The sequence below is a fragment of the Apteryx rowi genome, unplaced genomic scaffold, assembly GCF_003343035.1.
Source record: "Apteryx rowi isolate R43461 unplaced genomic scaffold, aptRow1 scaffold_3, whole genome shotgun sequence".
NCBI classification, from domain to species: Eukaryota; Metazoa; Chordata; class Aves; order Apterygiformes; family Apterygidae; genus Apteryx; species Apteryx rowi.
In genome coordinates this window covers 9,406,267-9,478,355 of record NW_020449418.1, presented here as the reverse complement: position 1 = coordinate 9,478,355, position 72,089 = coordinate 9,406,267, and the positions used below count along the sequence as shown (strand labels likewise).

Sequence of the window (72,089 nt, the reverse complement as noted above, 5' to 3'; positions counted from 1 at the left end):
AGATGCCCCTGGGGCAATGGGAGCGTGGTGGAAGCAACTGCTGCTGTTGCCCTGATTATCGCTGCCTCTCTGAGTACATCCATCCCTTTATCGGTAGCCAGCCTGGCTTTCCAGGGCTTTAACAAACAAAAAATGTGGCCCTTTGGATATCCTTGCTATGTCTTCTGGTCCTTATGCATGCCTCCTTCTCCTTTAATATTCAGAAATTGAGTGAAGCTGTACAGTTCTCATTTTGCCCTTTTATATAATGTAAGGATGCTCTAGGGGRCCAGCACGGACCCCAAAATGGGACTATGTCAGCTCCTCTAATGGACTGCCAATTGACCAGAGATGTACTGTGATTTCATGGTTAATTTTTAAGAAGATAACAAAAGCCATGATTTTACCTGAGAAATATGAACCACTGCATTACACTGTATGCACCAAATTTACCTTCTTGTCCTCCTATTATTTTAGAGGAGTTTTGCAGGAATAAGAAGGTATTTCCTGGTAAAGGAACATGTGTAAAGTTTATTGATGAGTGTAAAGTTTAGCCTTCTTGAAATGTAACCGGCTCTAGTTTAGAATGGCAGTGTTCTGAGAAGAGAGGGGAAAAACTGAAAATCTTGCCTATTAGGAAGCTAATTTGTAGGCTGGAGGAGTTCTAGAAGTGTGCAGTGAGATAAAGCATGGGATGAACCTTAAAATAAAATTCCCATAATTTATACTTATACAAAATTAAAAATTTTGTAATAAAAACCCCACCATATACAATTTTTAGGGGCCAGCCTATCTTTTTGCCACTTTGCTAACTTTTAAAAATTAAACTAATATGATTTCCTCTCTTCTCAATCTTTCTTCAGTTACTTGTGACTGAAGACTAACAGTCTACTTGTGACTGTTACTGGAACAAAGTCGGATAGGGATATTTTGCATGAAGTTATAAAGCATTGCTGATACTTTACAATTTATGCAAGTTGAACTTCTGCCAATCACTTCTGTGCTCACCATAAAAAATTGAGTCTTGGCCTCAAAGATGCATCAAAAATTGAATAATGGGTATACTGATGAGCTGCTCTTTGGGTGATTTTTTTATGTACATGCACCGTGCTAGGAAATCTTTTTGCTGAACTTTATGTAATTGTAAAACTCCATTCAACATAATGTCAAGGGTCTGATTCATGGCCCTTACTCCGGTCCCTTCTGGAAAGTTGCTGTAACAGAGAAGCTAGGGATTTCCCCATTAAGGGAAGTCCCCACTTGATGGTGAACCAAATCTATACTCTTGAAAACACCCTTTGTTTAGAAGCATCAGAAGAACTTGCCACTCTGGCATATTAACTCCATGAAAATCATTACATGCTGTCATATCTCTTCCATCCCTCCCTGTAATTAGGATACTGGGAATGTTATAGAAGCCCCCTTTGCTCGCCTTCTTGCTTCAGTGGTGTCCCAAACATAGCTTTAAAAGATCCAAGGCTCCAATGAGCTAATATGTAAGAATAAAACCATTACATTTCCAGACATATGAATTTGCCTTCACTTCCTGTGATGTTCTTTTTGCTTTTTTCCCTTTAATCACACTGTATATGTGTGTATGTATATATATACACACACACATATAAAATAAGCATGCATTCACATAAGTAATAAAAGTAATGGACAGAATATAAGGCCTGTGCTAAAGCAAAGATTCCTTATTTTTTCCAGAATAGCATTTGTTGTTAAATATTTATACATAACTAATTCAGCAAAGATGAAGTACCCATTTTCCCCTAAAGTTATATAATAAATATTTTCTCTAGGAGAGAAAAGTTAAACAACAATAATCTGTTCACTGCTTTAAAAGATGAGGTCCAAAAAATACATACATGGATATGAAACATAAAAAACTAAACTGAAACCAATGCATCTTTTCTGTTTCTGTGATCTTGGATCTTCACTGACTGCTTAGAAGAATCCCAAATGGTTTATATAGAGAAGGTGTCCCCCCTGAACTTCAGTTTTTATTTGTAGGGTACCCTTTCTACACAATTCCCTTCTTTCCCATTATTAGAAAAGTTAACTGCATGGAAACTACTTGGGAGACTGAATAACCCAATTTCCACTAGTTCTCAAAATATTGCAAATATGCAGGAAGTTCACTTAGCTGGGTAAATTTAGGAGATACCTGGCAAGTTTGAGAGTAATTGTCTCACATTTATGTGGTTCCATTCATTAGCAGGATTCAAAAGGTTTGCCAAATATATGAAAGGATGACTAACTATACTTACAGTGCTCAACAGTAGTATCCAGCCAGCTAGAGAAGGAAGTTATGATTGAAATTGCATGGAGTTTATTTTAATTAGAAGTTGATCCAATTAGAATTTGTACTACTGGGATTCCATACCTGAAGATTTGAATTTGACCAAGGCATAGGGCCTGCAATTATCAAAACTGACAGAAGATCCGTGATATGTTTTCTCTTCTTCACAGGGCAGTAGCAGTGTTTTCAGCTCATTGTGCCTGAAGGAAGGCTGACTCAGAGAGGAGTGCTCCTGTCCAGGCCCCAAAGTTGTTCTTGCATTTTGGCTTGCCTGATATCGACCATCCAGAGACTGATTAGGTCCAGGACTATGGTGTGGAATTACTAGTAAACAGTTTTACTCAAATGTACTCTCAAGCAAGAGGAACATTTTCAGCCAACGTTTTCTGGTAGCCCACATCACCCACATCCTCTGCAAGTGAGAGGCAATAAGTAAGATGATGATAAAGGGGCCACGTGTGTTCTCTGCATCTCACAGGTCAAGATGAGGTTATTGATTACAGAAACATTCTAAACGTTACCCCTTGGTCTCCAACTTAAGGGAATTCCCCTGCCCCCCACCCCAACCCCTTTTATTGAAGAGCATGTAAAAGGTTGTGAACAAAATTTTATGCCTGTTGTATGGCATCTGAATGACTCCGCTAACATAGCACTTTCCAGTGTTTGATACGATTATTGTTACTGTACCCTTGTAAGAAAGGAATTGTGCTTACATTCAAGACTGAGCACAGAGAGAGATGAGGCAACTTGTCCAGCACTGATCAGAGGGAGTCTATGGCAGAAGAGAAACTGAATTGCCTTGGGTATTGTTTAAGTACCACAAATTTGAGATCATCTTTTACCATTCTGTGCTTTTCTTCCAGGTTTCTGGAGGAAGGTAATGGGAAAGTAGCAAAATGCTGTTGCAGGTTCAGATTTTTCAGGGCTCATTCAAAAGTCAAGTATGATATTGACTTGGCAGCAAAGAAATAGAAATGGACCTGCTRTGGAAGGTTTACTTTGCCTCTCTACGTTATGAGGAATTTCCTCATACTGGTTAGTGTGTAGGAACTGTGTAGTATTCCTTTAAACAGTTGCTGTTTGTCTAGTGTGCTTTCCTGTCTGGAATGATTTGAAAATCACTGTACCCCTGCTACAAGTGTCCATATGTAGATAGACTGGTGTACATTGATAGTAAATGAGTTGTTTGGACCCTACAGTGCTAATGGGGTTCCTTTAGCATATATTTGCTTTGTGCAGAACAAAAGACACACTGTACAGGTTTTGGAAGATGGTAAGCTGCTAGGTTACTTGGGTGTGTTTCCAAAGTTTTGCTTTGAAAAGAATGTGACTTGTCTTCTCCACAGACTTTTGTCACGCTGGTAGTTTCTGGGACTTTCCCTTCCTGGAAAGTTGTTCTCTGTGGTTTGCAGCTTAGGGCAGTCCTTCTCTCTGATTCCCATCTGACACTTTCAGGAGCTAAGCCAGCTTTCTGGTTTCTCTCAGTCTTCCCACTCTGAAGAGTTTTCAGAGCAGAGAGGAGTTGCAGGTGTAATTGCAAGAGGTCTCTTTTCTTAAACCAGCATGGAACTGCAGAGATTTTCCATGCTTTGGAAATGGATAGAAAAGCTTTGCACAATCCATTTGACAGGCCCAGTGTGGTCAGTTAGGGAAGTTCAAGAGATGGCTCTTTCCTCTACTGATTACATTTGTGAGATGTCAGCTTTTTTCCACTTCATGGAGGTGCTTGGATCTAYGATTTTAAATAAACTTGTCCCTATTTTTGCACTTTTGCTCAAGTGGCAAAAATATTGGGTGACTCTTTCCAACCACCACAGTTATTTGTTTCCCAGAGTAAGTAACACAGCTAGTCAAAGAATGATTCACCTGTCTAAAGTCTAAAAATAAATCTCTGTCTGTTCCTGACAATTGGCAGATACCTCCCGGAGAAAATCATGAACAATGGAATTGAGGTCTCTGGAAATCTGTCCTTAGAACAGGAACAAATGACCTGCAGCATGAAGAGGGGGAAGCAAAGGGGGAAAAGGTAGAGGGGAAAAGTCAAATCTGTCAAGGCTTGCTGCTGTAGTGGTTTTAGACATGAAGCAGCTGCTGGTTTCACCTGAAACTATGCCAGGCTGAGCAGAAGTTATTTGAAGTCATGGTGTAACCATAAGCAGCTCTTTGATTAAAATTGTAGGCTCCAACTGAGAATTATCTTCAGGGTTTATTCTTGCTACTGTCTTCAGTAACTGGACTAACTGGCCAGCAGTTTGTAATAACTTATGTACTAAAGACCAGTGTGATGACAATAGCCTCAAACTGTGTGTCAGGCTAATGAAAAGGGGCATTCTGATGGCTGACTCCTGAAGAGTCTGGCCAGGGTTATTTACTGAGGTAAAACAAAGTATGACCATTTGGCATAATTTTAACCTGGATCCGGGCTATTTTCCTTTGAGATTTTGGATGCATTCAAATCCACAATAGAACAAGACTCTAGGAGAGAGAGCGCACAGAGATTGCAGCTGAAAAGGCTTGGCATGAATACCTGTGTGCTGAACTTGAAAAGTGATGTACTATCTAGTATGAATGATAAGGGTCTTGTCGCCTTGCCATGGAGTACTTACTCCTTTGATCTGGGTATTTCATTGTATTGTTTGTTCACTGCTTATTTTTTCAAACAGAAGAGAGAGAGAGAGMGAGCATAATATTCTGGGAAAGTTTAAATCTGGATCCAAGTTTTTCCAGGCAACACCAGTGTAAACTCAAGTCTATTCTCTATTGAAATTCACTTTCTGCTTTATTGTCTTTTTTTTTTTTGAAATGCTGCTTACTGCAATGTAGCAAAATAAAACTAACTCTGAGCAGCATTTTTTGCTTCTATGATTTTTGGTTACATGATTGATTAAAGTTGACCTTTCTCTTTGGTAATGAAACTGCTATTAAAATGTCTGCACATGCAAGAAAGAATCTTATTCATTTTTAATTTCCTTCATTTTCATAATCTTCACATAAAAATGGGCTTTTGATTTAGACTATGACAAAATGCATTGACAGACACCCACAGGAAACTATTAATATAGATTTTTTCCCTATGGCTCTTTCTCATTCATTCCTTCCTAAAATAGGAGTAGAAGGTAGTAACTTACCATGAACTAGTATGTGTGGCCATCAGGATATAGTAGAAAATTTTTATCTCAAGATGCAGCATTGAGATAAGGAAGGAAGTGGGATGTCAAGTGAGAAACTTCAGGATTTGATACAAGTCCAGATATGAATTTCAGTGTTTGTCTGACACTTCATTTCATGTCTAATACAAAACAAAAGACAAAACTGGAATTGTGGATGAAAGATTTCATACTACGCAAAATGTGTCCACTGAACTGCAACTGCAAAATTTCCCCTTAAAAGCAATGATACAAAGAAAAGAATATTAGTTGCACTACTTCAGTGTAAACAAAAGATGTCACTATCAGACACAAAAAGAGTTGAGCTTATTAAAGATTTTTCTGAAGCTATTCAGATCATACCATTATGATACAATGATTATTTTTAGTTTCCTTCTTTATATGAAGGGAAACCACTGAAGGCACTCTGTGAAACTACTTTATCTGAAAAAAACCCAAATTCTGATTTATGAAGCCCCTTTGTTGATAGGAATGTTTACAGAAATGCTTCCAAGTTCCTGTAAATGCCCCCACATTTCACATTCATCATATCATGTGAGGCTGTTCTTAACCCTAAAGATGTGGTGTGAATCATTATATTGAAATGAAAGAAGAAGAATATGGAGAATAGAAAGTTTGTGAATTGTGAAGACAGAACATAGTATAGGCTAGAACAAAAGGGGAAGTTTGCAACCAGTAGATACTGACAGAAAAATAACACCTAAGGAAGAGATTATCTCTCCACTGCCACCCGTATTTCAGTGGGGTTAAACTAAATGGAATACAATAATGAACAGTAGAGTATGGGTCTCAATTTTCATGATCCCATGATCTCATTGAAGTAAAACACCTATTACCTCTTCTGGAAATAGGATTGGATCCTTTCTTTATAATCAGACTAAACAATAGGATAGTGTTTTCAGAAAAGGAGCATCATTAACAAGAAAGCTGTATCTGCAGACACAGCCAAACTGCTTCCAAGGTCACTGGGACTGGCCTATCTTTCCCTTCTGTTCTGAACCACCTCCTCCAGAGCCATTCTCGGCTGGATCTGAAAATCGTTATCTCGGACAACTTTTGTTCTTCCAGCTTTCTCAGAGTTTTAGCTATTTTCTCCGTTTCTTAAGTGTGATAGAACAGAATGTGGTCCTCAGATCCTCCTCACGCTTTATTGAGCTCAAGCTCCCAGAGGCCCAGACTGTTTGCCCCAAACCAGTATTTTGAAGAAATCTCCTTTCAGCATGCACAGTAACTCTTTTTCCCTGCTTCCACTTCTGCCTAGGTATCCTCTGATAGAATATCATGATTCTTGTACATAGTTTCCAATGGTTTGCCTGCTTTTTTTTTTTTTTTTTTTTTAGTGTAGGCACAAGGTTCAGAGATTAAGTAGTTCCAGGGAAAAAGTTCTTTGTCCCTCCGTTAGTCCCTTGGGGAATTTGTTCAAAGCTCAGTGTAACTGGAGGCTTGCATTCATTTCTCTGTGAGTCCTGTCTGCTCTGGGGAACTTCCCCTTTTGGGGGAAATCCAGGTTCAGCCGCAGTTGGGGGAGTCCCAGACAGCTGGACAAAAGGAGAGAGGACTGTGAAGGGCCTAGAAATTGCTTGATAGAAACTAAAGCATATGTGTAGACAACCTCCATGCCAGTAGACATATATAGATCTTGGAAGACGTGTAGTCTTGAGAGCTAAGCCTAGTAGTTGTTTCATGATAAAACAACCTGGCCACCTTGATTCCTCTCCCTGGAAAAAGCGAGTTTGGAAAGCTATGGAAAGCAAGTTGCAGAAAGTGATGGGACTTTTTCCTGATAGAGTACTAGGGGAAAGCTGAGTAAATATGTCAGGATTTAGCCATAAGGAAAAAAGAATAGAGGAGGTCTCTGATGATTGCATAATTAAAAGAAAAAAACCCTGCACAGTTAACTCAGGTTCACCAGCTGGGATATAGAGGTTTTATCAACCACATTTTGTCATGGGATGGTAGCGGGGTGTGTAGGGAATATATCCACATGTATGTGCATACATGGGCAGGGACGTTTCAGTAGGAAGCAGGTTGTATAGCTCAGCTGCTTACATATATATGTTTAGAAATTCAACTCATTCTTTCAGTATTTATTTTCAGATCCAGTTTTGGTTATTGGCATTATGCCATTGATCATATCACCAGGTCAGGTTAACTGTGGACATCATCCTACACTGTGTTTAGAATGATAATTTATTTGCATCAATTTAGGTAGTTTGTTGTGTAGGAACAACTCAGGAAAAGGAATAACTCCTTTTGAACCTCTGTTTTGAATCTATCTAAACCAATGGAAGGTTTTTTATTTCTTTCAGAGGGTCTCTAGACCAGATTCTCATTTTCTAGTTGAATGATGTGTAACACAGTGTTAGTTGTTTGATCTTACTATGGATGAAGAGCTAGAAAGAGTACAGTGCTGTTTTTATCCCATCTTATGACAACTGTAAGACATATAACAATAGAAAATGTATTAAGAGATATTTCAAATCTCATCAAAAAAGTGGATCAATTTTGGGTCTCATAACAACTTCCTTGAAAGGTGAAAATCACAGGTTTCTGTTATTTTACTTATCTTGGCATCTGCTTAAATAAATCAGCTATGTCACTCAGCAGAGTATAGTGTTACATTAAGCCACATAACATGTAATGAGAGTTAACTCATTCATTTAAATTCAGAAAAAAAATTAAAAGTCAAATTACTTTTTCTTCTTAAGAAGTCTATATAATATGTAGAATTTGTATTTCTTAAGCTATTTCTATCATTGCAACCTTTTCCTGAAGTTTTTAAATGTCTTTGTATAGTAAGTGATTACATGATATATTTATAGATGTTCTTTGGTTGCCAATTCACATTTTTATTTTCTAACAATTTTAGGATGTTCCTCTGTAGCTGTTCATTCCCTTGAATCTGTTATAAAATGTTATCTATAGCCCAAGAATCTGCACTGGTTAAATAAATCTCTATATGTAGAAAGAGTGTTTTTTTCAGTCATGCAACAGCATAATCACCTCACCTGGCACTGATACCTATTCCAGTAGTGGCGCATGCAGACGTATCTCTAACTGCATGACTTGCAAYGCACTGGCTGTTGAATTATAAAAAAAGTCTTCTTATAAAATCTGCTCAGATAGAAATGAAATGTTAAGGAGCTCAGCAGAGTTCTGTATTTGTACTGTATTTGTTTATTTATTGCTCATTGGTTTCCCAGGGTGTCCAGACTGAAAATCTATGTTCTGTGGTATGTGCCTAGAAATTAGAATGAAACTGATCCTTGTTCGTACTAGATTTTGTACAACATTTTGCCATTGTACTGGATTCTTTACAGTATACTTATTTTACATGGCTGTGGTGGCTCTCTTAGAGCCCTTGATAGATCTAATCTGCTAAATGAAAATGATCGTAGTAAATGTGAATGATCAAAGTATATAACTTGGCACACAATCATTTGAATTATGTAAGGTTTACAAACCTCAGCCAGAATATTTCAGAAGAAAATCTTATTTGGAAAATGTTTAATCTACCTAAGTATCATAGTGTTTAGGAGCACTGAAGAGTGCCATAGTATTAATACAAGGATAACATAGCTATTATGTATTCATTTGTTTATTCGTTTGGATGTATTTGTATACAACTTAGAATTTTTACTCAGGTACTGCAAACCCATTGCTGCTAAGGTGGTACTCTCCTCTTAGAGTTTATAATAAGTAAGTCAAAAATCAAAAAAATTACAGAGGAACACAGTCTGGTGATGAAGAGAGTACTTGAAGTGATCTCACTATAGCATAATTTTTTGTAGGACTCACAACAAAGGAGCTTTCAAGGGGACATGTGAAGGAACACAACAAACTGGTGTTTGTGCTATTTGCCAGGCACTCTTCCTAAGCGTGAAAAGTAGCATAGAAGAAAATACAAAGGTGTATTTCTCAAAATGTAACAAGTGGCTGTATCACAGGTTATTTGGAGAGTCCCTCTAATATTCAACATTTCAATAACAAACGAGACTAGGGCTAGACTGTGACAGTCCTACAGGAGACGACTAGTAGGTTTATGTTTGGTATGATAGAAAAGCAAGAATAAGAGGAGACATGCCTTAAGAAAGGAGATTAAATCAAAATATCAAGGTTGACAGGTCATCTTTGCTGAAACATCTGCATGTAACTCGACTGCGTTGCCAAAGCCAGAAGAAGAAGATTCTTGCAGGTGTTGAGATGATAAATGATGAGAAACAAATCAAAATGGTAGCTGGATGAACTGAGAATTGTTATGTTTAAGGATGCTATTCAGAAAGTATTTGCACGATCTAGTTTTAGCSTACCATGAGGATCAAGACAGAAATCCAAATTGAACATGATGCTGTGTTTCATGGACCTAAATGATTGGCAGGATGGTGATGTTTCCATTGTAACAGAAAAAAGGGGTAGGTGGGGAATTACTGGGGGAGAATGATTAACTGTATTAAGCTTACACTGATGATTGCACATCTACAGTGAGTTGTCAGAAAGACAGGCTGAGTTGTTAGCGTAGCCAAAGTGATTCATGCCTAGAGTGGAAACGTGAATTTGTAAGCTATGAGAATGAAGTTTGTAAGTGAACTGGGGAAGTGATTATTTAGAGAAAAGGGACAGAAGAAGGGATGGGAACCAAAAACAGGGTTTGGTTTGAAGCATCTCCTCTCCTGCCCAGAGTGCTGGAGTGGAATGAAGATGACCTCCACATTCTCTTAAATGAACTGTTAGAGAGGATGGAGGAGAATTAGGAGAGAATAGAGACCCTGAAGGCAAAGGAGGTCACATTTTCAGGAATGCATAGTAGCTGTGTGAAGAACAACTGGCAGACCAAAAGTGGGAAGACTGCAGTGCTAGAATTCTAAGTGTGGGTTAAGCAGAGGTCTTGAGAGATGGTGATGAAAAATAGTTTAGTTGAATTCAATTGCCAGGAACTGGACTGGAGGAGGCCTAAGATATAATAAAAAAGCAAACAGACCTCAAGATAGTGCTTACAGGTTCAACAAACTTAGAGTGTCTGAAATCATGAGTTAAGTCTATTTGCCAAGCAGATCACATTTCTAGATATTTCTAAAAGAAAAGGAACTCTTCCGTGTACCAGGTATCACAGCTGCAGAAAACAGCTGTAGCTAGCTAAGGGAGAGGACTGGTGGAAAAGAATTAGTCAAAAGAAGTGAGAATACATGGAAGATAAAAAATGGAGTAGCTGGTTTGATAAAAAACAAAACAAAACAAATCAGAAAACCCACCCGTGCAATGCAAACTAGCTGATACGAACCCAAACTAATAAAGATATATAGTGAAAAAGGAAGAAAGTTAACATAAGACATTGGAAAATAACAACTAGAAATAATTGACAGAATTCAGGAAAATACATTTTAATATGAAAATGAAGAACTATGTCAACAGTGTACTGATTTTAAAGAGACAAATTTGCTTCTAATGTTTGTATCAACTTCTTGTGTGTAAGTATTGGCAATAATTTTAGGCCTTTTGCCTTATTAATAAAAATTATCTTTACCGGCTTCCTAATGAATCTTATTCCAACAAAGATGAGAGGTAGAAAAGCTGTAGAAATAGTAGACTTTCTTAAAGATGGAAGATAATCAAAACTAATTTGTGCTGGGAGGAGAAACAGCCAGAGGAAAGAAAGCTTAAGAAAAAGAGATAGGGAGTGATGCAAGGAGGTACAAAATAGACCAGGAGACAGAACAGGGAAGTATCATGGAAGCAAGAGGAGATGTTAAAGGAGGAGAGCAGATAAACATCTACTTGTGAAGTGAAAAAGGTAAGAAAGCTTAAGGGATGAGCAACTGAAAGCAAACTAAAGTGAGGAAGAAAATCACAGCATATTTAGCTATTTCAAGCTATAAATTGAAAGAAATTGATGGCTTCTGGTATGATTTAACACATATTCTGAAACATCCTTACAGTTCTCAACCAGACAGAAGACCTATTCTGTTAGACACTAGACAGCTGTAAAGACGCATCTTAACACTTTTTGCCTGCTGGGCTTTTTCCAGTGAAATCAACCTCTTTCAACAAATATCTTCTTTCTCACTTGTTGAGAATGAAATGTAGCTCTAAAGTTTAAATTTTCCTTTTCTTATTGTGAAGATTAATGTTTTCATCTGAGAAAGACTGTTAAAAGAGTTTACTTTATTCGGCATTTTTTCACTCTCGAGCTCTCATTTTATGAACCTACCCTCTTACATTAGAAAGTTCTTCTGTTGACTATTACTGGAATGAGTTATCTTTCTACACAGAAACATAGTGAAGCTATCATTCATCTTATCTTTCTAAAATGGTATCAAGAAGCTGCTCCAGTCTGGGTTAGTATGGGTGAGTATGGGTTCCCTCTGCTTCAGTCCGGTAAATTTCATCTCCATCACTCATGGTAGAAGATCTATTTTTTTATTCCTTATTCAGATTAAAGTGCTTTGGAAATCACCAGAAGATTTGTTTGAGTATGGTTTGTATTCTCAGATATAGAGGTATCATTTTGGAGCCAACTTCAGGACTGAGGAGTATATGGATAGATCTGAATGATGAAATGAAACTTGGAAGTACTTGGAACATTGCAAATCAACAACCAAAACCAAATGTTTTAAGTTCTAACTGGAATGCACCCAAAACTATCAAAATATTTCAGTCTGGAGCAAAGGGTGAGAAAGGCTTTGGGAAGTTCCAGCAAAAGCTGAGATTTGGTTAAGGCCACTCTTGAATTTCCCCCACCCACATATGTCACCTGATATTCAAGAATATTCACAGAAAACAGAAACTATATGGAAGATTTTAGTTTCAGCTGCATTTCCTAGCCTTACTTACAGGACCAAGAGTATATGACAAAAGTTAAGCTCATTGGTTTTATTAGAAACTAGGAATCTCTTCTGAAAGGCTGCAGCATAACAAAAGATGCAATTTTTAAAAGGCTGCACTTTTAAAAGATCAGTCAGTAAAACCTGTTGGTATATTTCTTAGTTTTTGCTTTAGAAACTACACTCGTTCAGAAGACTGGATGCTTTACAAATATATAATAAAATATACTCTTGTCTACAAAGATTTTAAGATCAGTATAAGCATAAGAAGAAGGGTAAGAGTGAGGAAATAGTGTTATGCCAATTTTCCTGAGGTACAATTTTTAGCATAGCCTTTGGATATGTTTACCCTTTAGACAGCAATATGGTAAATAGATACCTAAGATAGTTTTAAATAAAGAATCCTGCTTTCACAATGTAAATTACACTTTTTAAAGTCTTCACCTGCCCCAGCTTCCATATTGTTATCTCCTGACAAATTCATATGAAGCTCTGCAGTGTAGACCTACCCAAATCCAGGAAATAATCCTAGGTTTTCTGAATCTCAGATCTAGTATCTTTGCTACCACTCTTCTTTTCTTCCATTAAAAAAGATAGGATATGAGAAGTAGAAAGAGAGCTAAGATCATGGAATTAATCTTCATTTTTAGCTTAAAGAATTTTTTTTTAATTAGCTGAGGTGATCTACTCTTCTAGCAAAAGGAAAAATAGTGGAAAGCAAAAATCTGCAATACCCTAGCATATCTTAAATGAATCATCAAAGACTGCAGGAAAAATCACAGAAATTGAGATATAGAAGTAGAGGTAATACCACATTTAAAACTCAGATCTCTGGATCTCTAACTTGGATCTCTGATGTTTGAAAGGAAAGGATGAGTCTTAGAGATCTGATGTAGAAAGAAATTGCAAGGTTTAGGTACAGTTTAAATATGTAGGTTTACAGAGCTGGGTAAGTAAAAGATGGCACATACTGGTGAGACTCAGCTGAAGATGTTTGTGCTGTTTTGATAACTGTGATTGTGAAGAAGATTTTAGGGAGAAAGGCTTAAASTTCTGTCTGTGTTGTCTTTAAAGCTGATGCTTAGACACCATGAGGAAATACAGAAAAAGGATATTCATTAGGATGGCAGAGGAAAGGTCCAGGGAAGAAATAGGCTTGTGAGAGGCTGAGGCTAACAGGGCTGAGCTACTATAGCTGTGTTTTTCTACAAGATCCCTCAAGCAGTAAGTGATATAAAGCATAAAGAAGTAGAATCGTAGAATCAGAGAATAATTTAGGTTGAGAGGGGCCTCTCGACATTTATACCAGCTCCTGCTCCAACCATGGCCAAAGTCAAAGTTAGATCAGGTTGCTCAGGGCCATGGCCCATTGGTTTTGGTTACCCAAGGATGGAGATTCAACAATCTTTCTGGGTGCCTGTTCCAGTGCTTAACCATTTCCCTTGTGACCTGGCATGAAACTCTATAGGACTTCGTTGGATRTTGGAGAATGGTGCAATCATTTAATTTTAAAAGGATCATTGTAGCATTAGGATTAAGTGCCAGAAGTTTACACTGAATTAGGTTTCAAGAGTGGCAGGTTAAAAGCAGTTTTGTATAACCATTTGAAGTATGGTACAGAAAGAGACGAGACTTGGCTAAGAAGCGCCTGTGACCTCTAGGGATAAGAGAATTTAGGTATTAATTACATTGTTTAGACAGACAGTTAATTCTTACATGATTCTGCAAATGTTATTTCTTTCAATGGCTAACCTACCCGTATTTCAAACCCAGCTTTCTGTCCTCATCTGTGTGAAATGTTCATGGTCAGACACCTCTCCTGATGTCTAAGACATCCTGAGGAACTACAGCCAAAATTCAAAGCATGGATTTAATTTAGCCTGAATGCCTTAAACAGAGTGTCTTCTGTTTGGAGGATGTTTTTGGCTTTCAAAATACAAAATGAAATTTGTCATAGTGCACAACTATCACCCAAAACCAAAGTAAATAACAATGCTGCTGATTTTGGTGGAAGCAGAGTTAGGCTGACACTTTGAGGTTTTGAAAATTCTAGCCCTAGATGACAATTGAAACTATTCAGAATATAGACTGTGATGGAAAAAATGAATAAGAAATAATATTTGAGATTGGGGGTTACATCTTACAATCTAGTAATGCCGTGTACTTAAGTAAGTGCCAGACCAGTTCAGTTTTCTCACATCTATGCCACACACAGAAGAGTAACACCCTGCCTGGGGCAAGGCAGAACTACCTTATTATCAAAGGATGTCTCAGGGGGCCACAAAATAATGAAACAATAACCTGAATGTCACAAGCACACAACAAGCACGCAAAGCATGTAGCAGGTTTCCAGCTAAGCAGCAAACAGGACATTTATTCAGCTGTTAAATAAAATTTATAATCAAAGCAGTACATTTCAGGTCTTGGGCAGTCACTTGCACTTTATGCAGCTTCTAAATTATCTACTGGCGTGTGGTGTGACTCCTCTCAGGTCTGTGCATCTAGGTTTCCCTTCTGTGGTGTGAATGGCATAGAAATAGGCATGTTTTGAGGTCAAACTCTAGCCAAACTGGTGTTGGGATGCAGCTAAGGTGTGCACCTGGTCTCAGGAACTGGCCAGTTTTCCTCTTTCTAAATCTAGAGGTAACTTCAAGACTTGTCTTCATTTTCCAGAAGCATAGTTCTTTTGACTTTGCTGCTGTCCACATAATTGCCACCATTTCTTCTTTTGCATTTTTGTTGAGACAGCAATCTTCTCTTTGGTCAATCACCAAACTAACATCTTGATAGGGTCAGTGAAACTTCACTGCACCCTAAGAAAAGATCTGTGTCTAAAGCCAAGAAGAGCCAAATGCCAGTTTAAATGTGGTTCTATTCTGAAAAGTCACCATGGAAGAATGCCATCTTCTGAGAAGCAGTCTGTAGGGACAGCTAAGATTATCACTTGAATTGGTGACCAGAGATGGTTTTTTTCCTGATTTTATCTCTGCTCATCCTATAGTCATGACTGACTAAAAGGGACAGTACTTGATTCAATTCTATCTTGTGGCGTTATATTCCAGCCACCCTGGAAGCGGTGAGTCTGCATAAAAAATATCCATCCTCATAGGCAAGCTCAGGAAGTGCAGGCTAGATGAGTAAACAGTGAGGTGGATTGAAAGCTGGATGAATGGCAAAACTCAGAGGGTTGTGATCAGTGGCGCAAAGTCTAGTTGGAGGCCTGTAGATAGCAGTGACCCTCAGGGGTCAATAGTGGGTCCAATATTGTTCAACTTCTCCATCAGTGGCCTGGATGAAGGGACAGAGTGCACCCTCATCAAGTTTGCTGACGATACCAAACTGGGAGGAGTGGCCGATACACCAGAGGGCTGTGCTGCCTTTCAGAGGGACCTCAACAGGCTGGAGAGCTGGGCAGAGAGGAACCTCATGAAGTTCAATAAAGCAAAGCGCAGAGTCCTGCACCCAGGGAGTAATAAACCCAGGTACGACTACAGGTTGGGGGCTGATTGCTGGAAAGCAGATCTGCAGAGAAGGACCTAGGAGTCCTGGTGGACAACAAGCAGACCATGAGCCAGCAATGTGCCCTTGTGGCCAAGAAGGCCAATGGTATCCTGGGSTGCATYAGGAAGAGTGTTGCCAGCAGGTCAAGGGAGGTGGTCCTCCCCCTCTGTTCAGCCCTGGTGAGGCCACATCTGGAGTACTGTGTCCAGCTCTGGGCTCCCCAATACAAGAGAGATATGGAGCTACTGGAGTGAGTCCAGCAAAGGGCTACTCAGATGATGAAGGGATTAGAGCCTCTCTCATATGAGGAAAGGCTGAGAGAGCTAGGGCTGTTCCGCCTGGGGAAGAGAAGACTGAGAGGGGATCTTATCAATGGGTATAAATATCTGAAGGGAGGGTGTCGAGAGGATGGAGCCAGACTCTTTTCAGTGGTGCCCAGCAAAAGGGGCAAAAGGCAGCGGGCACAAAGTGAAACACAGCAAGTTCCATCTGAACATGAGGAAAAGCTTCTTTACCGTGAGGGTGACAGAGCACTGGCACAGGTTGCCCAGAGGGGTTGTGGAGTCTCTGTCCTTGGAGATATTTAAAAGGCAGCTGGACAGGGTCCTGGGCAACATGCTTTAGGTGACCCTGTTTGAGCAGGGGGGTTGGACTAGATGATCTCTAGAGGTCCCTTCCAACCTCAACCATTCTGTGATTCTGTGATTCTGTGATTAAGGGACATAATATGATTTGCTGCAGAAAAACTTCAAGAGGGGAGGAAGCAGTCTTGAGCTCTAGAGATCAGACTGGATTGAAACTCTCAGACATTCTATGTGAAAATGGGCACATTTAAGTTGGGAAATACTGAAGTTGAAAAATGTGAAGCCTCAGTACTTTACAGAATAGAACTGCCCTTGAAATGTTAAGTCTGCCCGAATTCATAAAGCTGAACAGGACCTTTGGTAAGCTCAATGAGCAGTAGATACTACTGTATATAAAAGATCCTTATTTTGAGTCAAAATTGAAGAACATGAGAACAGTTGTGCCAAGTCAGACTAAAGGTCTTTTCAGCCCTTCTGCAATGGCAGCAAACAGCAGATGCCTAGGAGGGAATATAAAGGTAAGGTAAGCATACAGTGAAACTTTTCCAGAATAATCTCCTGGCCTTCAGCAGTTCATAGCTCAGAGACTTCCAGTGCCAAAGGCTTTTCTATTCAGTAAGCCTTTGTGAATTTTTCATTCACAGATTTTTCCAGTTGTTTTCTGAGCCCATACAGAACATTAGTACACACAGCCTTTTGCAGCAAGGAGTTCCGCTCAGTTCAATGTATAAAGGATCGCTTCTTTTTGTCTGAACCTGCTGTCTAGTAGTTTTATTTGATGCCCCTTAATCCTTGAATTGAAAGAGACAAGGAACAGCCATTATCTGTTCATTTTCCCTATGGGACATAATTTAATAGATCTCTAAATGCTTTCTTCTTCAGCCATCTCTTTTCCAATCTGAAGATTGCTACAGCAGCTTGTTCCACACTCATGTTGGGGGAGACATATCTGGAAATCATTCTCAAGCTTTAAAGCTTCCAGAAAAACAGGTAGTTTGGAAAGAACTTTCTTACTCACTTGAGATACGCTTTCCGCATAGAAAATTTAGATGAATTTTAAATAATATATTTTCATGGAAAATGGTGAATTTTGTGGTAAAAGCATTAAAGATTTAACAATCTCTGTTCTTATCTCTCTTCATGCTGCTCCTTCCCATAACTTGGTTTGGAAAGCAGGTACTTTGGTTTACTTTGGTTTACTTAAAGGCCAAATTACTTTTATACTGGAAACCAGTTTAGCTAGAAAAATGTCAGCCATTCCCTCAACGAAGGTCCAAAATGAAGCTTCTCTGTATGACTGCTTCCATTCTCAGTGTTGAACAGTGGCTGCAACCCAGATTCTTGGAAAGGAGAAATTAAGGTAAAAGTCAGACTTGCATATAAAGGGAAACAGAGCATTCAGTTGTGATTAGTGTTTATCCCACCTGCCATTTACCCACTGGCATTTGTTCTGTTCTTCTGCAATTTGGTCTCTAGAGAATGAAAGATAGTAAGGCTTGGAGCTGTGAATGGGAAGCAAAAAGGGGATTGGGAGACTGGGAAGAATAGTGAGATGAGTGAAGAACAAAGATTAAAGGGAAGGATAAATGGGGAGTTGTATAAATATGTACTGGAGAAACAGGGTAATCCTGCTTCCACATATGCAGAAAACCTGCGCTTTGACTGCTGGATTGAGTAATGATTCATTATTGCAACAGAATAAAGAACAGATATCTGTATTTCCTTCCTCATTCTGGCTTTGCCACACCAGTAGAGGAAACCAACTTCTTGGTTTTAAGGTTTAGTATAAAAATTTTCAGTAGAGAATCAAGTATGTGTTGAAAGTGCCAGACTTCAGAGGGGTGACACTAGCTGACTAGCCGAGGGACAGAAATCCTCTATGTAACCCCAGAGTAGCTCATAGCAGCAGCAGCAATGTAGACATCCCAAACATCAATATACAGCAGACTTAATCTGGGGGATTCACTTCTTCCTTCCTTCCTTTTGCAATACCAGAATGATTTGGGTGACTTCTGTGACAGAAACTTGTTGGGAAACTTTCAGACTTAGGGGCAAAGGATATGGCTCTATTAATTTCAGTGGTGTGCACTTGATGCACCAGAGCTGACTGTCACCCTTTGGTTTCTAATAGAACATGAAGTATGTTTATTTGGGAGTTTCTGAAGGCAGATATACAGATGTTTGATTTGACTCAGGAAATGCAAGCCCTTTTACCAAAGGTCTGTTTCAAAGTTCTTTTAAAGGCAGAGATGCACTGAATTTGCAGCATGAACAGAATGTTATAGTTCATATTCCTTGAGAGTCAATGCTTTGTTTTGTTTTGTTTCCTGCAGAACTTCAGAATATATTATTTCCTGTTGTTCGTGTTCTAAAATAATCCCTACTGTCAGAATGAATAAACCAAAAGAGACCTGCATGTTTCAGAGAGCATCGTTTACTACATAGATTGTCCACCAAAACATCAAATGGAAATTCTTCTCTTCTGTATGATCACTCCTATGGGTGTCAGTTATGTATAACTGGAGGGGGCTATGGAAGGGGAGGACAGAATAGGCAGTAGAACAGCTGCTATCTCTTTGTTTGCTATGTGAATCTTTTTTTTCCTTAAGTTTCTTCAGATTGATATTTCCAGCACCGTAAACTATTGTCACCTAGACTAGCACCAGCTCTGCTGCTCAGGTGTGATTCATAGCAACACCACAAAGCAGAAGTGTGTCTTGAGAGAATAGCAACATGAGCCACCCACCACAGGGGATGTGTATCTCAATATGTGCAACTTCCATTAGCTCTCCTCCTTCCTACATCTTTTCCACTGCAGACCCTTCTTTGAGAAAAGACAAGACAGAAAGCAACACGTGGAAATGTTAATACGCTTGTCACTTTATGTTACTTCTCCGTTTCCTATATTTGAGGGGCTAATGTATTTGATTAATATAGATGCTAGCTTTCTGCAAATACATCTGTCATAATCCTACTGACTCCAGGATGTGGTTGCTCCTCTGGTGAAGGTGTTTAGATTCACGTATGGGGTTCATGAAATTCTTTAGATCTGGAAAATCTGCAGTCATTGTTTTAGGTCTGGCTTTTCTGGCATGTTTTCTGGGCACAGAATCTGTGCAACCATTTCCAGGAAAAGCGATCCTGTGGTCCATCTGCCCCAGCTCTTTTCTGAAAACAACTTTCTTTGAGCAGCTTTTGTCTTTGTTCTTTCTTTACTACTGTGATATTTTATGCCCAGCCCTGCAGACAACCTGGTGCCATTAAGCTACAGCCATCCTATTGTTCTTTGGTGCTTCCAATTTGCATGGAAAATTATTCATGTTAATACCTCTTCATTGTTCCTGTCTTATCTTCCTAAGTCATGTAGAAGAGCTACACAATACAAGCCCTGCTGTCAAAAGGCAGCTGTATACTTTAAGGCATTAAGTGATTTGCCTTCAGTGAATCAAAATTAATTCAAGGCATTTAGTGACTTGCCTAAAATCAACCAGAATTCTTAAGATTTTCTTAATTTCCCCACAGGTCATGTTATCCACCTTTGCCTCTGATACTAGTCTTTGACCCAAATACTTCTGCCTGTGTTACAGCTGAGCCTTGTCCTGTTTGAGAGACAGGCAGCTTGTCATTCCACTCAGAGATGCAATGAGATCAGCTTGCAGTGCAAGTGAAGGGTATTTTCTGAGCAGAGATCTACTTAAAATCTTGTCTTACAAATATAATTTGAATTCAGAAAACATTTTTTTTTTGCCTRTTCTTGCATTTACTCTTGCATTCATGTTTTACTTTTCACATAAATGGACAATAAATTTTGGTCATGGGAAGATATGAGCCTTTTAAGTTCATTGACATTTTCCCCCATTTGTATACACAAGATACTGCTCTGGGGAAAAATAAGTTTTTAACAGTTAGGCTCATGAATGTTTTTTCCTAAACTTCAAAACGTGCTGACATGCTCATATTATAAGAAAAAAGTTATTATTTGATAGATATAACCCAAAGCACAGAACTAACACCAAAATAAGATGCAATGTCTTGTACGTAACTGCAGAAAACTGTAGCCTGTTTTTAGAGTACAAGGGACTGCTTTAAAAAACATCAAAGCATCTTTTCAGTTGCTGTTTAAAACCACTCTTGTTTCTCAGTTTTTAAGCACTATCACTCAGCACTGGTTTTGCTTCCTAATGTTGATTTGCTTTCAGCTGAGCTTTTGTTTCACAAAGTTTGTGAAACACACCTGTTAAACACTTTAGCAAAATGGAGCAAATCTGAAAATGGCTCAGTATCTATTATTTCATAACTGAAACCTAGTCAGGTTTCTTTTGTATTTTAGTATGATATTGTAAGCCACACAGGAAACCTACCTTCATTTCTATAGTGACTTATTCTAGAATATTTGGTCAGATATTATCAACTATATAATATATTAAAATTACTCAGTGTTGGCACCACTCCTAAATACAAGCCCATCTATATGCTTATAGCTCTATTCGACTATTAAAAGAGATTAAAATGAGTTTCATTTTCTGCCAGATGACAAATAAAGTAACCATCAAAGCAGGTGAAATAATAATAAAAAGAAAAAAGACATGGTGAAATTTCTTGAAATGTCTTTTCTTTATTTACAAGAAGATGAGGTCAAGTGATTCTTTTACGACAAATGGCGTTCCTGTTCCTACTGAAATCAGTGACAAGACTTCATTGACTTCACTGGCAGCATAAGCCGTCCCTGTTAAGCATTAAAATACACATCCTGACTGTGACTGCATTGACTTAAATGGAAATCTGCCTTAACTCCATTCAGCTTCAGTGTAACTAGAGTTTGACTATTCTTGCGTTCACTCTAAATGCGTTTGACTCTTTCTAATAAAAGTACAGTTGTTCACAATGAAGGGACAGAAGGATTTTTACTTTCAGAATCAGGTTCAAAGGTATAAGATAATGAGACAAAACAAATATACTGATAGGTGGGATAGTCAACTAGTGTCATCAGCATTGCCAGGTGGAATTAGTGGAAATACACTGCTTTTTCACATGCAGTGGTCTGACAGACTGCACAATTTTCTCAGGTCAAGGGGAAGCTTAGATATCAAGAAGACTAAAAACTTTTTGGGCTCAGAGACAAACTTCTTCACAACTACTTGCTCCCCATCTTTCTTCCCATTCCAATTTCCCCCAGCATTTGGATGATGGTGATTTTCAGAAAGCTTTTGACAGGATTCCCCACACCCCCAAAGGCTCATTAAAAAAGCCTTAGGTTAAAGGAAGGTTCTTTTGAGAATTAGTAACTAGCTAGAAGATGAAAAACAAAGCTGGGAGTGACTGATCAGTTTTCACAATTGAAGGAAGCTGCAAGTGGAAGCAGGGGAGGGGGAGTGTGCTGGTCCCTGCACTGTCCGACATATGCACTGTTCAACATATTCACAAATGGGCTGGAAAAGATGGTGGATAGCCAGGATGGGTGATGATACAAAGTTGCTTCCAACAGTCAAACCCAAAAGCTGACTGGGAGCAGAGGGATCTTGCTTGCGGAGGGATTATCAAATGACTTAGTAGGAAAATGGCAGAGAAAATTCAATGTTGATAAATACAAAATAGTGCGTGTGGGAAAAATTCAACCCTAACAAATGCAGCCAGTTCTAAGTGAGCAGTTGTCACTCAAGAAAAAGATCTTGTAATCACTGTGAATGTTAATATAAAAACATCAGCTTAATGCTCAGACCAGGGACAGGGTGTGCCCCTTGGCTCAAAAAAATGAACTGCTGGTTACCAGAAACTGGAAGATATAGAAGGGGAAGGGGCCCTCTGTACTCACCCTGTTTCTCATTCTTCTTCTAACCTTAGTTGTCCACTACTTGCCACTGTTGAGAGAAGATGTGAAGCTATATGAACCTTTGGCATGACCTAATACAGCTGCTCTTATATCTTGATGTAAAATGAACTGTGTGAGAGAATAGATGTAACCTAAGGCCACAAAGGAAAGTGAAACTATTGAAAAGTGTATGACTGGAGAACCAATGTCGCAAATTGTGCATCTAACCAAGTCCCAGACAAAGGACCAAAGGATCAGAACAAACAAACAAAAAAAACTCAGAAGAGATCACAAGGAGGTTATGAATTAATCCTCAACATATTAGAAGCTTGCTGTCTATTGCTGTTGCTTTAGCTTGGTGCTGGACCTTGACATAATTCACACCCTCAAAGGCACTGAATAGTTACTGACAGTAATTGCAATCATATTGGTCCAGGGTATTAGGAAGTTTCATCCCAAGTGGACATATACTAAGGGAGAAAGCACATCTTTTATAACTTCCAGAAGGAAGGAAGGCAAGGGGCACTGAGTCTGCTGCTTAATGTGAGAACATCTTAGCAGTTTAAAACCACTAAGTCTAAAACACCAAAAGAGACATCTTTACTGGCTGTAAGCTTGCAGTGCTCTGCTTCCCACCCATCTCCCATTCTCAGGGCTGCCTCACAAACAGCTTACAGACAGCCTGCAGAAGTGTCCTGGGCATGCAGAACCCCAAATGCCATGAAGATGTAAACAGACCTTCTAGGCTACCAGGTAGCTTGGAGGCAACATCAAAGAGATACAGCAGCTGTGACCAGATAGATAACTACAACAGGCCAAAATAACCAAACAAAGGGAAAACTCTGCAAGAAAAATTGAATAAATAACTCCTGATGACAACAGTACTGTTATTTTAGGAAAGAGCCACAAGTACAAGCAACATTGCAAGGACCTCAAGATTAACTGAATATTCTTTGGAATGTAGTGAATATGTTGGAAACCTAAGTATTTGTATTTGTGGGTTTCATAAATGGTATTTAAGGGTTACTGTCTTAAATTTTGGCTGAGAAAACAAAACAGGGGATGGAGAATTGTAGTTTTAACTGGTTTCATTTTTCCAAACACAGGAAATCTTAAGCTGTATTCCTTTAAGCAGAAGCTCTTGGAAACCAAATAAAGATGTATGCCCAGTGGCTTGGGTGGATGCAAGCAGCGATTACTGAATACCACAGTTGGCACTCTGAGTGTCAAGTGATTGTGGGAGGGCTGGAGAACTGCCTCTTAGCACTGACCACAGCTGTGGCTGATTCAAAGATGCCTACTGACTTCAGCGGATCATACCCCTAGCAGGTCACAACTGAGAGGACCACTGCTGCTCACCAAGCTTCAACGGGAATTTCAGAAACTGATCTCTTTCCACTCCAAAGAGTTTTCATGGACTATATAAGAGGAGTCCAATGTTTATTATTGTCAACTGACTTCCTGCGCAGAGGTGTTGTGAAGATTGTGTTCAGTAGGGTTATGCAGATATGAACTGGAAGTGGAATTTAAGTTATTATAAAAGCATTTTTCCATTTGAGAACACTGATGTCTGCCCAGGGAAGCAAATACATACTTAGCTTATCAAGGGAATGCATTTGGATATTTTCATTCACACTCAACGATGGACTATTTTTAGTAACTAATAATATATATGTGCTTTGTAATATGCTTTTTGATGGCATACTTTCTATTGAAAATAACACTGTAATAAAAAGTTTGCCTTTAAGAATCCAAAATTTTCCCGTATTTCCCCCAAATCCTGGATTAGTAGAAAATGTCTTACTCTTTTTGTAACGTGGCTGTATCTCACAGTAAAAAATAGAGCTGCTGATAGGACCAATTTCTTTCTTACATAAGCATTGGAGGTAAGGGTGTCAGGTTGACCTGGTAAATACATGCAAAAAAGTCAAAAAAAGTCAAGGATCAGAATTGGCTGCTGTAAAAGTTAAAGAAATKATCTATTTTTAACCAGCTAGTGAAATCAGAATTTTCAAGGCCTGTTATTTTTTCTACCTCTATTTTTCTAAATGTTTTAACCAAGCAGCCTACAACAAGTACAGTATCTGCAATTCATTTGCAATCCATCTTGAGTTTTAAGGCGGATCGATTTTTTTCAAGTCTTAAGTACATATAAACAGAAGTGGCTGCTGAGAGTTCTAGAGATGCAGAAGTGCAGTAATTTGGTACATAGTTGCCATGGCAGCTAACCTACATCTAAGTTATCTTGTACGCTTTTCGGAAAGCTTGATGAGTCTCAGCCATTCTCTGGTGTTCTTCCTGTCTGAATTGCCAGTTCCTTTTGGGATCTGCTCTCCACAAAACCTTCTTTCGTGCCACTTTGGCCTGAGGTGCAGGCTCAGCCCTTTCATCCTAGCATACACTATATTCTGTTGATATTGCCCATTAATGGAAGGGGAGGCAACAGGAGTGCAAGGCAGGTGATGAAGGTCTCCCAGCTACTCTGGCTGTTGAGAGCAGCTTCTTGACAGCTGTTTTTTTGCTGAAGCAAGCTACAGTGCTAACTCCCTTCAGTTTCATGATTTATAGCAAACAGCAATACCATTTGATTTTGATGAAATTACTGCAGATTCACAGTGACATAATGGAAGCCAAGCTTGGCCTTAAGACAGTGAATTTATAAAACAATGGATGAGTTCTGCTCTGTGGATACATGATATAAATAGGGGCACCATCTCTTCTATCCAGTACGCGGGCTCTGAAGTGCTTTAGTAATGTCTATAAGCACAATTACCATGTAGAAATCTTCAAAGAAGGGGTTGTGAGTCCTCTAAGCTCTTTCCCACCCACTGGCCATCCTCTCAGCCCAGTTAGAAAACAAACTCAGTGCTATTTATGAATTTTCATGTTATTTATTTCTGGTGAAACAGTTCCTTTTCATCAAATCAGCATATTTCAGAGGAAAACCATTCCACTGGCTATTTCCGACCAGCCATCCTTTTTATCTTCTTTCTTGCCACCTCTGAGAACTAAGTCATGACGTGGTTTCAGTGGAACCCAGCCCAGGACTTATCAGTTCTTGACAGATCCTGGATGGCTGACATGCCTTCTGCCCATGGCTGAATGTGAGTTCAGAACTCTAGTGTTTACAGAAAGTGAGATCAGAAGGTAAGAAGTAGAGAGTATTTACTTCTTTATTTTTAACATTGTTAGCTCAACCTACTGTCAAAGCAGTTTTGTCTAATTTTTTTAAAGAAGGCTCAGTTTCAGTATCAGCGTGGTTCTGTTTCTTTTGTTATTTTTCAGGCAATTGCCTAGAAGATCAATGCAGTAACTAGAGACTTGGCATCACCAGATATATTTGCGTGTGAAGTCAAGGACTGGAATTACTTAATTTATCATCCTCATATCACAAAGCAGTACAAAAATCCCTGGATCTGTGGTATGACAGGCCATGCTAAAGTGATCTCTCTTTTCAGGGATACTGAAAGCTATAAGATTCAGCAAGAGCTTTTTCTCTTATTTGCTGAGTTCATTTTTTCAGTCCAGTCATCTCAGGATAGCTGCTTTATAAAATGGACTTTCAAAGTATTAATAACAGTGCAGATACTAAACACAAGGAATAAGATTCTCAGAAGTGACTATCAATGAACACCCTGTGTTGATTTAGGCCTGCTGAAGACCAGCCCCCATAAATGCATTATGTAATAGTTTATTAAACAACAGCTGAAGAACTAAAACAGATGAGTTCTTGGAATAACTGGCAAGAGACTCAGGTCTGGCAACAGTATCAGGATTCCCCCTCTAGAGCTGTGGGGGAGAAAAGGAGATACTGTACATCACAGTAAATGTTTAAGTGGATTTCCTCCCACTGTTTTTTTAATCTTGGTGTATTATATTCTCCCATTCCATTTTTTGCTATTTCATTGTAAAAAGTTGCCCACATGCAATAAAATTCTAATAAATGAAGCACTGCAGGCTGAAGTAGATGTCCTGAAGGGAGAGTCATGAAACTTGAAAATAAAACAGAGAAGACTGCATGACACTTCCCATTCAAAAAAATGTCAGATGACTAAGTTAGATATGCTTGTATTCTGTGTGTATTGCCTAATATAACATAATGATTTCACGTGTATTGCCCACGCACAGTACTTTTTAGGGCTCTTTAAAGGATAGAAATATTGTTATTTGCACTTTACAAATGGAGAAACTGAAATACAGAGAACTGAAGTGACCAGCCCACAAACTTCCAGCATATTGACCACAAGGCCTTCCAGTTATCATGGACCTCTTAGCACAGCACTGAAGATCACTGCGGTTATCAGGGATATCATTTATTCAGTCTATTATCTTGTTTCACAAAAAGAAACTATTGTTGTAGAGTCTCTGGTAAAGAATTCTTTCATCTTTGGGGCAGAATATACTTAGTAGTTATTATGGCAAGCCATGATTCATACCTTTTGGACCTCAGTCTTATTTTGTGTGGCACGAGAATAAAACTAAATGCAATTTGGAGAGTTATGCCAATGAAATATTAAAGCCAATATCTGTGATAAAGCTCATTGCTGAGCTTTCCAGCCATAGTGAGGAGGAAGAGAGGAGGGAAGTGCAGTACGTTAAGTTGAATAGCCATCCTTCCTGGCCTTACAAAGAGAACGCTCAGATGTTTATGTGGCTGAGAGCAACATGACAGACACCACAAACTCTGTGGAGCTTCAGTGAGAGGGAGATATAGGAATGGTTCGAAAGCAAAAGCAGTGACTCCTTTGTGTCCCCCTGCTCTGCTGCAAGCATACTGCAGACATACTGGTAGGTCCCAGAGGCTGCAGGGGGTGCCCATGTAGTGAAGCCAAGGTCCTGATCCCAAACAGCCCTGGCTGGAGCATGCGCTGGCTTCCTACTGACCTGCTGGCATGGTTTGCTTTTTGAGAAAACTGACATTTGCAGAAGGCAGTGGGGGCTGGCTCATGCTGGAGCCCCCCCTGACATGGGCTGAGGTGTAGCTCAGAAGGGCTCCCAAGGCCACTCAATTCAGACACAGCAAATGTGGCCTGGCCTCAGCAGTCCATGCTGATTGATTTCCTCACACAATCCCAGGATAAGATTACTCAGCAACTCTCATGCTACACCTTGCCTCCTCACCAGTCACTTGACATAGCACTATCATGGGAGCTTGCTCTGAACTGCCTGCCTCCACGGGGAACAGGCTCTGGGAACCGAACCCCCAACTTTCTCTGGGACTAATTCTCTGAACAAATTCACCATTGGGTCAGACAAGGGCCGGGACTAGTTTAAGGACCAGGACATGGATGTGCTGTTGAGGGTAGGGTGGAGGATGTGACTGCCTCCTTGGCAACAGCCAACCTGCAATTGCAATTGGAGACTCTGAAATTTTTCCCATAAGACTATGCTAGTACTGGCAACTACTGCTTCCTTCCTCATAAAGCACMCCCCATCCCCATCACTCATCTGCTTGTCATTTCAGAGTTCATCCATCAAGTTGATACCCTGCTTTGCCGGCTGTTTGCATCACCCTATTTTCCATCTTTCACCTTTCCACTGCCTATCTTCTGCTGCAAACTCCCATGACCAGCCCAGTCCTATTGAAATGTGCCCAACAAACTACAGCTAACATGGAACTCTTTGAGTCACAGATGACACATGGATATCCATGTAATTGTTTTTTTTCCATATATTTTGGTGATTTTTGTGGGTTTTTTTTCCCAGTGTGGTATTTATGTTAAAACAACTGCTGAGAATAAAGATGCAGTTTTCTACAGTAAAATATTTCAAGTATTTCTGAAAATACTTATCCGCTTTTCACACAGATGTTTGTATAAATGCATGGAGCACCTGAAGTTGGATACACATCCCTCTTGTCTTTGTTTTGCATTTTCGCCATTAAGGATTTTACTTTTGGGGGGCAGTGTTACTGGACTAGTTAATGGCAATGATGTTAGGTAGTAATATCCTGTCTCTGTGTTTTTAAACTATGTGTATCCTGTAAGTACCTGCATGACATTCCTCCTCTCTTACGTTAATTCTTATGGGTAAAATTGCTTCAGTATCCATCAAATCACCAGTCACCATACCTGTCATAGATACATCCCTGTGAATAGTGGGGTATGGCTGTATCATGTCGTGTGTAACTGAGTGTTAGGGAGCAAGAGCATGGATTTAGACTGATCGAGCATGGCTTTGAGCCAGGCCTGCCAAGGCTCATGCAACAAACATCTTTGCTTCAAACTATTTGCTTTCTCTTCTCTTTTCATCTTAGTTAAGGCTTTATGTCTTTTACGTACCTGCCAACCAGCTGTGCCTGCAGTTTGGGGTCACACAGCAGAAGACATGCACACATGGCGTGCTGTGACAGGGGAACATGTCCCTTCGTGAGGCCCTGCTCCCTGTGCCATCCCGGCAGGCCCGACCTCACGCCTGCAGCCAAGTGCCTCCCCTCTGCTGTGACTTCTGGGCTTTTACACACCGGGAGAGAAATAGGTTGGGAAGTGGGAAGCTCTGGTGGGAGCCCCAGCGTGCTGGGTCCAGTACTACCAGCCAGGCAGTCCTTGGGCCTCCGATGGCCCATTTGAAGTCAAGCTAAAAATGTAAAATTTGTCGGCATGGATCTGGTTTCCAGACTGCACATAACAGCAGCCAACGGCATCCGGGAAGGCCAGCGAGTCATGACCTGCCGGCTCCGACACCACAGCCCTGCCCTCCCTGCAAAGCCGCACCATAAACCACGATTTCCACACGTGGCCGCCTGCGTGACCGTGTCACGCCCCAGCGCGGCTCCGCAGCGAGGTCTCCGCGGAGCCCTTTGGCCCGGGCTGCGTCCACAAGCCGCACGCACACAGACACGGAGACAGGCGGAGACACAGGGACATACGGACACGCACCCACGAAAGCCGGCCGCGGGCACGGCCATCGCTGCCCCGGCCGCCCCGCAGAGCCGGCACTGTGCCCTCCCGTTTCCCCTGCACTCGCAGCCCCCGGCGCGTGCGGCTGCCGAGGCACAGCCTGGATGCAGCGTTGTGCGGCCCCTTGCTGCGGAGACACCCGGCGCCGCTGCCGCTTACTCATCCCTTCAGGAATGAGGCGAGGCCGCGCCGGGCGCCCGCCGGGTGCCGCCGGGCGCTACAGGTGGGGCAGGTCCGCGGCGCGGGGGCCGCTGGGACATGTAGTCCCCGCGTGCGGGCGCCGCGTGCGGCGCGCGGCGGCGCGGACTACAAGCCCCAGGCCGGCCTGCGCCTGACACGCCGGGGCTTTGATCACACGTGGGGGCGGCGGCCGCGGGAGGCAGTTCCTGGAGGCGCAGCCCCGCGGCAGCTCGCTCGTCCCGGGGGCGGCCGAGCGGAAACCCGCCTCTAATCGCCCGGCAGCCGGGAGAAACCCCAGCCCGTGCGGGGGGAGATGCTCGTAACCCTTCCAAATAACAACAACAACAGCCGCCGCTGCTGCAGCAGCCATCCTAATTAACAATAAGCTCATACCCAGTCACCCCCGGCAAGCACTCTCCCATGCACGCTGACCTGCCGCTGGCAGCTAATTAGCCTGCAGCCGACAGTTTCTCCTGCGGTGCTAAAGTGCAGGTCGCTTAAGCCATGGGGAATGGGATGAACAAGGTAACGCTGCTTATCGTTATTTCTGTGTGTGAGTGCGTGTGCGCGGGCAAGGCTGAACGGGTGCAGATCTCTGAGGATCACGGTCCTTCCCCGCTGGATGCCGCGTCTCCCCCTCCTTTGTTTCGTACTAATCAGCCTTAAATTGCGTCGATGCAGAAAACAGCAGATGCTGAAGTTGTTCCTAGGCATCTGATTAAAAAAAAAAAACAAACCCAAAACAACAACAGAAGAGGTTTTTCTCTTTAACTTTGACTTTTTTTTTCCCCCCCGAGGCGAGGGGGAARGGCAGAAGACCAAGGCTGCACGTCTCCCCGGGGGCGCGCTTCCTTCTTGGCTGCCGCCGATGCCGGGGCTCTGCCCGGGGCTGGTGCTCGCCCGGGCTTCCCCTCGCGGGCGGGCGCAGCCCCGCACGCCGGCGCTAACCGCCGGCCCCAACGGCCGCCCGGCGCGGCGCGGCGGCGGGGGTTAATGGYGGCGGCCCCTCGGGGCTGCGCACCGCCTGCCTGGCCCTTCCCGCCGCGCCGGGCCCTGGAAATCCCCGCCGGCGCTCGCCCCGGCCCTCTCCTCCGTGTCCCCCCCCCCAGCACACACCGGGCAGCGCTTTTCAGGGGGTTGTGAGCCCCGGCTCAGCCTGGCCCCCCCGCGCAGGGGCGGCCGAGGGCCACCTGCTGCCCGAGGTGCCCGCGAGTGGGGCCTGGCGGCGGCGGGCGGCGGGTGCCCTCGGCCTGGGCAGACCGAGCGCCCGGCTGACCCGTGGCAGGAGCCTGGGCACCGAGCTGTGAGCCCGGTGAAGGCGGCGAGTGCACGGACATCCTCGACTTCGCAGTCGCTTGCCTCCCCGTGCCCAAGCTAGAGCTGCAGGCACTAGCCTGCTCCCCCGCCGCAGTCTGCCCGTACTGACTAGCGAGTGGCAGTAAGGGCTCTGAAAACGAGGAGCCCCAAGCAAACATACTGGTTGTCGCTGGTGGGCCGGGCTTGGTGTTGGGCATACACCTCTCTTGCTCCAGGGGGACAGGAAAGCGCTTGGCCCAGTGGAGATAGCAGTGGGGAAGGAAGATGGATCTTCTCTGTAAAGGGTGTTGGCTTTTTGGCAGTGGAGGCTTATTGTAAGCACTGACTCCCCTGGTATGTTGTGGTGCTTATCAAAGGACAACCGTGATTTGTCTCAGCGTCTCCACCTCTGTTTTAAACCCAGGTTTGAAAGCATGGTGGTAGCTAGCCTTTTATATAGCTTACCATGAAGAACAGGAGCTGAGTCATCTCTTCTGTCTCACATCTCACTTTGAGTACTTTGGGGGCAGCTTTACTCTGAGTGTGGCATCCTACAAGGAACAGAAGAACTAGAGCTGGCTGCTCACAAGTTTTGTATGTGTAGCATCCTTGTCCCCTGGAAGTCAGTCTGGTGAACATCCAGAGTACTTAGTGAGCTATCAAAGAAGTGAAGTCTTTTCATTCAGTGGATAGATACATTGAAATGCAAACTTTAGGTGGAGGAAAGATCTGGCTGGTTAATCTAACTGAGTTAGTGTTAGTGGATAGGAATAGAACTTCCCTTGGTGGTCCTTGCCATTTTCTCCCTGAAAGGCCGAGGTCAATGTCATGATATATAGTCACTCCTTGAAGATACTTCTTCCAGGAGTGGCTGCTAAGGAAGAAACGCAACTGGAGAGGCTTCTTTCAAATCTTTGTAGTTTTTCTTGTTTGTTTGTTTTGGAAAGTTAAAAATCATCCTGTCACTCTGGATGCTTTGACAGGGGATGCTAAAGTTGCAATTTGGAATTCTTAGTTCTTTGAAACTTAGCACTCTTTCTCTGCAGCACATCTTGCTGTAGTACCACGTGAGCAGGAATTGGTGATCTGTGACTTGTAAGTTTGATCAATTTAATTCTGTTATGTCTTGCCCTGACATGTACCAGCTGGAGCTTTCAGGACAAGCATAGCACTACCTTGATTTTTTTCTCCTGCCTTCTTACTGCTTTCATCAGGACGCTGAAATGTTCTGCAATTCTGGAAGAGTTGGCTCCTCTAAGGAGGCTATAACAATGTTAGGTACTGGCCATCAGGGTTTATTTTTGTAGGGGTCCCGAGTGTAGGTCTCGTACGAGCCCCCTTCAGAATGTGCCCCTGGATCATCTGTTCCTTTTGATCTTGTGAGTCAGCAATAACCGGAGGGGCAAAGAGAGAGGTGGAATCATGACTGCCACTGTTTGGAGGTATTTCCTTGACTCAGTGTAGTCTTATCAATACAAATTACCTTAGTTACCAAAAGCAGTGCTTTTTGTCATAGAGCTATATGCAAATTATAGAAGAAAATAAACAGCTTAACCAATGGTAGATTATTTCATTTAAGAGAATCTCTTTGTACTAAAGCCAGGGGAAGAGGAGTAGTTGTGACCTGTAATGGGTATGGTAAGGAAAAGCTCTAGAGATTGCTACAGCTGCTGTTGCTGCTCTTGGATGCTGAGCCTTTCTCAGTGGCATGGTCCCCTCCTATTCTTCTGTAACAGGATAGTGATGTATTTCATAGCAAACAGTAATTGCACCTGACTTTATGTGGCCATTAGTGCTGATAGGAGGGCTGGAGGCCTGGCATACTCTGTGGGGGGGATTTTCTTTTGTTGTTAATTTTCTTATTTGTAAAATTAGCTGTGCTTGGGTTTTTTGAGTTTTTTTTTTCTTTTTTTTTTCTGAAGCCCATCCAGGCCTCCTGATTTTTTTCCAGATTAAACTGAAGTTCATAATACTGTTCTCATTCTACTCGGAAAAGGGGAGTTGGCTAGTGAACATGCTTTGACTTCAAACTTACTGCTTAACTACAATTAATTTTCAGTGCCTTACCTTTTTTACTTTTTTTTTTTTTTTTTTTTTTTTTTTGAATCTTTAAAGTACAGAATGAATAATAGGATCTGACTGTTAGGAAATTGTTCTGGTGTCCTGATTTGTCTTCACATTTAATGTCTAAGCTTGACTTGTATTCAAAGTTCAAGTTGAAGTCTGTGGTTGAAAATTATAAAGATGTTTTCCTGGAGCTGAGGGCTAGCAGCTGAGATGATGCTAGAGATTGTAGTACTTAGATTTGATTCTCTGTGAACAAGATATGCTTAGTGAAGAGTTTTTCCTGGGATTTAGTCCTTGCTTGTCCTGATGCAGTTAAACGCCCATTATTCATACAGACCCTTTTTGAAGGGGTGAGTTGAGTGTTATCTCTACAAAAATGGCCGATAAGCCATTTTCGTTGTAGAGGCTGATTCATAAGAAATGCAAATCAGTGTGGATAGTTACAGCTGATGCAAATAGTTCTATGGAAGTCAGTGAAGCCGTGCCAATTTACATCAGCAGCAAATCCATCTCACTGATCTGTGTGACTCTCCTGTGCTGCCTGATAAGGCGGGCTGACCTGCTCCTGAGTGTGTTCTGCAATTTCTTGCCATCTCCACAGAAAACTCAATCAACTACAATGAACTTGTCCCAAGGAAGTCATGTGTCCAGAGCATCAGTTGATACTACCGCAACTAGAAGTAACGTTGGGCAAGGAGTTTGCTACTTTATACTAAGTGTGTGTCTATATAGAAAACAATGACAAAGTAGCCATTTAACCATATTCGAGAGAAGCATATCTTCCAAGAGGACTGATACAAAGTGTTAGCTGTCCATTGCAGGGCTTTACCTTTGTGCGGGGTATCCATTARCTGTTCTCACGAAAGAGATGAGAACGAAGACAGGCGTTGCTGTCCTTGTTGCTTGGTTGTGCAGTCTCGTACATCTGTTATTTAGTTTGTGATCATTTTCTCAATGTTTCGGATGATATAAAGAGGCTACTGTTTTTATTCATAAAGCAGTGGTTGAAAAGTGCACAAAAACAACCACCTTATTTTTTTTCTCTTCTGCCTCCCGCCCCTTCTCTCTCACACACCCCTAGCAGCCATCGGCCTTCATTTTTTGTAGCTTCAAGTTGCAGTTACTGATGGCAGTGTGAGATGACACGGCTGAAAGTTCCCAGCCATAGTCTAGATCTGAAGTATTAGTCAGCACTGTATGAAGATTCACTTCTTTCCAGGTAGCTTTCACCCATAGTAATGTTTCTTGCTTCTAGAATGACTAGGACAACAGGGGTAGCATCTGTCCATGGTTGCATGGTGTCCTAATTTTCTATCTAGCATACAATGTTGCTTCATTATGCACAAACTTCTGGATTTTTCCTCCTTCAACAACAGTCGAAAAATCCTCTTTTTTAAGACCCTTCCTCCCCTAGTGTTTCTTGATATCTCTTTAATTTGTAATGTCTAACCTTAATGACTGTGACTGGAATTTAAACTTTCGTCCTCTCTTGAGAGCATGTACTTGATGCAGAAATAATGTCTTGGAGTCTAAAATGCTGTAGCCCACAGTAGGCTGTTGTGATTTGAGATTCATGCTACAGATAGGAAATACCAGACTGCTGTTTAAAAATATCAGAAAGGCTTTTTTTTTTTTTTTAATCTCTCTTTTTTCTTTTTAAAGCTTAAGTTGAGGGAGCTGGCTAGGGTGAACTTGTGAGCTTGTTGGTGAAATTGTTTGCCAGTTAGACTCATTTTTTTGCTTTAGAGCCTGTTTTGTCCGCAGATTTTGGCCCTTAGCAGTGGTTCTCAGGTAGTCTGCTCTTTAGAGCAGCTGCTGGCTACTGATTCCTCACCTGAGGTGGTGGCCTTTGAGGGTCTAGCAGAGTCAGAGCTGCAAGCATGCTTAAACTAATAAATTGGTCCATAAAACTGTGACTCTTGTCCATGTGGAAAGGGACAACAGGAAGTTGCCAGGATGCTTTTCCCTGCTTGATACCCCATCAATGGAAATTATCCTGCTCTTTTTTTTTTTTTTTCCCCCTCCCACTTTTACAGAAAAGTTGAATATTTACAAATGAAAAATGAAGAGGGAAGAAAAAATGGATAAAGGTGTATGGGCTTATCTGTGCAAAACTTACAGGTCCCTGTTTGTACAGAATTAAAGAAACTTTTTTTTTTTTCCTGTAGTTTGTGTTGTCTTCTAGTCCTTAATTATATGGGTTTTCTGAATTTCCTTCCAAGACTGAATGGCAAAACCAAGAAAAGTATGCATGAATACTCTTTGGCTTTGTAAGTAGTTCAGGGTGTTGCAAGGGCCACAGAGAAGTCTTCTTTTAATAATGTTTGCAGAATTGTGCCCCGTGGTCAGAGCTGATGTGATATGGTACATGGTGATAGATCACCCAGCAAAGCTGAGGAAGAGGAAGGTTTGCACAACCCAAAGCTACCGGGGGTGTGTGATTTGCTGGAGATTCTCTTTTTTCTGTAAGGCTAGTAAGGTAATAGTGAACACTATGTTATTACCAGATGCAACCCATAGCATTAAGGCAGATCTGAAGCTATTTTACAGGCCCTTCTGTTGGCTTGCTAACCTTAGTGTGGTAAGCTGGGTTGCCTTTCAACAGGCAGGTTGCTGTGAGGCAGAGGCTTGACTGATAATCCCTGGTGAAAAGTCCTTCATGACTTTTGGAATTTCTAGGCTGCTGGACCGAGCAAAATGGGTGGAGTTTTCCCTTTAAATAGCTGCACTCAAGAGATTGTTGCTGCTGTTGTGAAGACATTTGGGTGTTGCTAAGGCTTTAGGAAGTTAGTGCTGACATATCTGTATTGGTGGTATGCTCTGCATGCACCGAAGAAAAATGGATCATACGATCACGCTGCCACAATTTTAGTCTCTTCAAAGGATGTGGGTGTGGGTCAGAGATTTCCAGGTGGCAGAGAACAAAATTTGTGGCCAGAAAGTGTGTGCTTTTTTTTTTGCTTTTTTTCTTTTTGAGTGTGTCCTCGCTGCTGTTTCCAAGTTGGGAGGGATATGAAAGGGTGGGAGGGGTAGCATCGCAGTGTTCACCCGCCTGTGTGTGTGCACACGTGTCCTTGGGCTGCCCAGGGCTGGTCCTCAGGCTGAGCTTGAAACTCGCAAGTTAAAGAAAGTCATGTAACTGAGAACAGTGCAGTCTTCTAGGAGTGTTGATGTGAGTGGGTAGATCTGGGAGAGGAAAATGCAACTCACGGACTTTCATCAATTCTCATTCTATGTGAATACACAAGTAGCTGTTTGCAGTGATTTCCTCTGTGTAAGAGCGTGAGAGTGCTGTGGCCCTGACTTGCATGGCTTTGCACTTTAAGCGATTTGCTGGATTTTATATTTTGCAGTGCTTTGTCCAGCTTGCTTAGCAACTTTAGGCAAATCACTTACCTTTTCTGTCTGAAGTTTCATCACTAGTTAAATAAGGGTAACTCTTATCATACAGCAGGGGGCAGGGGGAGGGGCAAGTTGTGAGGCCTACTTCATATGTGTAAAACACTTTCGATACCCTTGGAGAGAGACCACTATGTGAGAGTCCGACATGATTAACAACTGGTTCTCAATGAAAGCTTTCAGAGTGCAGCATACCTAGAGTAATGCAGTTTGAGAAGGCTGCAAAGATGCACAAAATGTTGTCAGCACTTTTTAGATTGCATTTGACAATAGTCTGCTGCTAAAGTAGTATGTTCCATCCTGTATGCAAATTGAACTTTGTCAAATTGTGTTACCACAAGATATCTATATTTGATACTATATTTCTTTCTCACAGATTCTGCCTGGCTTGTTCATTGGCAACTTTAAAGGTAAGATTAGTTTTATCATTATCTCTAGGGTTACTTAACAGGGGTCTTAAGGTATTGTTTCACAGGCCTACAGAATTCTCTAACATCTGTGCAGCTTCTTTAACCCCATCTTGCTTCATTTCTGGATTCACCTGGTACCACTTAAAGAAGAATTTGTTTGCTCTCTCATCCATGTGCTGTGCTGCAAGTACTTTAAGAAAAGAAAAAGGAACACCATCTCCTCGGAGCGTGCTTCAGCTAGAATTCCTAAACACTAGCCTCTTTTAAATGAGTCCTGTGCTTAGCAGACAAGCATGTGAGCCAGACAGATTCTTCATAAGGCTTATTTCAAGCCCTCCTTATAAGTAAAGGTTTAGTATGCCTCCTGCTCATTGCTTTCATTATGCTGGTTATTTATAACAACTGCTAAGGAGTTCTGTTATCACTGCTTGTGAGACTGATAGGTCTGTAGATTGCTTTCTGACCACTGATACACTATCCATGCTGCAGATGTAAGACTCTCATCTCTCTGGATTTTTTTCCCTTTTGCTTGAGGTTTACTTTTTTTTTAAAGAATGACAGAACCATATTTAGAAAAAACAGAAAACTTTATATAGACATCCAGATGACCTGTTCTCAAAACACTCTGTTAACAACAGTTCCCACTATGCCTACTCAGAAGGAAATGGATTGTGCCTGTTAGTTGTTTTGATATACATAGACCCAGTATTTTCTGTGCTTGGGTGTGATAGTGAGGCAGGACTCACAGGGGCAACTGCAATATCATGCCCTTCCATACACGTGGTCTGTTATGACTGAACAAGGTCAGTCAGTGTAGACTCTTGGACCAAGCCTATTTTTTATTTTGATTTATTTATTTAATCAAGTAAAGTGGGAGAGAGGAAGGATGGGAGGGTGTTTAATAGTAGATGCCTTCAGGTTTCAGACTGCCTGGTGGAGTGGGCAGGATGGACCCAGTGAACATGGCTCTGAATCTCTCCTTCTTGCTGTGGCAGCCCTGCCAGTCAGCCTTTGACAGTCCGCCCAAGGGAGTGAAACTCAGCCGGAGCATCTGTTTCTTGGTGCGGTTCTGTTTTCAGCTGATGAACAATTTGACCAGCTGAGGGGAGTTGGCCGAGGTTGCAGAGTGAGTCAGCATCTCTGCCAACCCCAGTGCCTGTGACCCTCTTGCTTGGGCTGCTCTGGCCATTCAGCTGTGTGCGTTGCAAATGGTCCATAAATGGTGTGGCAGGTCACTTCTATGCTCAAAGTGGTGGTGTGCTCATGAAAGTGGGTTGAGCAGGCAGTGTAAGTCTGGCTGAAAGTAAGCAGAGGCTGAAATGCTTCAGCTACCTCCTTAAAAGAGAGAGAGGATGGGTTAGTTTTGATCTAAATGTCTGTGTTATGGAGTCTGTTCTTACATTAATTAAAAAACAAACAAACAAAGCAAATGTTCATTTATTTATTGCTATGACCTTTGCTTGCATTGCGTTTAATCATTATGTTCCACCATTGTGAGTATCTGTTATTATATCTCAAATTACTGACTGTATCTGAGGAGGAAGAGAGAAGATTACTGTTACAGCACTTCACTAATATAAAAGCAATTTTTTATAATTTTGGCCTTTTCTGCCCTCCACTCCCCTAAGAACAATTGCAATGAGCTGTCTGTGCAGTGAAGTCATCCCATTTTGGAACAGACTGTTGGTTTATCACTAGTGTCTTTTTCTGGAGGAATCTGATTACCATGTTCTTGGGGCATGTTCTGATTTGTGGCACTCTTTCAAAAAGTGACTAATGATTTTTGAGTCTTCCATAAAGGGGATCATTGCTGAGAAATACACAGTAGCATTTGCAATTGGGCTTGGTTAGAATATCCCGATCTGGGTAGCTGAAATGTCTAGCTACTTTTAAAGTCATGGGTTTAGAAAATGAATTTCTGTAATGCATCCTTGTTGAGCAGTCTGGATATTTCTTCTTGCAACTGATAGCTATAATTGAATAGAGTTGCATCTGGTCAGTAAGAGGAATAACACTGAATCCCTGACGTTACGCATCTCACCCAGAGACATACTGAGGCATCTGTTCACCCTCTGTGTCTGTGTGGCTGCCAGAGAGGAGAGAGCTGCCCCCAGAAAGGGAGTCAGAAAGGAATCTCTCTGCAATGCTCTGATCTGCCCTCTGCAGGATAGTCTCTCCTCCTTTCTCCATTGACTATACAGGGAGCCCAGGCAGGCAGTTTTTCCATAGCTAGGTTATCGAAATACCATTCTTTGCACACTCATCTCTCTCTGTTGTATGGAAAACCTCTGGGGAAAGAGGCATGGTTGTTTCAGATTGGTGCCCTCTTCCTTCTAAATGAAAGCAGGATATTAAAGGATGTTAAATATGTAATCCTGGAGGAACAATGCGTGGAGGAGGCATTCAACAGCTGATTGTGGCATTATTATCCAATATTCAGTCATATTTTTATTCTACATATAGGGCTTCTGAGCGTCTGTCTAGGCCTAATTAACACATAGTCTGTGGGAGAGGACATGCAAACTTCTCTTCATTTAATTCACGGGTAAACTGAGGCACAAAGACTATTGCAGAACAAATCTGTGGCAGAAATGGGAGTTGGTTTGTGGGCTGCTGCACAAGCCTTCAGACACATGCAGTGTGAGGGGTTTTCATAAACACCTTAGAGTCTTTAGGATTGAAAGTTACACGTAATCCTCATTATGGAAAGCACCAAAGTACATGCTGAAATGCCACTGAATCTACAAGACCAAAGTATGTTTTTACAGAATTTTCCTGAAAAAGGACAGATCTAGGCTTGTGCTTAAATGTTTATTGTAAGATTTATAAGTATGATGCTACTCATCAGTGGCACATTAAAATTGTGCTGTGTTCCTGAGGTGAGTCTGAGATTGCACAGCTAGAGGGCAGAAAAATTCAAGAAGAACCACTGCTGTCCATACAAAATACCAAGAGTGAGTTTAGTTTGAGAACCCAGAAGGAAATGGATCTCTCAGGCTTCTGCAGCAAAAGTTCCTGAGGAGTTATTTCTCAGGAATAGCAGGGGAAGGCGGGAGCAGCACTAGGGGAGAAAAATGAGGGGAGGGAAAGAGAGAGCACTACCCAGACTCTTTTTCCCTGTTCCAGTTCAGGGTGATTTTGGTTTCTTGCAGTTGTTCCTTTCAGATGAAATTCAATCCTGCAAACCCCTCAGAAGACAGAATTTTTTGTGGGATTGCATAGCAGTGTGCATCTTTTCAGCACTGGAAACCTGATGTCCCTTGAAAGGCATCTGTGCTCATGATAAAAATAAGTGCTTTGTTCCCTAATAGACTGATATGGCAGGGCATTTTTTTGCCTCTTTCTCTGCATGAATAGAAAAAATATTATTTCTTCTGATATGAGGTTTTGAATGAGTGGTTGTTTGGTTCCAAAGAGAAAGTTTCACAGCAGTCAGTGCTAGAGACCCAAGAGCGTTTCTACCTTGTTTATTGAAGAGCTTGTGTCCTTCCTTCCTTGTAGTTGTATTTGGAAGATTCAGGTTTTTCCAATGAAATATTTGGGGGCTTTTTGATTTGAAAGGGAAAGCCACAATATGAGGTTTAATTCCACCAAAGACTCCAGTGGTGTTGTGGATGAGCTGGAGAGACTTGGGAAAGTTTCTACTCTTCCTGTTACTGAGTATGAAAAGATAGTGTCCACCAAGTGATTCTGCTGTGTTTCTAGATCCGTTTAATTCCTGTTATCAGCTTCTTTGTTCTTTTAAGAAAAGTTCCCTTTTCTAAGGTTTTGTTTCAGGTATTGAAAACAGGAGAGGATGAAGAGACCACTCCCTTTTTCAGGTTCATCTTTTAAAGAAAGACATCTTTTAGGTACTTGCATTAAAAAGAGCACTGGACCCTTCTCCCCAGCTTTCTCACTCCCTGAAAAGGTCCTTCTGAGAGGTTGGGACAAAATATTTATGAGAATGTATTGTGAAGTGGGGACAGGAGAGATGGAGTTTTTGTTCAGGTGCTTGCTGTGTGTTTGTGTTTTCCTGCACATGTGGAACTACTGAACTCTGTGAATGGAACACAGCTTTCCAGCTGGGAAGCCGTTCTCAGTGATAGCTCTTAGTGCTTTGCACCACTGAAGATGAGGTTCTCCTTTAAATGTCTATCTCTAGTTGTCTCCAGAGCAGAAGATAAAGTGTAGAAGAAAATACATTCTATTTAAAAATGTAGTGATGATGAAACTGTCCTTAATCTCTATATATCTGCAGGTTGAAACTTAATGCTGTTGTACTTCCGAGGCTAACTTGTTTTCTCCAAGCAATTGTTACCTTTTTTACATATATAACCTAAAATTTAATACCAAAAACCTAATACTGGTTAGCTTACCATGTTATAAGAGTGTGCCTGCTTTTTCCACTAACAACAAAGTCAAAATTGTGCATTTGAAGGAGCAAGGATGTCTTTAGTTTGAGACAGCTAGCTAATGGGAGAAAAGGTGACAAAAATGAACAAACTGAATTCATYTATATTTTGTGGAGATTTTTCATCTTCTAAGTTCACAGATGAGTTGCAGTTAAATGTTGCGGATACAGACCCATATCACTGTAATGTTTTTTTTCCTTTTCTGGTTTGGTATTTTGCTGTTATCAGTAGAGTTATCTACTGATACCAAAGGCCATACCTACAGCCTTCCTATTTCAGTAAGGGAGAAATCTTTATTTATCACCTTGTATCTCTATGGAATTCGAAAAGATAATAGAGGATGACTATATGTAAATATGAGACTTTGTCACTGTAGTATTAGAGTTCTGCAGTCATTAATGTGTTTTATCAGGAGAACAATACCATTGGAGAGGTATTGTCTCCCTTTGGCGTGTGGGGGACTGAAGTGCAATATATTAAGTGATTTGCTTCCCCAATCACACAGGAAGACTTCAGTGCTACAGGGAAATGAGTTCAGATTCCACCAGTCCCATTTCAATGACTCTGCTTTTATGTTTAAGTGTCTGTAGCTCTCAGCATATGAGTAGAGATTAGAGCTAGCAGTAGCAGTATAAAATTAAGTGAGAAAAGAAAAGCTAAATATGAGCATGTGAGGGAAGGAGGAAGACTTCCCTTGTGTGAATTGCATCCTTTTTTTTGAGGAGAGAGTTTCCTGAAGGCTATACTCAAAAGCCCCCATCAGCTGGGAAGTTTTTCACCGCATAAAACAAAATATTAGGTAACCTACTATGAAGAATAATCCCATGCGTGAGGGATCCTTATGGATGTGCTAGATGGACTCTAAGTTTCTTTAAATCCTGAGATAAGATGTATCATGCTGTGATTTTGAAATGTGAACCTGCATGTGGCTGTACAGCACTATGCTACAGTAAAGAATTCAGAATTACTGTGTTAATGGTGACTCTTCTGGCTTTTGGTGGTCCTCTGCAGAATGCCTTAATTTTTTTGAAAACTTATGGTACAAGACCGTGAGTGACAAGAAGTCTAATTTGTGCTGCTATTGAAATCAGCTTTGCCTGTGCTATCTGCAGTGACTTATGGTGGGGACTGGGGGGAACATGGGGAATTTCCCCCTTTTAAACTATTTAAGGTTTAGATCCAGATAATACAGTCACTGGCTGGGAAGCTTTCTCCTCTATATTCTGTGATTTGAGTGAATGTTTCCTAAATATATTAGGCCCTGCTGCTTATCCTGGGATGTAGCCCTAGGATAGCCATTCCCTGCCTGTATCTGAAATCTCACTGTCTTATTGTACAGTTTTGATTTGTTGAAATTCATGTCACCTGAGTGTCTTTAATTAACTGAAAAATTAAAATCTTTCAGTCCATTTGAGTTGTACATGTCCATTAGGCCATCCAGTCTGGATCAAAGCAGTTAACTTCTAATTTGGGTTGTATCCACTTTTAAAGCTGTTTGTCTTGTGTGGCAAGCTGCTTCTTACCATTTGGTCCATACATATAGTTAGAGGTTGGAGTCTGGTTGTGCTAGGTATGCATTAACACTGAATTCCAGCCAGCAGGCTCTGAAATCTGCCCCTAGACTTTGGAGAACAGGAAGCACTGATAGCATATTTAGGATGTTTTGTGGGGCTTCCAAATCCTTGCCTGCTTAGGTGTTCTCTGAGAAACCAAGATTGTCCTCTACACCGTTAATAAATCTGGAGGTTTAGTGGATTAAAGGAAGTCTCTCAGCAAATGTCAGCATTTCTTCTTTGAAATGCTCACTCTGAAATTCTTAAGAATTAAATTCTATCATCACAGAACAATTTCAATTTCTGTTTCAGATGGAATTTGTTTTAATTCTGACCTGAACAGAGGCACCTATGCACTAGTCATGCAAGCTTGCCCTGCATGTGAAATCCATGCAGTTTTGACTCTTCTCTTCATTTTATTAGCCCTAGAGAAGCCTTTTAATTGGATTAGATTTAAGTTTTATTGCTTAATATTGTGCTCATGTGGATCTCATCTATGTGACAATATAATTAAATGTCCTATTCCTCTTTGTGAGGTAGAAAAGGCATTGAAACTTTATAGTGAAGTAGAATAAGATGAAGCAAGAGATACTGATTGAACTCTTGCACATACATAAAGAATGTACAGGTGATGCTATTGTTATTTTTGTACCTAGAGAGAGCCGGTTTGAAACCTTTGTGGTCAGTACTCTTTTTTTGTGTGTTCCACCAGGCTAATGTGAACAGATCATATGGGCTGATTTGGAAGGCAGGTGTTCACATCGCAAAACCACTGCTGTAATTGCCATGATGTGTTGTGCCATTCTCAAGTGAAAAGGTCAAAAGTAAATGGACACAAACTAGCTTTTACCTGTATTAGTGGTTCTTGGAGGTAATTTTCAGGTAATGGCCAATGCTAATGGCTAAGGATGGGGAAAGCTGCTCAATGACTACGGATAGTCTATTTTACCTTTTTTCTCATAGAAACAAAACCATATTTTCACAATATCTAGCATAAAATTTTCAGTCACCTCAGTCTGCTTTCCAGTTTTGAATGTTTGAAACCCCTTGGTTAAAGGTTTAGGAGACACCTTTCTACAACTGCACTTCCTTTCTGCAGTGTTTTTCTTTTTTATACATTTGATATCTTCATCCTCCCAGTCTCTCTTTTCAGACTTAAAACTATGCTATGTGTTGGCTAAATGCACCTCTTTGTCTGCTAGTCCACAAGAAATAAGTATCCAGTTCTGTCACTGGTTGACCCAGTTAGTTCTTAATTCAAGTGATATGGTTGGCTTCCCCCCTTAGACTTGGATATCACAAGATCAATCCCCCAAGTGAGAATATATCTCCTGAAAGGGGATTTGTGAGTACAGAGGAGGTAAGCTGTTTCTTGTATGGCTCTGACTACTTGTTCAGATGGCCGTCACCTGCACACAGAAATACACACAGACTTATATTTCAGATGCAAAATACATGAAACTTTTGACTTAAGAAAACATTCCTTAGTCACTTAAGCTCGTTCTTTATATAGTTTATCATTTGTTTTGGAGTTACAAATGTTTCTTTTCCCTTCCCCCTGTGATGATGGTGTTCTAGAACAGCTGCATTCGGGGTTTTGCTTTGCTTTTGCTTTATGAAGAAATGTACCAATGATAGTGATTTTCAACATACACAAGGGAGAGGGGAGTGGGCTCTTTCAAGAGATTAAAAAAAAATTCTCTTCCTTTTTTCCCTTTATCACAGATGCCCGAGATGTAGAGCAATTGAGTAAGAATAACATTACGCACATTCTTTCAATCCATGACAGTGCCCGCCCTATGCTTGAGGTAAGAAGGGTGGGGGACTCCATGGTAAACTCTTATTTTGCAGTTGACTGTTCCAGTCATCCTGGTGTTAATTTCATATTCTGTACAATTGGTGTTTGAAACTGATTTTCTTTTGGAAATGTTTGACAGCAGTAGTTTTGAGATTCAGGAACAGATTTCATTCTTGCTGCTGTTACAACAGCAAAGAAATCTAGCTGACAAAGGAAGAGACAATTGCAGTGTCAATCAGTATAACACAATAATGAGATTGTGTTATTAATTTAATAGTAAAGGTAAGTTTTTTTTCTGTGTGAAATTCAAGCATCACATAAATAATATTCCTTCTCCATCTTCCCACTACCAGCCCTCCTTCATACTGGGCTCCTTTCTTGAATCTGTACAGCAGGTTGTTGTGCAAAATGTCTGCAATCCCTTTCCATGTAAAATAGCATTACTGAGGCTTGGGGTGAGGGAGGAACCAGTGCTTCCTAATATACTACATCTAGTAGAGCACAGCATCTTCAGGTCTCAAGCACTTTAATATGAAGTATTATTCCACATTTCATGGAAGGGAAACTGACCTGAAGAGATGAAATGACTTGACTTGCTGTGTCATTTTGAGCAGTGAAAGAGTTGAGACCAGGCTGAAAGTCTTCTGTGTTTCACTGTTGTGCTTTCCTCTTTATGTCACTTTACCTTTGGAGGAGGGCAGTGTGGCTGGACTATGCTGTACCTTAAAATCTTACTCTTTTGATATATATTGGGAACTACTTGTTCCCCTGAAAATTTTTCTTCCTTCCCTGCATTCTGCTTTTCACCAAATATGGCAAAATAGGGGGCAATTGCTGATGCTGCTCCTCAGAACCTGCTGGGAATATCTGCTTTTCACTCTCTTCATGTGCAAAGTCTCCAGTGGATTCAGTCCTTAAACTGCAAAATTTCCACTTGCCCCCAGGCAAATCAGTAGGTAGGCTGAACAAAAGGTCTCCCTAACATGTCACAGTCAAAACCAAAAATCAAGTCAACAGTGAATTCAAGGTCAACTTTGAACTTAGAAGTGTGAAGCAGAGCTTAGGCTGTCGGCTTTATTCTAGTGTCCACTTGACTTGTGCCTGATGTTTGTTAATTCTGAAACATGCTGAATTTTAAGACTGCTCTTAGTTGAAGCAATGTGCAGTTGCATTGACTAAGGGAGATGTAATTTGGAAGCTTTCTGCATGTGTTTCCTCTAGGATGTTGTTCTCTAAAATAAATAGAAGCTTGCTTTATTTTATTATTATGATCAGAAAGGAAGGAAGACTAGTTATGGCCTAGTTCAGCTGCAGCCTCAGGTCAGAGTTTCTTCTGGTAGTGGTAGTTTTGGCAGCCCGCACACCACCCCCTCACTTGTGGTGGTGCATCTGTTTGTGGGGTTGCATGGTGAACAGAGCTGGTCTGGGTTAAATACAACTAAGTTGCTATTTCTTCCTCTAGCCACCCCCTGCAAAAAGCATAAAGGATTATATTTACCTGGACCAGTTTCCCAGTCTGGTTTACCATGCAGTCTCTCAGAAGTTACTGTGGCATGGGAACAGTAGTGGCTGGTGTGAGGATGGGATTGTTCAGTTCATCCCTTACTACTAAAAGGAACATTTCTCCAGCTGTGCATGCAACATACTGCTTTATGTGCCAATAGCATGGAAAATAAGTGTTAAAACTTCTCCCCATTCTTTTTAGCTGGGGAGAGATTGCAAGTTCCACCTGTCTGGAAGCTGAGTTGATTATTATTAATTGCCTTATCATTCAAGGTCTTACTGCAGTGTTTGCTTGCAACTAAATGCTTCTGTTGAGGAACACGGACCTAGAAAGCATCTATTATGTTGTGTTAATTCCTTTGTTATTTACATCTTTGCCAGGTTGTATTTAGGTTTGTTCACAGCCTGTGTATCCACACTATGCTTGGGGTTTGTTCTCAAGTCCATTGAAGTCACATGGGAATGCTTCTCCTCTGGATCTCACTCTTCATCTTTCCCCCAGATTTCTGTGGTGGAAACTGGGGGGTTGCATTTGTGTTCAGGTATTCATTATTCTGACCTTTAATCATGGAACTGCTGTGACATGAGACCTTTTTGTTGGAAGTTCCCTGTTTGTGTGTGTATATATATGTGCGTGTGTGTCTGTGTGTATATATATATGTATATATATTTACATACACACGTATGTACGTGAACATTGATCATCTCTAAAAAGCTATATTTTCTTGAATTGCAGTAGTTGCGTTTGTCTTTTGATAACAATGTTTTATTTTAAGTGTTTCCTAGTTAACCTATAGCAAATGCTGCAAATATTTCATTAAACAAAGCTTTTTCTATAAGACATGAAAGGTAAGCATTTTTAGGTTCAGGATCTCAACAGTTTAAGTAACACATTGTTGAAGTGAATTTGGCATTTTTTGGCTGTCCGTGAAACAAAGGAATATGGTCCTCAAAGAGGTGACAAATTACCCACATCTTCCTTGTCAGATTTTGAAGCTTCAATATTGATTCTTTGTTTTGATGCAATAATACTTCTGATGTAGCACTTCATTACATCTGATAACATTGGGCAGAAAATGAGACTGACCAATCTGGTTTCATCGTCCATATTGCGTAGGAGCAATACTCATATACCGAAATTTGCTTTCATTTCTTGTGGTGAACACCAACTTGCTACAGGCTGTAAAAAATACTTTCCATTTTTATCATTTATGGCATTGCCCCTCTCTGCCTGTGTGATGCTATGTACTGTTTTTCCCTGATTGTGTTTAAAATATTCACAGTACCTTCTAAAATGTATACTTTCCTCTGTGCTTTGTATGCTGCAGTATTTGGAAATATGTTGCTTTAGTTCCTCATAGCTTACTAACTTTCAAGAAAGTGATTGAAGAGTTCTGTGAAAAATATTTGTTATATTGGTTTGGTTTTCAAAGTATGTGCGTCTTGAAGAAAAATGATTAAAAAAAGAATGTGTTTTCATTGGAATTTGATTTCAAAAGTTGATCATAGTGATCATTTACAAGTTCTCATGGACTTGTGATTTATAGGTTGCTTGTAAGCAAAGATTGTGCTTGGGAAGCTATTGCTAACTTTCAAGCTGGATATAAGACTTAATATTTTTAGATATTGGCAGTCTTCATTAAGTACAAGGCATAGAATTGTTTTATAAGACTTAAAGTGATTTAGACTGGAATGAATTTGCCAAAATCTGGACTAACTGTCTTGCAAAATTGCCCCTTAGTTCCTTTTGTATATTCTTTTTGTATAACTGGTTTCAGGGAAACTTGTCCTTTAATAAAAGCAAGCCTGAAAGTAATTTATATTCAAAAAGTATCCTAAGGCTGTCATTCCAATTAAGTATTTCACTGCTATACAGCATCTTAACCACTTAAGTAAGCGTTTTGTAGTTTAAAGATCCATGTATATAACTCCATTAGAAAAACTGTAGGTAACTGGTGGTGTGTCCAACAAAAAGAACTGCATGCAGTATGGAACAAGGTTTGTTATTTCAGATGCACAGAAGCCATCCCCTGAGTAAAGTAGTGTCTGACAGCATCATGCCTGTTGTTGCACAGGCATGGAGGTAATAGCCCTGGTGAATCAAGTTGGCTTCTCCAGAGCATTTTGGACAGCTGCCCATGGAACGGTCACAGATGTTTTATAAATCCACACAAAAGCCATATACAGGGGAGAATAATTAGGTGTCTTGCCACCTGCTTTCTAATCTATCTCAGCTAGTTCAGATCTTAAAATCTCTGCTCAGAATGTGAGAAACAGTGAAGGGTAGATGGGAAAACAGATATCCGAGAGTGTGCTTCAAATAATTATATAACCAGCAGTGACCTGTAGGATCTCTTAGTAAAACTCTCTTTAAAACCAGAATGAACAGTTATGGGGATTGGAGACCAAAAGATAGGTCTGACTGTTGTGGTATCCTGATATCCTAACCAAGCTGGTGCAGTCAGCAGAGCCAGTCAGGTGCAGTCAGTCAGAACCCACAGATGATGTGGAAGTGCTTAACTAATCCTGAGCAATTCTTCCCCCTGCCTACAGACAACCTATTGCTTTAAAGAAAAACAGCTAGGCCAATTAGAGCTTTTGCTTTGATTGCCCCTGCAGCTATTGCTCTTAGGGGTATCTCACAAAAGCTGGGAAAAAGTCTGTAGAGACATTCCTGACAAGCCCAATGTTCTCTAACTGGCAGAACTTTTCAACAAATGTCAGAGGACACAAAATACCATAACCTCACCTTGCTACTGTTGTACAACACACAGAGCAAAATAATACCGCATCAGCTTTTATATTTAGTTATTCTGCACCATTAAGTCTGAGTCTATGAAATTTTGTGCCACTTGATCTGAGTGAAGGAGATAAAGGCAAATCTTGTTTACAAGGTATCTGTTTAAAGGTCCACTGAAGTTAAAGCTGTTTCTCTGTGGACTTTCCTGGCACTTGATCCTGTCCCGGGGATGGTACTTGGAGATGGATGTGAGCCCAAATCAAACAGGATTTTGGTATGAATTGTGCAGCCACTTAAACACAGATGCATCCCTTCCTTGCTAGCATGTGCTGTGCTGGACAGCAGTGTGCAGCAGCTGAGCTTGCAGCATCCTTAATTCTCACTGTCGTCTGCATGCCCCCTGCTCCTAACCTCTTTCTGTTTTTGTGTGAGGAGTTAATTCAAGTAAGGCTGCATAATAGTGGTCTCTGGACTTCGTATTCTACAGTCAGAGCTTTTGGTCCTTGGTCTGTCTGAGGCTCTTCAATTGAGATGCCAGTTGTGGTGACTGTGTGTATTATAGGACACCTGTCCATCAGCAAACAGACTGAAACTACCAGCTTCTTTCACATGGGCCACCACACACTTGTAAGTTGCTAGTAATTTTGTTGCTCTTGACGTGCACCAGAGGTTTAACCTAATAAACATATGAATTTTACTGGCCCTCTATGGCTGTGGAGTCCTTTGACATTAATTTATTTATAGCATTGTCACACTGACCACTCTGCCCAGCACCAAAGCCATCTTAAGTTTTAGGCATCTCCATTTCATGGGTGTAGCCAGTCTAGTCTGTTTCCCTGTGCAAGCCTTGCTATACCAGCAAGTGATACTGATCTATGCAGATGTGTCTGTTGCAAGTCCTGTGGTTTGCTGGATTTCTTCTTCAACAAAAAGGGTAGCCTAAAAGCACTGCACAGAATTGTTTGAATGTTCCACTAATGTCTTCTTGCTGCTGAGAAAATAATTTGTGATGCCTATGAAGCATCCACCCTTCTTTTCCTCTAGCTCTTTTACAGTGGTTTTTTTTTTTAGGTTATATGGCTGTTTTCTTCATTTGCAGTTAACCAGAGCACCTGCAGAGGACAGTTATTCTTTTTTTCTTTAATATTGTGATGCCCTTAACAGTGTTGTCTTAATCTGGTACACACTATCTCCAGAATAGTGGCTTCCCTCCCCCTTCATCTGAATTGATAACTACCCAGAGCTTTGATGAGGTAGGTGGATGGTGGTGGAGGTAGAGAAGAGCTCATTGCTAACTGAACTAAGCATCTTTCTTGACTAGTTTGTTAGCTTGTGCAGCCAGAATAAATTAAATGAACTGTATCTTTGAAATTAAAAAACTTCTAAGGCCAGGTTGTCTTATAAAGAAGTTGGATCCCAAATTAGATTTTTCTTGCACATTTTAAAATTTTAATCAGAACAGAAGTATGGTTTCAAATACTCAGTCTCTAAGAAACTGACCTCACAGGAAAGGGAAGAACAAAGTTAAAAATCTTTCTGTTGAATCTTTTAGAACAGTCTTTCATATTCCTCCAATAAAAAGCCAAATGAATTAATAGAAAAGAATACAACCAACAAAAAGATGCTGCAGTTGGAACAGAATCAGTAAGTAAGTGTGAGGAATAGAAGTAGAAAAACAAGGACGTTACAGAGAAGCTGTATAACTTCTCTGTATCAGTTTTGTTTGCTGAATGCTGTGATATATCTATTTTAGGGAGTATTAAGGATGAGACAATTACAGCTGGGGAAATCAACAGAGAAAGTGTTGAATCAAGTCTGTGAATTAAAAAAAAAAAAAAATCATGACTGGTTTGTAAATCCAGACCTTTGGAGGAAACCGGAGAGCTAAGTGGCTGAACATCTATCAAAAGTCAAGAAATGTTTCCAAATCAAATGGTCATAGCCTGCAGACCTGCTATAGATAATGCATTCATATCAGCCTCCATAAAGATCTGAATTCTCACTTTTTAAGCATGGCTGGATATTGCAAATCTAAGTTCAGTATTAGCTGGACATGAAAGCCTTGCATGCAAAAGCGGGTAAAAGGGGATAGAGGAACTGAACTGGCTGCTCTGGCACAATGCAAGTAATCTTCCTCAACACAGTTTTTGGATGGTATTTTTGCTACTGTTTTTTTTTTTTTTTAATTTAGAAACTACTGTATATCTGCTGTTAACACTTAAGAACATGATGAGGTTTACTGTTGAAGGGCTTTTACTGAAACTTTGAAGGGGAAACTTTTCAGTCCTCTAATTCTATCTCTCCGTCACCAGTTTGTGGTAGCTTCTTTCTCTATCGTGGCCGCACAGTCTGGATGGGTTCCATTCTTTTTTTGGTGTTGGTGGTGGGGAGGGGGGGGGGACCCTGTGCTCAAATGAAAGAAAAAATTCCTGTCCCCCCTAACTGATATAACTGGAAGTGCTGAAGGCTTTCTTAGTGCATGCATCTTTGGTTCTGAAATCCAAAGGAATATCCCCACACAGAAACCAACTCAGAAAGCGTTTGCCTGGACTCAAAAGCATACCACTGCTTAACCAGACATAACTAAATAGGGAAATACTAGGAAACCAATCAAACTTTTTTTTTTTTTTTTTTTGTGAGTGTACACTAATTGTGGACAGATGCTGCTCAGTAAGTGAGAACCTCCATCCAGTCTGTTAAAACTGTTTCTGTGCTGGATAGCATACAGAAGCCTTGAGCTATAGGAGGACATTCATATAAACAAATTGTATCTTGATGACATGATGAGAAAAGTCATCACTTTTGGGTATGTCTGAGCAGCATATTCTCTGCACAGGTTCTGCTGGCTTTTGTATCTAGGCCAGATACTTATGGGAACTATTAAGGACCAAAATGGCAAGGCAGCATTCAAAATCAGAGATGCAAATATCACATCACAAGGTCAATACTATCATATAAAGATTAGCTCTGCAAACTGTTAATTCAGTCAAGGCAGACTTGCACTACATTCTTATATCAYCAATATCAGAAACTGTCAATTTTCAGCCATTCGGCTACCATCAAGAGGACAYGTACAAATGCCCCTTTTAATCAAAAGCTTAACTTTCTTGTATGTTTCACTGCTTTTTCATGGTAAGGGTTTTCCCTCATGAGATGTTTCAGAAGACCATGCTGAGCAAAACAGCTACCATTTTTCTTTCAGGTATAGCAGTGCCAGAGGATTCTATGTAGTAATGTCCTGTCTGGCTTTGGCTCTGCTGGTGAAGTTGGGAGCTCTGACTAATTTTTCAGAAGTGACTTTGGTGGCCCACTAAGAAGCCTCCAAGAGACTTCCACAAAGCAGCTTTTAAACTGTGTCAGACTGGGCCTTCACTACGAGTTATTCTTGGCAGAAGCTGCTGTGGTGGTACACTCAGTTTGTTGTTCAGTTTGCTCAGCTAACGCTAGCTGTTTTGAGGGAAGCACATTCCTTCAGCGGGGGATGGCTGGGAAGAGAGGACAAGGACGACTTGAAGCTTTCAATGGCGAGTTGCTTGTATGAGGGATTTTTAGACCAGCAAAAGCCTGGTCTGCTGTTATTCATTGGGTGACTACTGCATTGACCAGAACAGGACAAACCCTCTGACCCATCCTGTGCATAGGAGATGATGTGGGATATTAATTTATGTCTGTAATGTGAACATATGGCAGAGGTGTGATGATTGTGTGCCAGTATTCCCTGAAAGAGAGGCAGCTTGGATATATTAGTTTATTGTAGTACTCAGAGATCCTTTTTAGAGTTAGTGACCAAGTGTGATAGGTACTGCTCAGATGTTAGATAAATTCACCCTGACATGCCTGGAGGCCTGGATACACCATCTAGTCAAGGCAGATTAACAAAGTCCTTCCTCTTAGTTGCAGTATGTAACCCTGTGAATGTTCTTAGTATGTCCTGAAGGAGATAAAACCCATTTTATGGTAAACTTATTAATGTTTTCTCCCACCTTCCATTCCCTTAGATGAGCCAAGTTAGAATTAGAATTCAAGGTTAGAATTAAAAGTGGTATATGCAGCTCTTTGTGTAAGTAAAAAGCCTTAACTTCTAATCAGTTCCCTCATGTTACAATTTTAGAAAGGGGGATTTGGAAGAAAGATGGAGAAGAAGAGGTACAGGGCTTTAATAGGACACTATTTGTTTGCGTTTAGCACTTTCCAGCCTTGATGACATGGACTTTTCAAAATTGTCATTGAGACTACTTCTGAAGAATACCATGAACAAACTTTGCAAATAACATGTCTTGTAAAAGCTATTGTATTATTCAAGATAACAGATAACACAAACTAAATTTATGAATTTTATTATAGGAGCTTCCCACTTTCAATGGTTCATATTCTTCATGCAATTTCAATTTCATTCATTATAATATTTTTTCAAAACCAAACCTGAGTGTTGTTCACTAAAGTCCATTAGCAGTTGTGTTTTTTTGCTGAAACACAAATGTATTTTCTATGAGTCATTAATAAAATCAACRCCAATGGTGATTGCTACAGAAAGTWACTGAAAGGACAAACAAACGGTTGAATGGTTTTCAGTTTAGCAAGTTCAGTTTGGTGCATTACTGGACAGAACTCTTGGTAAACTCTTGTTGGTTTGGCTTGAGGAAGCTTTGTGCTGGCTGTTTCCCACTTTAGCTTTTTTGCTGAAATGCCCCTAAACAAAAATAAGTCCTCCTGTCCTCATCTGTTGATGTGACGACTCAAATTAAGGCATGGTTTTTGACTAACCTGAAAGAACTTGCCAGGTGCTGGAGGTTTTCTATTTGCATCTGGGTTCACAAATTTAAGTTTAGGGTTTTAGGTCTAAAAAAAAAAAAATTCTTGGAAGTCGTTGATGGTATCTTTACATATATTTAAATAGAGAGGTTTAATGCCAAAAATATAATCCCGCTCTTTTTAAAGTATTTTGATTTTTTTTTTTAATCCCCCAGGAGAGTAGAAATTTTGTAATTTGAGGTTCTCTCCCCGCCCCAACATCCTAACCTCTAGATAAGGTTTCCTGTGCTAATTAGAGCAACAGAAATGATAAATATACAGTGGTGAAGGGGACAAAATTCTGAAGTACATCTGTAAAAATACTACTTTAAAACCCCACTAAATATGAAATAATGAGTAGGGTTTATAGTCCCTCCTCATATTCTCATGCACATAGTTTTGCTAGAGTACTCAAACTTTAAAAGAAAACTGTTCAGTGTTTTTTATATAACATAAACTGAATGTTAGTATGATTTAGGGTGCAGTCAAATTGATCATCATTCTTAATGACTTCAGAATGTCTTTGATCATAATAAAGGAGCAGTATGTCCATATAGATGCTGCATTTCTTTCACAGCGCTATTCTTTGAACTTCATCCTGTTTGAAGTTGAAATTATTCTTGGTATTGTGAGATCAAATTTCTGTGTGCTCTTTAGAGATCCCATTCTCAGTCATTGACCCATTATCTGACATGTAGTTTGTGTAGATGTGTCATTTTGCTACTACAAAATTCTACATGTTCTACTATGAAAACCTAAATGCCAATTTTTACAAGTTTAGTTAAAAATGTAGCTGGAGGTTTTTTGTTTTGTTTTTTGTTTTTGTAAGCTATAGGTGAGTAGAATAGAAATGGACCATTTGGATTGGATTGTTACTTTTTGAGTTCTTCATGTGAATTACTGAATATAATAACAAAGATATGATCCTTTTTTGAAACTAATGAAATGAGAAAGGTGTTGTTTTATAATCTTAATGACTTTTCCAAATATGAAATAACTGTTCAGTTTCCAATCCTAATAGATAGGTATCTGAAATAATTAGAAACTTGAAAATGCTTCCAATTCTGTTAATAGCTTTAAAGCTTTAGCATAAAACATCTGCATATATGTATGTGCACCTAAACTTTTTCTTTTCAGKACCTCAACTTTCATTGTAGCAGGACTGGCTTGGTTCTAGAATCTGTGATGAAATTGTGCAAGTGTGTAGTCATTGTTTCTCAAATAACAGTGAATTTTAGAAATTTTACTTAACTCTCGCTTGTTTCAACTTTGACAATCTTGAAATCAGAATACTTGCCCTAGTTTTGTTAGCTCTCACTGTATCGGTTTAACTGTAGCATGGAGTTTCAGGGCCTAAGAGAGACAGAAATCTAGTTTTGGTGGTTACTCTGCTGAAACAGAAAACTGAAAAGTAAATGATGTTTTATTATATTGATTTTGTAGTTTTAATGCTTTAAATGCACCAAAACAAACAGGATTACTTGTAATTAATTAGGGCATCAGTTAGGATCATTATGTGAGTAATAAGGAACAAGTTTAGAAAGTGTATGCCTGGAGGGTAGATGTTTGTAGGTAAAGGTGACTGCAGAAAGGAATGTGAGCCATGATTTAAAAGTAACAATTGGAGAGTAGCAGTGAACTGAGAGATGATGCAAGCTGTGTTCACCATCTCTCGTTGACCTAGGAGCTATGATTTGAACTGGGAGTGTATAAGTTGAAGTGGTATAATACATGTTTTGTTTTGTCCCCTCCTCCTCCCCCCTGAATAGTTTTTAGGGAATTATGTCGTTCCTAGGGGGCAAAACTGTGTTCCTTCTTTTTTTTTTTTTCTTCAAACAAAACAAGACACCCATACAATTGACATAAATTTTATATTTTGTCTTCCCATATTAATTAGCATGGCATTTTAGTTCAGCCTTGGGCATTCTGTTTGCAAACAGTAAAGCTTCTTGATTCAAAGTACAGATTAGGTACCAATTCAGAACCTGTTGAAAATTTCACTGGGAGCTGATCTACTCGACTTTTTAACATTCTCTTGTTTTGGCTTATTCTGTCTTGGTCACTGTGTTTCAGTGGTTGTTGCCTGCATATATCTCATGCTGTGCCATTTTAGAATGGTAAGCAAACTCTGCTAGATACGAAAATAGTGATGCCTGTATCATTCTTGCATGCTAGTAGCCCATTTAAAATGTTGCAGAACTGGCAGTATTTACTTCTTCCGTTGACATAAACGGTTCTGCTCTGATGAGAGGTCCCTTTGGGACAATTCTTAGATGTTATCTGCAGGGTATGTGTACAGGAAGGACAACAGTGTCTTGGGGCACAAGTATACAAAGAACATTATGATCTTGAGTAGGTTTTACAAAAATGGTCACAGACAGCAGGGTTCAGTAATTAAGTAGCTTCCTATTGCCGATATCTTAAAAGAAAGAAAGAAAAAGTATCCAGCATATATGAGGAAAAGCTAATTCCAGCAAGCAAAATATGAATCTCTACACAGAATATATCCCTAGGATCTCATTTCAAAATACGTGTCCCATACAATCCTGTCCAGTTACTATATTTCAGTTATCCAATTACAATGAATGAGATTTGATTTGATTTTTTTTTTTTTTTTTTTAAACCAAGAGAAGCAAAACTTGATAGGGTGGGATCCTCAGGAGTTATGAAGTCTGGCCAAACTGTGGTCAAAGTCACTGAGAGTTTCACTGTTGATTTTTGTGGGAGCAGGGTTAGGTCATTGCACAGTACTTTTGAGATCCCACCTCTAACTATTTCTGAGTTGAGTGTGTGATTATTTCCTCACAGGGAGGAGTCCATCACCACAGCCTTCCAAAAACACCGTACAAGTGACATACATTGGTCAAAGTACCAAATTCCAGTAACTTTAACCATCTCCTGTTTGAGAATCTGTATTAATTGGGCTAACAGACTGATGCTGAGCATTTGTGAACACGGTAATTAAAGGCATGCTATGGGCTTTGCTGGAAGTTGTAGGTGCTGAAGACCTCCAGGATCAGGGTCTGGATGAGCCATTCAGTACCATATGCGGTCTCTCGTATGCTAGTTTCATGCTTGCTTTGTGGTAGTGGGAACTAGCCAACCATGACAAAAAAAAGAACATTGTGGGTCTTAAACTTGTGCTGGTGCTACTTCTGCTTTTAAAGTGAACATGATCTGAAAGCCCCTCTGCACTTGGTCTGTGAAGAGCACTCAACACGTGCCATAGCTTCTGAAATCTGTGGAACAACTTGAATTAGTATAGATTGCAGGAGTGAACATTTTGTCCTGTAGTACATGCTGGGGTTAACCTGTCTGCTACCTATATTTTCTCTTGGTGATGCAGAACTAATGTCATGGAGTTGTCCAGAGGTGTGGGAGAAAGAAGAGCATGTAAATTTGCTTTCAGGTCACAGGCCCCAATTCTACTGGAGTGACTCACTTGAAGTGATACTAGTGTCAAAGTAAACCTCTCAGATGCATCATGCAAGAAGATAATTATTGTAATTAGCTATCATAACATAATTATCATCATTGGCTCAGGAGTCTATCAGTTTATAGACTACTGCTACATCCTGTTTCTAAACAAATGTGTCTACACTATGTGCTGTGGAGCCATCCTGGTGTGCCACAGCAGGCCTCCTTTATCCTGGTGTAAGGCAGGAGGTACTGTCGCCTGTTAATGTGGTTCCCTCTGGCAGCAAGCTGCTTCAGTTTGCTAGCTGGCTGACTTCCTATTCTCTTTCCTCTCAGCTGCCTTTGCCCCACGGTTTCAGTGTGCTGGTTTGGCATCAGCCCAGTGGTGCCTCCTCCCTTGTCAGTCACTGCCACATTCCTGTCTCCCCACTCAGTGCCTGTCTGCAAAGCCTTCCATGCTCTGGCTGTGAATTCCCCGAACCAGATAGCTGTAGACAGCAAATGTCTCTGCTGTGATTGTGGCACACTAGGGATGGCCTGTCAAAGTGAGGAGGTCTGGCAAAGCATGAAGGGGACAGGGCAGGCTCTCATTCTGGCAGGCGGAGAAAATGGTTGGTGCATTAAGTGGTGGTGAAGAGGTGGGGGCGAGAGATCACCACATCCCTTCAGGCACAGTGATGAAGTTCATGCATCTTACAGAGGGTTAGGAGGATGGTGTATCATGGTGCCAGGGGACAGGACCTTTTATGAAAGGAGTTATTACTCCTTGTAGTATGGCAAATGAAGTAGTGAAGTGTGTATAGGGGGAGAGTAAAGCAGATTCTGACACAATGAAGCAAAGGTAGTATTTGAGAAGATGCTGCCTCAGGTAGCCATCATAGTTGACCAGTGAGTTTTTCACCCTCCCCACCAAATGGCAAATGAAATGCCTGGTAGAGGCATGTTATGTTTCAGCTTGTTGGCAAACATATTGCTTGAAGAAGAGCTTGTAGGCAGGATGTATGATTCGCCATGTGTGTCAGTGTTTGAACATGCATGCTTATGAAGGGGACTTGCATTGTTACAGAGAGATAAACTAAGGTGCTTTATGCGGTGCGTTTTCTGCTGTGAATCCTTATCTTAATAAATACATCTGAAAAATTCRTAATTCAGTATCTGAAATAAGTGGAAAGACTTCCAGTGATTTAGTTCTTGTGCGTCTGAGCTACCACCTATATTCTTGGAAGTCCCATTTGAGAAGTCAGTTGAATATGCTTTTCAGAAGCAATTTTTCTTAACAGTCATAGGTGCAAGACAAGCTTTGAAGAAGAAGAAAAAAAAAATTAAAATGAGAGTTGACAATGCAAAGCAGTAGTGTATGATTATAGTGTTGTTTTAAATACACCCTGTAACACTTTTAATATATCAGAAATGGTTATCTGACTTCCCTAATTGATCATGTAACTCATTATGATAGCTGACTAAGAAAGTGAGGCTGACTGTGCAAGAAAAGCCTGAGTTTTACAGTTGTCCTTCTCGAAGACCTTCCCCCAACCCACCTCTCCCCAAAAAGACAAACTCCTGTTGCTTTTCATTTTGTTTGGTTTGTAAACTAGGCAAGGAAAAATGATTGCATGGAATTAAAAGAAATCACTTTTCACAATTTTCAACTGTAGCATCTGTTCTGAGAAAGCAAAAGACAGGAGAAGATGCAACTTAGTTGTACTAGAAATGTAAAAAGAATTAGATTTTGAATAAGAGGTTAGCCTTTTAGTAAAGACGCTTCTATTTTAAAAAGCTTGTTTCTGGACTTTGGGACAAGCATGACTAAGCTATATGATGGTGTTTTAGAACAAAGGAGATGCAAAAACAATGTTTTAAAATATGGCTGCATAGAGATGATCTCCACTTGTCTGAATAATGGTACACCATTTCTCAAAGTCAGTAAAACTGCACCAGTCTAGAGCAGAACTCATGCACTAGTAGCTGACAAATATATTTGTCTTGATGTTTTCTTTTCATTCTTTTTTGCTTCTTTACACAGGGAGTGAAGTATCTGTGCATTCCTGCTGCTGACTCGCCCTCGCAGAACTTGTAAGTTTTCTTTAATAACAAAAAGCAAAAACCTAGAAGTCCCTCAGTACTGTGATGCCTGTTCTATAATGAGCTAAAGGATCTGTTTCTGATCTCTCCTAAGTATTGCACTAATGTGTTTTTAATCTATTAAGAAAACACAGCAAGGTTTTCTTGCAGCTGCTTTGGTTCTGATCCTCCTTTTTGTGTGTACGGGTTTGTGGGAGGGTCAGTGTGTGAACACTCTTCTGCATATGTAGCCTTAAACTTTAGGGATTCCTCAGTGTGTCTGTTCCTAATTATTCCCAGCTTATTCCATCCATTGTTTTTGTGAATCTCTTTCTGCTTGGCTGTTCTTTTTTGTTAGCACTATCTTCAGCCATTAAAAAGAAGAAAGTATTGAAAGAGATATGAAGTCTTGTGCTTCAAAGGTTAGGATAAATTCTTCACTGTGAGCCTTCAAGGTAGACTCCCAGTGTGCAAACTAGTCCTACAACTATCTGCTCTGGGTTATTTGCCCCTTCCTTTGAAAACCCCAGTGCTGTTCACTATTAGGTGGGTATGGCAGGGAGTTTGTCTGCACTACAGTGACTCTTGCTTTGAAGGTATATCTGTTGAAACTACCGTGTCCCAACCTCCCTCTTTCTCATTTCTGTTAATGTTCATTGGGTGAATAACTGCCCTGAAATACCAATTGACATGTCCTTGGTTTTAATACTTTGAACCATTGAACTGAAGGTACATGGGAAATCTCAATTCCAAAGAGTAATCAAAACATTTTGTAAGAGAACTTGGATAGCGACCAACTCTTTCTTCTAAAGCCCACTGTTTATGTTGGGGAGAGATGAGGGGGGTTTCAGCCACATCCTGCTACAAGTTTTGTAGAGAAACAGAAGTACTTGAAAGAGGCCTGGTATGTACGGAAGGAAACAGAGCACTGCTTTTCTCTCGCATCATAGTAATATTCCGGCTGATGTTTTCGGTGAATATTTTTAGAGCATTTGTTTCTCATACCCTAGAAAGATTCCAGTGGGGCATTTGATGTGTGTTGATTTGCCTTTTCATTCTGATGCATTTCTGTCATGATTAAAAAAAACAACAACAAAAAACACTTCCCCTCCCCTCCTGAAAACCCTAATTTTCAAGACAGGTCTGTCATAAAAAGGCAGACCATTTTACTTGTACCTTCTTCCCCCTCCTTCCTCACGACAGGAGTGTGAAATACCAACAGAGGAAACTGGTCAGTAAATAATTCAAGGGATCCATGTTTCTTAAAACCAATGGGTAAGGGATCATCAGTATTATCAAAGTTACTCTCCTTTTAGAGTAGGATTTCAGTGACTATGACTTCTCAGACCTTCTGATTTTGTGACAATTGTGTGTGCTGCTTTATGGGAGACCAGAAGCATAGGCAACAAACTGCATTTGTGGCCTCAGTACTTAAAGAGTGGAGGAGTTTTTCAATCCTTTTGTGAAGGAAAAAATCTGAGATTAGAGGGAAATATTCACATGGAGCCATTTTAATTGTTTTCTGGTATTCTGAGATTTATGAAGTATTTATGAAAATGTTTTGCAAATCTGTCTCCTATGTTAGTAGAGATCTGGATCAATTCAGGAACGGAAATAGAAAGGAAAACATTTCTGATGAATGTTAATCAACATGATGAATGTTAATGTACAATTCAGCCCCTCCCTCACTGTTACATATCACGGAATTGTATTGAAAAGCCACCTCCAGTACTTGAACTGTCTGGCACTGTACCAAAGCTCTTAAAGCTTCAGTAAGAAGATAAAAATTTGCATGAGTATTGTTTCTGTTATGCTGCAGACATCCACAATACTTACTTTGGTATCAGATGGTTGCAAACAAACGTCATTACTTCTAATACCGATACACTTGATCACTTAAAATAAAACTTGATGAGTAACTGGTTTTTCTTTTTGCTTTATACAATCCAGAACTTCAAGTAAAATCAAATCATGATGTCTGCAAGTAGTGATGTTGCTTGCTTTTCACATATGATCTTCTGGAAGCCAGAGGAAGCTGTTTTTATTCAGTCTGTGAGGACTTGATAAAATCTTATCTAACAGTGTTTTATAGTACTATGTGCCCTCTTAGGAGAGAGGGATAATTGGGGAACAGGAAAGGGAAATCTATTCCTGAGCAACATCTTTATGTGCCTATCTTCTTCTTTCAAAGAGACATTCTGGTGGTGTTAGGGGAAAAAAAGAATAGCATCATCTTTTGTTCTAGGTCCTTGTGTTTTGTTAGCAATGGCCAACAGGCATAACTGATGGGATGCACATTGGAGTCTTATCTGTCTGACCCAACACCAGGTTTGTCAGGAGAAGTTTCCAAAGCTCTGTTGCTACTTTGCAACTGCTGGCAACTTGAAAGGGTCGGCTGAAGTCTGTTACTCACTGAATTTGGGACTGTGAGCTCTTAATTCACTTCAGCTAACTTTTTTCTGAGAGGAACTTTTGGTTTCTTATGTGTGTAATACACATGTACTTGCAGTAAGCTTGTTTAGTGGAACTTCTTTCCTCAGGGGAATGTGTTGTAGTGAAATACAACAGGGTTTCCCATGTTAAAMTGTAGGTGTTTGTTAAAGTGGCTTGAAAGCTTGCCTCTACTCTTGTTTTCTGCCCCTCCCTAGTGTATGAATGAAGCAGTTGCTTTTGATAACTGAGGTATTTCCTAGGATTTCAGTAAGGTTTTTGTTTTTTGTTTTCCCTGGGCTGTGAGAATTTTATCTTGGGCCATTAACTTCCCCAGAAATGGCATCTTCCACAGAACCCACTACTACTAAGTTAATTCTATAGAAATCATATCTTCCCTTCCTGTCCTGTTCTAGCTAATTGTCTTAGGCTATGTATTTCTAAGGAACTAACATCCAGCTTGTTAGCCCAGTGGGGTTAAAATTAACATTCTGGTCAGACTGTTAGAGGTGACAATACAGAAGCTAGAGAACCTATTAAGAAAAGAAATTCAGGTGAATCTTAGTTGCATTTGGATTGCCAAAGGAAAGAAACCTCAGGATGGTTCTTCCTATCTGTTTTTGCATGCTTTCTTTTCAACCTTTAAAACACTCTTAGAAATCTGACCAGCAACTGTGATATATAGATCTGGGATCTGCCATTTGACTTGTTAGGGATTATCCACTTTGTTAATGGATAAGTGTAGTTAATTTACTGCATGCTGGTAGGGGCACRGTACTGATTCTTCTTTCTGTGATATTTACCACTGTGAAGAAGATGCAGTTCAGAAGATGCCCAAGTTTAAGCTGTGATGTAAAAGCCAGATACCTTGTAATAAATTGTCTTGAAGTAACTGTTTAAGCCAACAGATAAATCGACACATTCGTCAAATGCTTTCCTGTTACAGATGTTGATCAGCTATTTTGTGGTTAATATAAGATTTGCCAATTCTTTTGTCTGTACCACTTGCCAATTCTTTTATCTGTCACTTGCCACACTGTTAACTGGTCCTCAGAATCTCTGTTTTCCTATATATAAGTTTGTACCATAACCCTGAAAATGAGTTTAGGCAACTGTGTCTGCTGGAGCCAGCAGAGACCCTTATGCAATAGTTTGTGGAAGAGTGCATTTTTCCTCCCCTCTGACTATAAGTGAGGAGCGGTCATGGTTCTACAAAGTAGCACTAACTCTAAGCATGGCTATTTCTCTTGTAATTTTCATAAATGCCTTTAGACATTTACACTTGAGGGTGTTTCAGTAGACTGGGTACCAGCAATAAGGAAGGGAGAATAAAACAATGAATGGAGCTCATGGCTAACTATGTTTAGCACCTTGCAAAGGTGCTACACTCATTCACTGACTCTTTTCAACCCAAAGCATTGAAGTGTTTAACCAAAACTTATGCTAGACCATTGAAATGAATATACTGGTGTTTGGAGCTACCTTTGGGAAGATTTTCTAGAGAGAAAGAGAAAAGAAGATGGGTGCATGAGAAGATTGGGGCATGGTCAGGCCAGCCCTAACCAAGTTTCGTTCGGTTGAATCCCTTTAATCTTGGACAAGTGCTCCTTCATTGCACAATAGCAACAGCTCTTGCACATGCAACCTGAAGTCTGATTTGTCCTGAGTTCATTCATGTGAAGCTGCTTATATCCCACAGACAGACCTGCATGCCACAATTTGTTAGAACTCAATCAGTGAAAACATTTTGGAGTAGCAGTCTGTTTCATAGCTGAACAGAAATGCATTTGTAAGGCTTCCTTCCTCTTCTTCACCCGTCCCACATACTTGATCAGTTTCTTGAGAAACAAAATCCTGAGCTGCCATGCTGTCTGAAAGCTTGGGATTGCATCATTCCTCAGGAGATCGTTTTCCAAATAAGTCACTCAAGCCTTCTCCAGCTGTTCTGTCCATATTATATTCAGTGATGCAAGGAATGCCTTGGAGAGGGAGTCCTGGGCTTTGGATTCCCTCTGTTTGGATATATCAGCTTAGACACCATTGCCTTTGCAGGTTCCACAGGCTCCATCACTCCATTGCATTACCTATGTCCTCCTCCAGCTCTGAGTGTTTATGGTATCAACAGCTGCCTTGCTGGGCAGGAAGGGAAGCTTCCTTTTATGTGGGCATTCCTGATTTTTGTGTGGCTGCTCATGTTGGGGCTGAGGGTTTGGAGGGKTTTTTTTTGTTTGTTTGCTTGTTTTTTTTTTTTTAACCCTTGTGGTATAATATTCACTCAGAGAGGGGAAACGTCTTGAATACAGGACGTTGTGTTTCATGGGTGTTGAGTGCAGCATGCTTTCAGGTTTATCTTTGCCGGTAAGTCTGTGACTGAGTGCCTCATGAGGAGCTCTCTCCTCTGCCTATGTGCTGCACACATTGCTACTGATGAAATTGCAAGAGTACTCGAAGGCCACAGTTGAACTTCAGTTCCACTGAACTGTGAGGTGCTGCTTGCACCTGTAATGAATTGCAGGCAGTCCCAAAGGCTTTGCAGCCTGAAAGGCAAAGGCAGGGCAAGTGACTTGGGGTGGGGATGCAAAGAAGTGAGGTTGCAGATTTGCCGAGACATTTGCAGTTAGCTGCCAGTGGAGGCTGTCAGTTCCTTTCCTTCAGATTTGCCCCAGTTAAAATGAAGAGGCATATATAAAGGATAATGAGAGTGGCTGTACGGCTGGTAAACTCAGTCTTTATCTTCTGCACATATTCTCCTACACTGCTTAACAAGAAGTAGGCTGGAAGCAGGGGTTGACTGATACCCTAAATAAGGGCAGACAGAAGGGGCACAGCTTATACTGAGATCTGAAAAATCTAGGAGAGGAATTTTGCAGCTAATGCTAGGTGAATTTGAGGAAGYGGATGCAATAAGCCAAGAAATAGTTGATGTATAGGCAAGTTTGGGAGGTACTGAGATCTGAGGGGAGGAGACTGAAGAAGCTGAAGTAACCAGGATTTGGGTCAAGAATTTTTCATAGCAGGGACAAAAGGGAGAGATTTGAGGCTGCAAAGAAGAAAGACATAAGATTTACACATGCCCTGGTACATGAGTTGCTTTTGACTTCATTTCCTCCTCCAAACCAAGGTTGGATAGCAGGTATAAGTAAGTTTTACCTGATGTCTGAGCATACTCAAGGAGATGTCAGCCCAGGTTACTAGTCAGAAAGGGGATGAGACACAAGCCAAAATACAGACTTGCTAGTCATCAGAATAAAGCATTTGCTAATGTTTATCACACTGTAGTGCCTAAGATACCAGTTTCTTCTTCAGGTAGCTTGGACAATAACTATACCAATCAGTTTTGGTTTTTATTGGCAGACACTAACTTTTGCCTCTTAAGCCCCATATTCAGTTCTAAATTCTAGAAACAGCATTAAGTGAGCTTTCAGATACATTTCTCTTTTTCTAAGTAGTGATTTTACTAAATAGAGCACTTTCTGTATTCCCCTTCTGTTTCTTTTTTCAGGGCAAGGCATTTCAGAGAGAGCATCAAATTTATCCATGAATGCCGGCTTACTGGTGAAGGCTGCCTAGTTCATTGGTATGTATATCACTTGCTAAAAAAAACTTTGTAAGGGTTTCTGTGCCTTTATTTGGATATTCACCATCTTAATGATAAGTTAGCATTCATCTGCATTTTATAGCAAAATCCTCTTGGACTGAAATGTTCCCTTTATTTGAAGAGTCCCAAAGACTTACAAGTGCTATTAAAGCCTCACAGAGCTAGGACTCTTGAGTCACTGGTTTGGGCAGCTGCTTGAGGATATAAGGAACCCAAGGAATTCTTGATCTTCTCACCGATCAAACCTTTTGATAGGTCTTTTCAAGAATCTCTCTGACTAGAGATGTCTTATTTATTTCCCATTATTGTTAATCACTGTACTTCCAAAGATGGTTCCAATAATCATAATGATCAGTTTAGATCAGTTCCTATAACAGCCATTTTGGTGACTTCAGAATTGTTAAAATTTTTCTTCTGAACACTTTTTTTTTTTTTTTTAATGCTTTGAACTGCTGAAACATTCAAACGTTGCAGTTTTTATAGCAAGTCCCTGATTGGAGAAATGCTTCTGGGACCTTAAAGGATAGAAAAGGAAATCCCACCCTGGGTTTTTTCTTCCTCTTTGCTATTGGTTGTAGTCCTTGTGCTGTATGTCCAAGTGACATATCTGAATCTTTATGTGGAGTCAGAGTCATCTCATGATTTGAACACTGAACTTGTACGCAGGCCCTTAGCATGAATCCTCAGTTTGCTGCTGACTCATGACAGGGCTGTGGACGAGTCATTTAGCCAGTCTCCGTGTGTGTAAAACAGGGATAATTTGCCTGAGTCTTGAGAGTGTTTTAAAAAAGCCTATTTATATTTCTAAAGCACTTCAAAGGCATAAAATGTTCTGGAAATGCCAGGGGAAGATATATCTGATACAAATGTACTCCAAACACATTCTTTACACTCATAATAGTAATAACTGGAATTTTTTGTCTAGAGCTGTCAAACCAGTAAGAGTTGCTTACTTTAAGTAAGCACTTTAAGGTGCTTACTTTATCCTAGCATTTCAGGTGGGGAAACTGGAGTCTGGAGAGCTGAAATTGCACTGTGCATGGATAGTAGAAAGAGGAAAAGAACTCAAACATCCAGAGTCCTGTGCTTTAACAATGCAGTTAAAGTTCATTTCAGCCCCATGAAATTGGAGATGAAATTCATGGTGATGAAGAATACAGTCTTATTTCACTGCTCTGATGTGTATAGGCAAAAAAATGTGGGTGAATTATTTCTAGCTTAATAAAAAATCAAATCTAACTTAGAACACATGTGCTGTCCTCCCCTCCTATGAAGACTTAATACTTTTTCCTTCCTTACCAGCCTGATATGAGTTATCATTCAGAAGCCACTTTCTTGATCTTGTACATTTATTCTGATGCATTTGAAAATACAATAGCAAAAACCACCTCAACTCAAATGTAGTAATATTTCTTCATGGTGGTAAGCAACACAGCAGCCTGCTGTGGTGTTGGGAAGTGATGCTTTTAACTTTAATTGAAGTAGTGCTGTACTTCATCTATTTATTGCACCTTCTTTGTCATGCAGCCTTGCAGGTGTCTCCAGGAGTGTAACATTGGTCATTGCCTACATCATGACCATCACAGACTTTGGTTGGGAAGATGCACTGTCTGTTGTCCGAGCAGCAAGATCGTGTGCCAATCCTAACATGGGCTTCCAGAGGCAGCTACAGGAGTTTGAAAAACACGATGTTGATCAGGTAAATGAATTACAAACAAAAGAGCTGAGAAATACAACCCAAGTCAGTTCATGGGTTGCTTTTCATTATCCTGAAGCCTGAGTGGTCTGTCTGGCTCTCCTTCATTGTTTTGAGGGAGCAATTTCTTGGGCAAGCCTGCTCCATTAGGGAGGTGCAGCTGGACCTGAAGATGTCAGGGAACGCTGGATGGGAGAAGAGACAAAGCACAACACCTAAACATACCTCCCTCTGTTCATCTATGCTCTCAACCCAGTGATTCCCTCATGTGGGCTGAAGGCATAATGCATAAAAGACTGACACCTTTAGAAGGGTAAAAACTGAAGAATGAGTAGTGCAGAATGAAGCAGCAAGACCAACCTATAAGTACTAGTTACATAAAAATAATTTTTTTTTCCACATCCACTTGGAATAGTAAGCAAGAAAGAAATGATTTGTGGATCATAATCAGAAACCCTCGCTGTCCAGGAGTTAAGCTAGGTTCTCATTATGACTTACATTTCCCCCCACTGGCACCTTCTGTGACTGAGACCTTAATAAACATTTTGATGTATAAGACAGTCTCAGGTCTGACTGTTTTTTTCCTGGTCTTTAAGAGCTTTGTAGGGATATAAAGATTGAGGGAACAATGATAAGGCTATAAAGTGGTTTTCTAACATAAGTGGAAGTAACTGAGCACCCACAGGGAGTAGGTCTTTTACACAGGATGGTTCTTTTGGGGGGGAAGAAATTAATTTTTATTTTAACTTCCTACTCTGGCTGTCTCCTCTATTTTTCCATTGCTCAGCATGTTACTGTTCTCTTGGCTTTCCTGAATTGTACTTATTAAGGAATCAACAACAACAACAAAAGAGACGAACAAAATCTGGAAAGCAAAATACATAAATGAAGCAAAGGAGATTAGCTTTTTGTATTTCTTCCCTGTGGTCCTGCTGCAGAAAGCTCTGAGTTTAGAAATTACCATTTGTTTTGCATGATGCAGTTTGCAACTAAATATTTGTGTTTTTTAAATTTAAATACTTAACTGAATGTTTCCTGGATCGTTTGGAACTGGTGTAAATGGGAGAGTAACCGATTTTAAGAGACAGAAGTCAGAGGGGGACTTTCCAGACTTGTCTCCTTCCTCCCTTACAGTCATTTCTACTCTAATTGGTCTGGGCTAACAGCAATGACAATTAAGGCTATATGCAAATAGCCTGATAAAGACAGTAACGTCTCTTTCTTTTTTTCATCCCCGATGGAGAGACATTCTGCTTCTTTCACTGAGGGGGAGGCAGTAGGTTGCAAAAAGAAATATCCACCTGTGGTCACTGGCTGGGCTGTAGTTTCCTACTGTCTCTTAATAACAACCACATCCTTAGCAGGTGTCCGTTTACACACCTGATTTCAGTGGAATTGTGCCACCTGCCAAGGACACGAACTTTTTCTGATTGCAGCACTATGGGTGTTTTGTTATGCCTATGTAGTGTGGCACCCTGTGGGATTTCTGGAATGAGATCCCATAGATTTTGATCTCACAGGGAGGGATTTAGTCCCTAAGACCATAACATGTTTTGCACCAGATCCAAATTTCCATGTGGTAGCCTGAGGCTTCAGATTTGGCTTATGACCTTATGATCTTTTATGGACGGGGAAGGAGTAACTATGCTGAGGTCTTGTCTCCCAGTGTCCCTGTAAATGCTCTTTATGGATTAAAATTTTCATAATAAGCCCCAACCAGAACAAAGCTATAGAAGGTGAGGCTGGAAATATTACCACAAAATGATATCCCCACTGGTAAAGAACAGTTGAGATCTGTGTCTACTTGCTTCTTCTACAGAGAAGAGCAACAAGGTTGTCAGGAATGACTAAATGGACTAAAATTCTTCAGCTGGCAAAAAAATGATGGAGAAGAACATGATAAAGGTCTAAAAAGTTGAGTGGAATAAAGAAGGTGAACAGGTGGGGTTTCCACTCTTCCCCATAATGTGAGATGAAGCTATCAAGTGGTGGGTCCCAATCAAAGAAAAGGAGGTGCATATTTAATGCAATACGTGGATTCAGAAAGTGATCTCATGGCAGAAAAATCTATTCATTGCTATGAAACGCAAAGATACTTCTTCAGCCTCCAAAAGTGTCTGAGCTGAGAATTGCTGGAAGTTGGGACCATGACCAGGGAAAGCATCCCAGTATGCTTGCCCTACCATTGCATTCCTTCCTAGGCATTTACTTCAAATGGCCCTGGTATAGCTATTACCATATATCATATTCAGTCATTCATGTCAATAATATATAGGGTCTTATCTTATAGCTTTTAAAGCTCATGACCTTTTTCCTCCAAAAGATACCTTTCCCGATACCTACAGTGCAGATTTTACTACTGGTGCTTATTGGTTCAGGATGGAATGACAATATGAGTGGTTCTCTTTCTGATCTTCAACCTTCTGAAGTTTTTGCAGCCCATTGTGACTTGGACGAGTTGGCTGATTGCAGGAGCTTGCAGCATTTACGCATCTCATTTGTAGATGGAACTGGAGGAGGGCACTTTTAAGTCCAAGATGTCCTTGTCCAGTGGGTGTTCCTTACTCCATATTACTCCAGCCAGCCACACTCTTATGCAAGTGTGCCATTTTAGGAAAGTAAGGTATCTCAAAGACTCTAATTATGTGTCCCTGTGCCGATGTATTCTGTGCTGCTATTGAAGGACCTGAGAAACTTGGAGTGCTTTTCTTTAGCTTGCTTTTGTTCTTATAGGGTCTTGAATAGGGTCTCTGTAGAGCAGGAGGAAGTATTATTTCTGTATCAATGTCATGTTGTTATTTCATCATGTCATATTTGTATGTTCAATTTCTCCAGTTCAGGCAGTGGCTGAAAGAAGAATATGGAGAAAATTCTTCTCAGGATCTGCAAGAAGCCAAAAATCTTCTGAGCAAATACAAAGAACAGGCAGAGTTGCAGCAGAGTACTGGGGGAAGACAGTGGAATAACAACTTCTCATCTGTGCCGTCCCTCTCATACAACAACTACACAACAGAGACCTAATTGTAAAAAGATGAATTTCTTTTTTCTTCTACCTGTTAAAAAACATCTCACCGTAACTTCCATCCCACCTTCAAGAGTCCCAGCAGTAAACATGCAAACAGTTGATTTGTAGAAAGCTTCTTGATGACAATACTACATTAAAGGTGTGTGTATGAGTGCATTTGACACAGTTTTATAGTTTGGGCGGCATCAAGCTCTATGTGTGCTCAGAAACATGATCAAGTTACTGAGGCTGAGCCAGTCTGTCAGCCACAGCTATTATCCCCTTATGCTCATGTAGCCTGGCATTTGCCATGAGGTTAGCTCAGCTCCTTTTGTTGTAGGCTAGCAAAGGGCTCTGAGAGATGAACTCTGGTGATTAAAGCTGTGGCAGTTTGACATTTCTGCCCTCTTCATGAAGATGTTATTGTACCTGAAGAAAGTAACTTAAGTCTGTGCCTCTGCTGCTCCAGTTCACCGTCCATTGGCAAGTAATACCCTGGAGATGAGCTTGTACCTGCTATGCTCTGAACTGCAGCTGGTGAGATATGGGTACATGTCCCTTTCTACCAACAGTAGCATCTAGGGGAGAAGTGGGACAGACAGTTCTGAGTAATAACATCTTCAACTGCCACAGTTGTATTTGCTTCAGTGCACGTGAGACAGAGCTGTTGGTAGAACTGGCACAGACAGAGAGCACCGAGACTGTTAGCACAGCTCAGCTGATGTGCACTGATTTAAGCCCTGGCCACTTGATTGTGCATCTGGTCTCCCAACATAAACTTCTCGGGAGAGAAGTTTTTCAGGTTTCCAGTGCCACCGAACTTCATTCCCTGTGGAACACATGCCTCTTCAACAAATGCCCATGTGCACATGATAATGTGTCTCCAAAGAGTGGGCTGGGTGTGAGTGTGAGCACCTGTTTCTTTGCTTGTGCTGTGGTTTGTTCTTTGACTTTAGCTACCTCAGAAATGCTGTTCTTGTCATTGTGGTTGTAAATGCAACCTTGAAAATTGCCTTGTGTAATCTTAATTTCACTCTGAGTGAAGTAAGTGTGTGTGAGAGAGGGTGTGTGCGTGTGTGTGCATGTATATTATTTCACAAATGTCTGTATTTGAGAAGTTTATTGTTTTCTTTTAAAACTGCCCATATTTCTCAGTAGTTTAAAAATTCAGATGTTTGAATTTAACTTTCTGCCATTTTAAAACCACTATATGTTTTGCTGTGGTCAGATTTATAGGAATTCATTTGTAAAATATATTTTAAACTAAGTTAAACCTAGGGGCCATACTCTGCTCTTGGTAACATGGTGTATATCAGGAATGGAGCCACTGAGTGACTTAAATGTATTATGTTTCTAAGACTGTAACTTCAAATTAGAGATGCTGGGCAGTGTATTGATTTCTGATGGTGTAATGGAGAGTAGCATTGATGCCACAGTCTTGGTTTCTTGTCTTTGACTCAGAGGATGAAAGGTTTATTTTTCTCAAAGATTCAAAAAGAAAATCTCCCAAACAGCCATGTTAATAAATAATAATAATAAAAAAATCTAACTTTTTAAAATATATGGTGTATATAGTGCTAAAAACTGAGTATTGAGAGTGAGAGGCAGTCAGCACACTAAATAGACTGTTGTTATCTCTTTCAATACCTTTGGTACTCTGACCTCCCACCCTTTTACCAAATTCCTCTTCATGTGATTTTTTCCTGCTTGCTTTGAATGACAGTGAATTCTTTCAATGAGAGGCTTTTCAGGTCAAATAAGCCCTGACCTTGTTAAAAATCTTCTAAAATATATTTTATATCATGTGAAATATGAATCTTACAAATCTGTTACTGCCAAAAGGAAAAAAAAGAGGGAGGGATGGGGTGGAACTAGCCTTACTACTTTATCTGAGTCCCAGCTCCATCATAATTCTCATTGCACTAAGTGCTTTAAGTGTATTGAACACAGTTGAGAGCAGGATAATTATGTATGTGTTGCAGTAAGGGATACTATTGGACTTGGGAAAGGTGCTGGAAGTTACATTGTGTTTGTTGCCAAGCTTATAGCTAAATGAATCACTGCCTGTTTGGGATATCCAGCAGACATGCTCTGTGCTTGTTCGGTAAGAGAAGTATTTGACTTTTTTTTCCTTTTTTTTTTTTTTTCTCCTCTCTCTCGAAGATGTTGGTCTGCAAAATAATTGGCTGTTTAGGAGTTTCAGCACAGCAGTGCCCAGATTGGCGGTGCCCTCTGTGTTTTGAGCAGAACGTCACTAGCTTTTATGGACACAGTAGAAAATATTTTCTTCGGTAACAGGGTCTGACACATGGATTCAGGATCCTGTGTCATCAAGTTCAGGATGTTGGTCTCTTGTTCAACTCTCTCCTCATAATAGGGTACATGGTGTAATTTCAGCCCATGCCCAAAAGGTAGCTGCTAGAAGTATTCTGCCAATGCTCTTGTAGGTATACAGTCAGGCCATCCTGTTGCTGACTGCTGATGCTGGTAGGTAGTCGGTAACTTTTGTCAGTCCTCTTCTGTCCTTGCAGTAGTAATGTTGTGAGTGCTAATAAGCTGGCAATTATTTTTTTCCATTCTGACAAATACAAGACAGAATGGGAGACATCTGTTAATGTTCATGTGTCTAGGATTGTTCTCTACTGGATTTTTTTTTTTTTTAATAGTTAGATAATCCCCAAAGAGTCATT

At 40.5% G+C, this 72,089-nt stretch overlaps 1 protein-coding gene and 1 long non-coding RNA gene across 3 annotated transcripts; both read left to right on the top strand.

Moving 5' to 3' along the window:
* The first annotated feature begins 25,088 nt into the window (after positions 1-25,088).
* LOC112968059 lies at positions 25,089-27,929 on the top strand. 2 transcript variants are annotated; one of them, XR_003254201.1, is made up of 3 exons: positions 25,090-25,310; positions 25,449-25,584; positions 27,628-27,929. It is a non-coding gene; the product is annotated as an uncharacterized LOC112968059 (long non-coding RNA). The 2 variants fall into 2 exon arrangements; XR_003254200.1 differs by lacking the exon at positions 27,628-27,929 and having other exon boundaries at positions 25,089-25,310; positions 25,449-26,657.
* Positions 27,930-29,445: 1,516 nt separating this feature from the next.
* On the top strand, positions 29,446-69,576 carry DUSP22 (dual specificity phosphatase 22). The gene is made up of 7 exons (XM_026069721.1): positions 29,446-29,767; positions 36,381-36,414; positions 44,087-44,169; positions 58,634-58,683; positions 64,604-64,678; positions 66,227-66,398; positions 69,231-69,576. Exons 1-7 carry the CDS (start codon positions 29,747-29,749, stop codon positions 69,414-69,416), a joined length of 621 nt encoding a protein of 206 aa, XP_025925506.1. The 5' UTR covers positions 29,446-29,746; the 3' UTR covers positions 69,417-69,576.
* Positions 69,577-72,089: the final 2,513 nt, after the last annotated feature.

Bases quoted from the DNA above. Each gene is read 5' to 3' on its own strand.
- DUSP22 (XM_026069721.1), top strand. From the start codon at position 29,747: ATGGGGAATGGGATGAACAAG. The intron at 36,415-44,086 runs GTAAGATTAGTT...CCTTTATCACAG, and splicing joins GTTCATTGGCAACTTTAAAG to ATGCCCGAGATGTAGAGCAA. The intron at 44,170-58,633 runs GTAAGAAGGGTG...TTCTTTACACAG, and splicing joins GTGCCCGCCCTATGCTTGAG to GGAGTGAAGTATCTGTGCAT.